The sequence below is a fragment of the Capsicum annuum genome, chromosome 12, assembly GCF_002878395.1.
Source record: "Capsicum annuum cultivar UCD-10X-F1 chromosome 12, UCD10Xv1.1, whole genome shotgun sequence".
In the NCBI taxonomy this organism is placed as follows: Eukaryota; Viridiplantae; Streptophyta; class Magnoliopsida; order Solanales; family Solanaceae; genus Capsicum; species Capsicum annuum.
The window spans coordinates 168,042,649-168,114,737 of NC_061122.1; the positions used below are offsets into that span (position 1 = coordinate 168,042,649).

At 35.9% G+C, this 72,089-nt stretch overlaps 1 protein-coding gene across 1 annotated transcript; it reads right to left on the reverse strand.

Annotated features, from left to right (window-relative positions):
* Positions 1-14,058: 14,058 nt before the first annotated feature.
* Positions 14,059-39,643, reverse strand: LOC107850960 (protein RETARDED ROOT GROWTH-LIKE). The gene is made up of 7 exons (XM_016695821.2): positions 39,125-39,643; positions 38,931-39,042; positions 25,746-25,905; positions 24,768-24,916; positions 24,531-24,682; positions 14,547-14,661; positions 14,059-14,356 (listed from the first exon to the last, which is right to left on the reverse strand). Exons 1-7 carry the CDS (start codon positions 39,529-39,531, stop codon positions 14,219-14,221), a joined length of 1,233 nt encoding a protein of 410 aa, XP_016551307.1. The 5' UTR covers positions 39,532-39,643; the 3' UTR covers positions 14,059-14,218.
* Positions 39,644-72,089: the final 32,446 nt, after the last annotated feature.

Here is a 72,089-nt window from a genome sequence, read left to right on the forward strand (position 1 = left end):
TTCAAGGGTGTCCATCTAGGAGCAAGTGAAGTCAAGCTTCTTGGGTGAATCAAGTTGTCTAAGGCATGTACCTCTTACCAATATTAAATAAATCTAAACCCATGTATTTTACACTTGTATTAGCAAGTGTACATGGTGATTTTGAAATCAAATGAAAAGGGTTTGTTTCCTAATGATAAATAATGTTGATTCTTGCTTAGACTTAAGTTTTTGCATATCATTGATGGTGATTTGCATATATGGTTGCTTGTTGTATGTTGTTTAACATAAGGGTCTTGAGTAACCCTAGTCTTTATGATTTTTACCATGAAAAGAGCCCTGTTAAAGGTATGCACATAAGGTGTTTGTGAAAATGTCTAAATGAATTGTCTAGTCACATGTGGTGACGTTTTAAGCTAGGGAAATATCCCAATAAGTATGAATGATTGATAAATGATGTTGTAAAAGTATTGTGAACCATGTATTGCGATATGATGACCTTGTTGAGTTAATGACTAATAATGGGTTTAAGTCCCTCAATATGAAGATAAACATGGATTGTGTGTTGAGCTAAAGTGTGGTGAGAATGTTGTATAGGATTATTACTGAATTATGAATAGTTTGTGAGATCTTAATGACCATAACTTTAATTGCATGACGGATTGAATTAAGGAAATGGCCTATAGAAATGGTTGAGCAATGAAGACTCCCATAAGGACCACGAGGTCATGTATAGTGTTGAATTAGTTAAATGGTTAAAGTCCTTAAGTGTTGTATGGAATGATTGTTGATGCATGGGAAAAGGGGTTAAAGTCCCAACGTCAACTAATGATAGTTATTATGGCTTGAGGTTGAAGTCCCTTGCCTTACAAAATGATTTGAGGTTGAAGTCCCTTGCCTTATAAAATGGCTTGAAGTTGGATTCCCTTGCCCAATGATATTGCTCCAGGTTAAAGTCCCTTGCATAAAGAGATCTCTTAAGGTTAATTTACCTTGCCGAATGAAATGGCTTGCAGTTAGATTTCCTTGGCATGAGGTTAGAGTCCCCTGTCTAACGAATGGGCATGAGTTTGGAGTCTCTTGCCTAGATAAATATGTGTGCAGTTAGAGTCCCTTGTTTGTTTGATTGTGTATGTGGTTAAATTCCTTGGGTAATGAATGTGTGAGCATGGTTAAATTCCTTTGTATAATAGTATGTGATTGTGGTTAAAATCCTATTCCTATTCCTTTGTCTAATAGTATGTGATTGTGGTTAAAATCCTATTCCTAAATAGAATTGTTGAAAGTAAGTGTGGAAGGTCGGAGTCCTCCACTTCATGTCTAATGAATGGATGTTCAAGAATATTGTTAAGCCTTGATTTCTTGATTAGCATGTGATATACCTATATATGTAAGGATAAGTGTGTGGATATTATTGAATATGATATATTGACTTCTTGTTAAATAATGATGCTATTTTATCCTTATCCTTGAGTTACACGCTAGAGCTCCAACCACTAACCTTCTTTGGACATTATATCCCCATGAGACATAGGGGTCGGAGCATCATTTTATTTTTATGCGCAGTGATTAGGTGATAAAAGCAGATCGTGCATTGACTACGGTGTTGTGAGCTTCCTTATTTTGGAAGACATTCATTCTTCGTCACCTATCTTTAGGCTTAGTCTCATCTTGACTTGGTTTGGCTATTGTCGGGTGCTTATCACGACATATATATTTCTAAACATCAATTTGTATAGAGGTATTATGGATGACTGTGAACTTGGGTATATTGGTTAGTGTGTTGATATTTATGAAATGGTTAGAGATTGTTAAGTTATGACTTCTAGTATTATTTCTGTTATCTTATTATATGGTCGGAATTTACCCGACCCTTATGATTGATGTGATGATTATGATGGGTTATCGGGGCGACCTCTGGTTCATGTGGTCTTGAAGTGCCCATACAATATGTCCTAATTTTGGGGTGTGTCATCCTTAAGCCAAGATATATGTTAGTTCTCTTGAAATCCTTGAATACCCTTTAAGGCAAAAATGAGAAACTTTGGTACTTGATGGTTATGTTGGTTAATGTGAGGATTGATGCATATTGATTATGCTATTATTTATGTTATTGATGATGTTATTCATGATATTGATATATATACATAAACCTGGTTTGAGCTCGAAAGATGATTATGCTATTGATTATTTACCAGTTTATGTTTGGCTATTGATTATATCTATCGGTTCGAGTTTGTCTATTGATTATTTACTGGTTCAAGTCTAGCTGTTGATTATATTTACCGATTTGAGTCTGAATATGCATATTATGCTATGATGACCTACTGCTTATGATTAACGATATCAGGGTGTGAGATTGAAAGTAGCAATTTGGCTAAGTTGGAAAATGAGGAAATGGTTATAATGTTGGAAAAAATAAATGTACTCTAGTGGTAAATGACTAGTTAATAAATGATGCTTAGTTGATAAATGATGACTAGTAGATATATGATGACTAGCTGGTAATTGAATTAGTGATAAAAGATGGATAGTTGATTAATGGACTACTGTATAAATGATGATAGGGTTGTTTCATATTAGTAAATGATGGAATGAGTGTTAAGTAACACGCTGGATATTTGTAAGTGGTGCATGGTTGTTTTATTCTATCTTTGAGTGTAATCTCCAGCATATGGGAGTATGTGATGAGTTATTTACTTTTTTGCACAAATTGATATATGGGAGCAAATTTTTTAGTTATGATTGTACATGGTGATGCTCTATGTTATGTTATTACTCTAATTTATGTACTTATCTATGCACAGCGATGTTGGAGCTAGTTCAGGTTTGTCTATACCTTGACTTAGTTTTTATGCACAGGGATGTTGGAGCTACTTCAGGTTTGTCTATACCTTGACTTAGTTTTGTTGTCTTACATTTTATCATACTTATATCATGATTTATCTCAGTTTTCCAATGATGTCTACTTAGTACCCATTGTTTCGGTACCCATCATACACTTGTGTGCCTTTTTGGTGTAGATCTAAGTACCAGTTGTTGCTATTGATTGTTGATCGGGATGTGTTGATATTTCCATAAATAGGGTAAGCTCTTGGCGTTGGAGTCACCTATTTCCTTCTATCTTTAGATATTTAGTCTTTTGTTATCGAGACAGATGTTGTTGACTATTCTAAGTCTTTGAGTTGTATTATTATTATATGCTCTTGTACTGGCTCTACCAGGTCGTGGGATGGTATCTTGTACTAACAGATTTATCTATTTAGAACACTATGCTTATTTATAAGTGTATTGTTCATTTTCACCTATGATTGGGCATTTTCCACCAAGTTAACCCATTGTGTTTAGTTTGGGTTTATGGTTTGGCTTACCTATTGGAAGGGTAGAGTAGGTGTCATCATGACTCATAAAATGGGTCGTGACGCCAATACTTTAGAGATTTTAGAAAAATATGGAGGAATTAACAATGAAATTAATGGAAGCTTACCACAAATTTCTTGAAAAACCATGTAAATTAACTATACCCAAGCTCCACAATTACCCAATTTATTCTCCCAAGAATTCCCACTTTCTAGGGCTCAATATTCTAGAAAATGGTTTAAGAATAGTGAAAATCGAGCAAAGTGGGGTATTTATATCATTTCAGGTACGTAAATTCTGCTTAAGCGTACACTGAGATGCTTAAGCAGTCACCGCTTAAGTGACTTAGTATTGCTTTAGCTGCACTATTTCATCTACACAAGTACCGTTTAGGCGGTCCCTTGGCCTCTTAAGTGACCATTGCTTAAGCAGTAAGGGTGTCGCTTAAGCAGTAAGGGTGTCGCTTAAGCGATGCCTCGTTAGGCTAGACTAGCCGCTTAAGCGAATAGCAGGGCACTTTAGCGAACCTCCTCTTGAGTAACCCAAATGGCTGCTTAAGTGGTGCACCAACTGAAGCATCAACGTTTATCTGGATTTTTGCCAACCTCTTAGGATTCATCCAGAATATTATATACATATATAAACTATACTACCCTATCAAATTTGACTTCTGAACTCAATGGCACAGTAAAAATTTTCATTCGAGGTTATTTCGATGAAAAGCGTGTCCCAGACCTATGTGCCATTTTCCTTAACTCTGGCCAATAGCTCAAAATGCATTTGGAAGCCTCAATACCCGAACCAAGGGTCCTCCTAACCTAAAATCAATGTTTTTGAGATGTTGGATCTAGCAGAATTGGCATACGAGGTCATTCAACTTAAGTTTTCATCCGGTAGCAAAATTAAACCAATAAAGACTTCAAAATAGAGAATTGGCTCTAAAAATCAAAAAAACTGTTTGGTAGCCTAACTGTCAGTTCTAGCAAGTCATAAATGACCTAGTACAGATATTGGAAAGCTCTACATGGTGAAAATGAGCAAAAATGTAGAAAATAACATGGAAGGTCATTATAGCCATGAAGACTCAGATTATCACCTAGACAAGACAAAAATAATAATTAAAGTAAAGTCTACACTACAGCTAACAAAATTAACTTATGACACTACAATAATGAACTCTACATTCTATTCCCCATTAGTGACTCCATTTTTTATAACGCTCAAATACACTTTCAAAAATGATGTACGCTTTCGTTAGCAATACTTTTACTCAATCTAAGAGTCGGGGTTGAATCCACAAGGAATAAGGAAAATAAATTCACTCTCAAGGATCACAAGCAACTATAAGTTGGCACATAATGCTAAAATCAAATAATAAAGTAAAAATGGGGATTTATTTAAAACAATTTTGTATTGAGTTGATAATTCAACTCTAGTTTTTAGAACTAATGTTATAAGATTGTAATTAATGGGATAAAGAACTTCGGGTTATGCCTTCTTGAGGATAATTATATGGATAGGTAAGTGAAAATGCATCTAAATTTTGATTGCTAGTTATAACTAGGCTTGGCTTTAGGTATAAATGGCAATTTCTCAATCTAACAACAAACTTCGCATAAGCTTCTTTCGAACACCCAAGTGTCTACACTATCAAACAACCAATAACCTCAAAATAAATAATCTATTCATATCATAACCTATTAAATGAGTGTAACTCAAGTTTTGTCAACTATATCTAATCACTATTGTCTTCTCTTTCAATCAAAACAAGAGATCCAAACGTAGACCAAGTTTGCAACCTTAATCTATAAATTAAGACATAGAGATTAGATGGAATCATAACATATAACATTATATAAAGGTAATAATATCCACACAATAATCAATAATCAATAATTCATAACCCCAAGTTTGAAAAATTAGCTATTCATAATACAAGAAAAAGGAATTATGCCAAATTCTTCTTCTATACTCACTAAAGAATCCAAATATTTTACAAGGAAACACCAAATTCCAAGTATATAGTAGTTAATATAACAACAAGGTTTTGATTACAAGCTAATGATTCAAAAAAATAAGAAAGGATAGGGTTTCAAATGGCCAAAAAGTCTTAAATAGAAATCAACAAAATCCAGCCTCAGAATTACTGAAATTCCACAACATACAATTTGGCTGATAAAAAGTTTATTGTTAATCGGATCAGCGATGTATTAAATTTTCCATGACTTATCTATCCTCCTTCAATCTTGAGCTTCAGTGGTTAGCATCTACCACTTTTGGAGAGGGAGTTTGGATTCACTGATTAGTTTGGAGATGCACCGAATGGCATTGTTCATCAAAGGTTTGCTCAACTTTGGTCCTGGTCTGAACTATCAATATTGGTGACGTATGAACCTTTTGCTATGTGAAGCAAACACTGGTGATGTTCCAATTGTCCCTTGTACTACCTTTGTGCATTTTTAGCTCCATATTCCATCTTTTTGCTTCCTTTCACTCCTTTTTGCTATTTCAATTGCTTCTTGACCTTCACCTTGAAATTAAACCCAAAAAACATTAAATACATTTCACGTTGGCATAGAGGACATGATTTATTATTGTTTTTAGGCTAAATAGGTTGTAATTTGCAAACTCATCAATCTGCATAGGTGAGAAACATGAAGGCTCCCCAGTGGCATTATCAGCAATTGATTTAGTTATCAAATTCAAAGACCTATAAAAAGTTCCATCAAATACCATCTGTTAGCTTATAGTTTGGACACTAATTCAACTTTTTCTCAAAGCATATCCACACTTTGTGTTACGCTTAACCATGCCATGAAATTACTAAATCTCATCCCATAACTATAACATCTTGGAAGCTGAAAAGAAACTTTTTAGAAAAACTCCTTTCAACTGACTCTATTTTGTAATGTAATCAAGTTGCAGCTCCATCAGCCATAAGTTTTCCTACCTAGATAAAGATAGTGGGAAAAACCATAATTAGATAGTGTTCTGACTAACTCCCGATAACTTATAGGACTTGCATATTCCTATAAAGTTCATCAAATACAAATTTAGGTCATCACCAGCCACATATCTGAGCAAACCTTTGAGGTTCAACACCTAAATCATAGTGTTGGAAATGTTGAAATTTGCTCAAGAGATGGTAGTGGGTGGATGATTTCCCCAGTGGCACCATCCCATCCAAGTCGGCATGATCCTGATCAGCAATATCAAATGACATAAGATGTCAATGTTGTCCTTTGGCACTTTATTGCTGACATGGATTGGTTAGGGAAACATTATTAATATACTGAGCACGAACATCATCACCTATAATTTCGTCATCCTCATTTATGGGTGCATCTTGGTTGTTAGCCCCGGCCTAAGCCTCTATAAGCTGTTGTAGCCTTGTTGTTCAAGCTCTTATGCATTCATTCCTTTTTGGAGAGAGTTCACAAGTTTGGGCTTTAAGATAATAACGGTTTACTCAGACTTTGACTATTTGACATGCACTAACTTGTACCCTATAGAAAATAGAAACAAAAAATAAAGTGAAATTAGGAAATAAGACTAAGTGTCAGATAAATACAATTGACTTAATTAACAACCGTATTTCCTAAAAATGATGCCAAAATTTGTTATGCCCAAATTATACCTGAATTTAGAAGTATAAATTAGTCTATATCAAATATAGAACCTAACTAGGTTGGGATCAAATCCCACAAAGAATAAGGTGAAAACTAAGTCTTATGAAATTACATTGACTTCTAGTCTATTACTTTTATAAAAATGAGGGGTTTATGGAAAGTTTTTGTTTATCAAGTTCCAGATATATTTAAGTAACAATGTCTGAGTTTTAGTAACTATAATTAAGTAATACAGAGAACTAAGTCGGTGTCCACCATGGTTTCATAACATAATTGGGTCGCTAATTATAGTAAAATCTAGTGCTAAGCATCCAGGCTATTTACTCGTTCAATAAATCTAAATATTTCTCAACCTAATTAGATGATATTCACTCGAATTCTCTCGAACTACAAGTAATGAAAATGCAAAACTCAATAATTACCCTAAGTTGGCTAATTTTACTACAACATTAACCATAAGACGGGAGTTGGAAATCCTAAATCCTTATTATCAAATCTTTTCCTAGGTTTAACTTATTCCTCAATAAAGTTAACCCTAATACATGTTCTAATGTTTGAAATCACTAGAAATCAGTTACAATGAAAGATTTAACAATACCAATCAATGACATATCTGTATTTACACCGACAATTGATCCTAGAGATATTAATTCATCATGGATCCCACAACCCTAGTTGTGGGATTTTTAACCACTCATAGATTTTGAAGAAAATACACCAATATATCATAGATGAAAAATAACCTTATCAAGATGAATCCAAGAACTAAATTATCTTCAAATTCCAAGTGAAATGGCTTAAAACCCAAGAAAATATCTCAAGAACAATATTTGTTTCTTCTCTAAAATGTAAGATCCAGAAATAAGCCCTTACTGTGGCCACTTAAGGGGTCGTTTGGTTGGGAAAGAGTTATCCCGAGATAACTAATTTTTGGATTAGTTATCCCACCATGTATATGGGATAACTTATCCCATCACTATAGCGTAAATGGTGGGATAAATAATCCTGGCTATAGCTAATACTTCCAACCAAACATAGGATAAAATTATACTTCATTTTATCCCGGGATTATTTATCGCTATACCTCACACCAAACGACCCCTTATAGTACAAGCAAACTTGAAATTTAATTAAATTAGGAACTAGTTACTTTGCATGTGACGGTAAAATTGACAGTCTGTTGTCAAGTGGTTGACGCTTCCTCAACTTGCCTTCAAATTGTCACTTATTCTGCCTAAGCCTGTGTTGGGCTTGACGGCCCATCAGAGGGTTGACATTTTTCCAAATCATGCGTTAAATTAACTTTATGTTATCAATTATTCTGCTTAAGATTGACATTAGAGTTGATGTCCTGTCGGAGAGTTGGTGTTTCATCAACTTGACTTCATCTTGACACTCATTTTGTTTAGGCTTGACGTTTTAGTTGATTGTCCTTAAGTGGTTTAACACTATGTCAAGTAAGTCTTCAGTTCCTCCTTTAAGCAAATTTTCATTGTTTTCTACCTTGTCACCTTTCTCTGCACATAAGGTAAAAATGATCAAATCTAACAAGAGTTCCTGAAGAACTTGAATTTATTCATAGTCAAAAGCCTCAAATATTCCATCAAAATATTGGCACATTACCATTGTTGACCATGTCAACGGCTAAAAACCATGGGGGATTTGTAAGGTTATATGCTCTTTCGGGAATGACCTTGAACTCATCCGGCAAAATACTCAGACTCATAGTATTACTATTCAACATCAACCTCAGGTTTCCATGAATCTATCAGATACATTGTACCATAACCATGATCTATGTCAAATGAATATATATGCATGATCACAATAATAGAAGAAATTTGAATGCAACAAGAATATGAGTATTGCTTTCACAACATTACCCCTTTGGCTTCAAGGATTCTAGAGATTCTTTAAATATAATGCCCTTAGGCCAATATTTCGTTAGAATACGGTATAAAACATGAACAACAGAGCAGTACACAACATATAAGTATTTTAAGTCACAAGGTGTAGTTAAGTCCAAACCTAGATTCATAATACCATTTCATTTACCAACACTCAAATCCCATCAATATGCTCTAACACATAGCATGCTAAGTACGATAAATCATCACCAAGCCAAATCTAAAATACAAAGTACAAACCTACCTCGAATACCAAGCAAACGTATCATGAACCCTCACACAAATACATTCCCCTTGCGAATCATCTTAAAAGGTTTGAATCTATTAAACACACACTACGTGATATAGGAGCTTATCGACATTCATATAATTGTATAAAAGTTTGGTTCAAAAATTGAGTCAAAATGTCAACCCCAAGTCCCCGATGTCAATTTATCGATAATGCAATGGTCTCAAATCTAAAAGCTCATTAAAAATTGAGTTCAAATTGACCATTAAATCATCAAAACATCATTTTAGAAGCTTAGGGCAAAAACTAAATTCTCAATACCCAAACGCGGATTAAAGCTCAAGAGAAAACATAGATAAGCGGGGAATTATCAAAATAGTGGTTAGAAACTTACATTATCTCAAAACTGAAGAAAAACAACAAAAATTGTCTTAATCTAAGCTCTAGAATTCCAAAAATGGCAAACAAAGTAAAAAGATCATGAAATATCACTACTGGCACCGCTTAGTGAGGTCGTAGATCCACTATGTGATAGCGCTTGGCGTGGAACCACTTGCCTAACGCAAATGCGCACAGCTAGTATTGGTAGCACCAAGATACACGGGTCCCTTTGCATGATCATGTGTAACTCGCACTTGTTGCACCCCTGCATTGCTTGTCTGCTACATGATAGGCCATGCCTGCCTTGATAATGTTGCCATGAATACTTCCTTCAGTGTGGTTATGCCCTTATAGTGTTATCACGTCTCGCACTTTATATTGCTCCCAAGTGCCTTAAGATCCATGTAAACTAATCAATCAAGTCATAAATCACCCTATGAACCTAACTGAGCTTTCAAAACTCTAATTCGACCTCATTAATCCACATACTTACTTTGATCAAACTATCCAAGTCTCCAAGCTCCAAAATTGAAAACTTCTCTGAAACACACTCGATCACATCAGAAATTTCATCATCCATCTTTGCAAGTCACAAATAGCTAAAGAAGCTATGGAAAGGATCAAATGGGGGGGGGGGGGGAAGATGCAGAAATTATAAAACAAACATAATATTAGAAGTTATATTGAGAATTTAAGACTCAATTATTGGGTATGAAATTAATTTTAGGATAAATGTTCAATTTTATTCTTTTATTATTTGAAAATTTTAGAAATTATCTTTGAGTATACTTTTGGTTCCCTAAATAGTTTCATTATTAAAAAAATTTGATCATCTCATATTGTGTTTAATGTGTCGTGGGTGGGTGGGTGGGTGGGTGGATGGTACTTTGAAAAATTGACTAAATATTCAATTCAAACTTTGGGGTCAAATTGATCCTTGTTATTAGGGACAAACTTTCCCTCTACTTTGAAAAATTGGCTAATATATTCTTTGTCATACTTTACCCCAAATTTACCCTCGATGTCATACTTTGGGGTCAAATTTATCCTCGTAGTTAAGAAATTTTTCACATGTACCCTTTCTTTAATAAAAAAGCTCAAATCAACGTTAAATGACTCTTGTTAAACAAAATACACTATAATCTAGAACTTCTGATTCAACCCACAAAAAATACACAAATAAATGTACTCCTCCCTCAGTTCTGTTAGTCGAATGTTTTTAATAAATAAATATATTTCTCTGTCAACATGCAAGTTGGTAGAATTTTACAAATGAACAAAAATTAAAATGGAATGAAATAATACAGAATTATAGAACTAGAGAAAAATTCTATTACAAATCCTAGTCATGTTCCAGTTAATGTCAAATTTTAATATTTGGTATGCAATTCAATGTACATCTAGATTCTAGAATCAATGGATAAATTTTCTGAGCAAATGGCATGATTAAGAATTTGTGTAGATCCAAATTGTATATAAAGACATAAGAATGAAGAGATGTCAGGATGGACACATAAGGAGACATTTTAACTCAAGCGTCTAGAGAAATATTCAGTAGGCCTAACTGTCGCATTTGACCATTAAGTACCATTTTTCATAAGCTCCACATTAATGCGGATTCATGAAATGAAGGAGGGGGATATTTGTTTGTATTTGCACTGATGTAGATTCATTTTTCATGAGTTATGCATTGATATATATCCAGTGGCTTAATTTGGAAAAATTTGATCAACAAAACTTAGGGGTTTTTGTGGCTCAAGTCGGATCGCGCGGGATAGATTAGAGTGTGTTTTATTTAAAAAAAAATGGGGCATTAAACATTGATTTGGGCTTTTCTGTTAAAGGAGGGTACATGTGAAAATTTTCTTAACGAGGTAAATTTGACCCCAAAATATATTATCGAGGATAAATTTAGCCCAAAAGTATAATGAAGGGTATATTTAACTAACTTTTCAATGTAGAGGGATAAATTTGGCCCCAAAATATGCTAACGAGGGTAAATTTAACCCAAAAGTATGACGGATGATATATGTAGTCAAATTTAACCCAAAAGTATGACGGATGATATATGTAGTCAATTTTCCTAAGTAGAGGGATATATATATATATATATATATATATATATATATATAATACACACACATACCCTCAATATTTGGTTTTAAACTCAATTAAAAAACTTATGTGGACAAATTTATGCAGGCGAACAGATTAAAAATAGAAATTTTTTCTGTATGAGGTGAGCTAGAGTCTTCACATATTTCCCTCGAAATCGCACCACCCCACACCGTTATTCTCATCCCTATCAAAAAGTAGGTTTTTACTTCTTTTGTGATTATTTTTTTAGAAAAAAAAATGAATTCTCACCCAGAAAGATTATGACTCCACTCTTTTAAGATGGCAAGAAAATTCCTAACTTCTCGTGGAAAAAAGTAAAATAGCTCAGTAGATGCTTGTACTTCTTCGAGTTTGTAAAGTAAGCGTCTCTACTTAGACTTTTGTCATCTGAACCCCTCAACTCAATAAAACTCAACATTTTAAACCCTACTTCAGCGTATGTAACACAACCGCCTCCACATCAGCTTTCACGTTATTTTTAAATATTACATTAAATTTCACGTCATTTTTTAATACCAAAAATAAATTAAATATTAAAATAGAGATAAAAATATTAAATATAAACTTATATATAAATATATATACTAAAATATCGTCTATGTGGATAACTTATATATATATATATTCGCCTCTTTCTTCCCCCTCACAAATCACTCTCTTTCTAATTTAATTTTATTTGTTCTCTCCAACACATGGCTTCCATTATTCACCATTGACAAAAGCTTCTAATTTTTGTTTCTTTCCTTCGATCTGCTAACAAAAAGAATTAATTGAGAAATCAGTCATGTGAAAGGGGAAATGCAATCTAAATTAATTGATAATGCCCCAGCTAAAATTACAAATGTTTCTACCATGCAATTACAGAAATTCGATTGTATTGAAATGGGAATTGGTCCGATTAATTCGTCGTTGAAGGGTAATGAAAATTGACCAAGTTATGGGTAGATTCATGATAGAATAATGGTTGGGGTAAAATTGAATGTACACACGCTGCTACCAGTCCAATTTTGGGTCAAGAAAATTCGATCACTGTCGCTGGAGAAGCTCAAAATTTGGCCACTCTACTGCGATGATTGAAAATTCACAAATTGGCGAAATTTCAATGGATGATAAAGTGCAAATTGATAGAGAAGATCAGAACGCATCTCAAAAAGATATATGAATATACCAAATGGGGTTCATGCCTCATGGATGCTGATGATGTAAAGATGGGTTTTTTGCTAAAAAAAATTTGAAAATTGAAATTTTTGAAGAGAAAATAGTAAAGAGGCAGCAAACCAAGAAAAGAAAAGGGAAAGAAGAAAAATTTGGTTGGAGGGTAGGGGAGGGGGCGAGCAGCAGCGCTGTAATGGTGGTGGTTTGGCGGGGAACTAGGCTGTAATAGAGGTGCTTTGTTTTGGGTGGGATGGGAGTGCGGGGCCACTGGTGTGAAGCAAAGGAAGGAAAGAGAGTTTGGAGAGAGAGGGGGGTCTTTTTTCATTTTTTAATTTTTTTTAATGTAAAAAATAATGCCCACTGACACCAACACGCATGTAATCACGTACTTTGTCGTACTCAGCCATTTTGATGTCACATAGGCTTGATCAATGATCAGAGGAATTCAAAATATTCTATTTTGATGAGTTGAGAAATTTAGATGACAAATGTATAAGTAAGAGTATTCACTTTACAAACCAAACTAAGTACAAGGGCCCATTTAGGTGTTTGGTGTGAAGGGAAATATTTTTCATGAAAAATGTTTTCTTTATTTAATTTTTTACTTATTTTCTAATGTTTACTAAGCAAAAAATATATTATCCTAAGTGTATTTATATATAATATAACAAGAAACTATAGAGGTTGGAGGGATCCCCGTGGAGCCTGGGAGTGGTGGGGGTGGGATGGTCAAAGGAGTAGGGGTTGGGAACGGTATGTGGGTGGAAAGATACAATAAACAAAATGTCAAATATAACTTATTTTTCCTACTTCCATTAAAGAATGTTTTCCTCATTCTAAGAGAATTTATTTTCTTAAGAGAACATATTTTTCAAAAAATTCTCCAAAATTTTTCATGAAAAATATTTTCTTGAAAAACTAGTTAATTTCTTACTTTTTACTAGTGTTTGATAAGTAAGCAAAACAAATATTATCTTGAGAACATTTATATGTAATATAACAAAAAACCATAAAGGTACAAGGGACCCCTTGGAGCATTTGGGTAGGGGACGAGGGGCTGGTCAAAGGCGTAGGGGTTGGGGACGATCAGTGGGTGAAAGATACGATAAACACAATAACTTCATTAACAGTTGTGATGCTTCCAAAACTATTTGTTCAATAAGAAAATTCTATTACAAGGAAAATCGAATAGATATTCTACAACTTTAAAAAGGATGCATCCCTATATACTTTGCACAAAGTCATTTAAAAAGTAAAAGAATAGAGTACTATGAATTCATTGCACTTGGAAAATGTCAAATTGCCAGACAAAACTGAGCATGCATTTACAATTAAGATGATAGATCAAGTGCCGCATAACATTTAGGTATATTATTTGAGTATTTCATATGTACAGCAAAACGTCAGGCCATAATTAGAGTGCGATGGCATATTTCAAGTTTCCAACACTTAAGCTAAACCTACAGAGAAATTGACGACTTATGCGCAATGTCATAAACCGAAATGAGGATCTCCGCTCCAATGAGTATAATAATGAGCCATTCGAGGAAATCTGACTTTCTATTTTGAAGAATTTCTTGGAGGAATCGTATATTATGCTGCATATCAAAATGTTAGCTGGTGACAATATTCAACGTTTTTATATTTTAAAAAAGGAACTGCGCAAACAAGGAATATCAGGGTAAGAAAAACCATGAGATTTAAAGAACATGAAAGGATTCATATAACTGAACCCAGCTTTGATTGGAATTTGGCACTTCATCGATTAATTGAAAACGGAATACATACCTCGACAAACTTCAGCTTAAAGTCTAGGCTTGCGAATCTTTGAGTCAACTCAAATTCATCTCTAAGATATTCCCAAATTTGAGCATATTTTGCATCTTTCCATGCAATATCCGATCTGAAAATAAAAGAAACTTTCATGTGACAATACTAAACACAGAGCAAAGAAAGTGTTACCAACCAAGAAAACTAGAGTCACATAAAACAGGTTGTTGCCTTGAAATAAATTCACGTGACGTCAAACAGAAATTATTATAATTCCAAGAAACATGTGCTTGAAAAAGAAAATTAAGAATGATGGTCCGGGGCCAGCTTGCACGTACCTCATTTACATGATCAGGTATTTGTTACATCCCACCGAGACATCAAGGAAAACGATTCATAAGCCTTCACTGGGATAAGAAACTTGAGAGGATCGACGAAGCTGAGAGCGGGATAAATAATTTTAGGAAGCGACTGGAAGGGAAGCAACTGGGCTAGACCACTGATCTTCTGGAGTAGTCTGGCACTGGGAAAGAGACTGTAATCACCGTCGATCCACCATGAGATGATATAACCTCTTTGTACTTCAGAAATACCCGATCCGAAGATAAAAAAGAATCAAATTTTCTGCTAGATCTCGTATTTCCTTGAGAGTGTAGTTCAATTGGTCAGAGCACCGCCCTGTCAAGGCGGAAGCTGCGGGTTCGAGCCCCGTCAGTCCTGATGGATCCAATAAATATATCAATAAATCTCTCCCTTTTTATGAAGGGGAGGCTGGGTCATTTGACGGAAATGGAAGGCTATCCCCTATTAGAGAAGGCCTATGGAGTAAAGAAAAGTGGATGAATTGTTAGAAAAAGGCGGAGGTGGAAGTAGATGGGGACTGGGGAGAATAAAAAACCTCCTTATCGGAATTGTTCTCGTCTGATGCATGGCTGATCAGGGAGGCTACAGAAGGAGAAAAAGCAACGGAGAAAGCCCCAAGGGCGCCATACTCTAGGAACCCAAACTATGTGATTGAATAAATCTTTCTGCGGGTCAAGGGCTCCTTCTCCCTCCCCTTCGTCAAACTCCGATTGATATTTTTTCATAGAGAAATCTCTGATCAAGGATAGACCAAGAGCCTTTTTGCATCATATCTAAGGGATTCCTCGGTTCGAGCCAGAGAAGCAATGTCACTCGGTCATTATCAAACTGACTGCAATCTTTTTCTGTCCGTAAAGATCCCACCAAAGCGCCTTCTACTTCTAATAGATCATGAACTAGATCAGAATCATTCTCAACGAGTCCATAAGAAGTGATCCCATTTTTTTCATCGGGTCCGGATAAAGGCCAAAGATCTTGAGTGACCGATCCGACAGAACAACTCAAAAGATAAAGAAGTATCGTTGATCTCTTCATGCTCGTTCCAAGCTCGAAGTACCATTTGTACAAATAAGAATCCCCTTCGTTACACGACATTTCTCGTTGATTGTTTATAAGGGAAGTATTCTGTAAAAGACACGAAATATCCTAACATGTATATACCAACCAATGATGCAGTGCTAAACGAAATATATCTTTGAATCTATTAAGATGAGAATATCTCAAGCGTAGAGAAAAACAAAAACCAAGCACACACGGCGCCATCTAACATCAACTTTTTTTCTGAAACATCAGCTTTACCTTCTTCTATAAGGTGTTTAGTCAAAAAATCTTCAATAACATCTTCAGTCCATAATTCTAAAAAAGTCTATTGTGAGACATCTTCTATAACCTCAGGACGTCTAAACCAATCTAGAAGATTCACACCCAGGTACTTAGAAACTTCTTTGATTACAATATTCAAGTAATTTGTATCACCACTCTTGAGAAAGTATACTACAAAAGGAACAGCAAGACTGACTATAACTAATTCGATTAGCATATTTTTGAAGAATGATAAGGAGAGCTACCAGATCTCTCTATCTACCAGGACTTCAAACACCGCATAACTCTTACCTACCAAGACTACAAATACCGGATAACTCCATCCAAGGCTTAGGCGTACGGGAAAAAATCACATAATTTTTACCTCTGTTAGTATTTAACCCTAGTCTGGTTTTCAGCCTCTTTATTGCCCACCAATAAGCCACACCCTGGTGTGAAAGGGTATTCTAAAATGAACTACTGAGATTAGGCATGATTATTTACCTATAAATAGTGTTAAAAATGTCTTTTACTTTATATTATAAGCTTTTCTTTCTGCATCAATAAATAAATCATATTCCAAAGGATTCACCATAGAAATAGAAAGTATTGAAAGACCAGACATGAAGAAATTCGAACATTTTCCAGAACATGAATGACACTGATCTCCGGTGGAGGCTCCGTGATGTCTGGAGGCTACAAGGTGTTCCTGTTCCTATGGCGTATACTATAGCAATTAAGGATATGCAAGACGAAGTTAAGATCCCTAAGGATAGTGGATGGGGACTCAGAGCACTTCAGTTGTGAGAGGTTGCACCAAGGATCAACTCTTAGGCCATTTTTATTTGCCTTGGTGATGGATGCATTGACTCAGCAAATACAAGGTGAGGTATCATGGTGCAATGTGTATGCTATTTACAAATGACATACTCCCTCCGTTCCTAAATAAGTGGTTCTTTTAGTTTGAACACACCCTTTAAGAAACTACGCACTCCTACAAAATATGATGTGTTGTTACCATTTACCCCTTATTAAATGTTTTGAAAAAGAATATCTAATTAATGGCTTGTTAAGTAAACAAGGGCAAATTTGGAAGAATATGATCAATTTATTCTTGAAATCTCAAAACACCACTTATTTAGGAACAAAATGAAAAAACACTTATTTAATTTTAAAAAATGAAAAGGTTAAAGAACCACTTATTTAGGAACAGAGAGAGTACTTTTGAGTGACGAGACTCATGCGGAGTTACCATTAGGCTTGAGGCTTGGCGACAAATCCTGGAATCTAAAGGATTAAGGTTGAGCATAACCAAGACAAAGTACTTGGAGTGCAGGTTCAATGACGTAGTGCGTGAGGATGATGTGGCGCATGAGGATGGTGTGGAGGTGAGTCGATATACATGGCATCCATAAGAAAGGAAGTTTCAAATATCTTGAATCTATTATACAAAGCAATGAGAAAATAGACGAGGATATCACACATCATATTGACCTATGATAATTGAAATTGAGGCTCACATCTGGAGTCTTGTGTGATAAAAAGGTCCCATGAAAACGTAAGAAGCGAGTTCTACAAAGTGATGGTTAGACCGGTTATGTTGTATGGAGTGGAATGTTGCCAATCAAGAACTCCCGGTCCAAAATTGAAAGTTGCGAAAATGAGGATGTTAAGATGAAGGTATGGTATACTAGGAGATATAAGATTATAAATAAAGACATCGGAAACAAGGGAAGAGCGGCCTCGATAGAGGATAAGATGTGAAAAACTATAGACTGAGATGGTTCGGACATGTGAAGAGGAGACGCACGGATGATCCAATACAGAGGTGTGCGAGACAAGAGAGGTACAGATAAACCGTAAGTACTGGGCCGAGGTGATTATACAGGACGTGATGCAGTTTTCACCAAGGACATGACACAGCACTTACCGAGGATACGACACAGCTTTAGCTTACCGAGGACAGTGATGTAGCTTCAGCTTACCAAAGACATGACCTTAGGAGGTTATGGAAGATATGGATTAGCCTAGATGGTTAGAAAAGTAGTTGAAAGTTGATCTCGCTTTTTTATTTGACAAGTAAAGATTTTATTTAAAGAATACCAAGATGGTACAACAAAAGTTACATGACTTATCAGCAAACTCTATAAACCAATACTACATATTATATCCTAGCAAGTACAAAAAGTCCACATACTTATCCATCATATCTAAAGTGTTGCGATAACACCAAAAGTAACGATTTTTAATGCATTTATTTTTAACTCTAGATACTTAGAACTTCGTCCCATCAAAGTGTCTCTTGTTCCTTTCTAGCCATAAGGTCCACATTATGCGATTGAGAATAGTTCTCCATATTGGCTTTAAGCTCTCCCCAAACCTCATTTTGTGGGAATATACTAGGTATGATGTTGTTGATTGGCGTTAAGCTCTTTTTAACCTCCTGTGATTGCCACACTTCCACAACAAATTATTAATTTTCTATGATAACACTAATGATATGCCCATATGCTACAGAAAAATTCCCAACACTCCGAAAATCTGCAATGCAAGAAAAGATACTCAATTGTTTCCTCCTTTCAATAGCAGAAATTGCAGCTGCTGCACATCGAAAACCCTCTCCTTGTAACTTTTTTTGTCTTTGGCACGCATCTCTAACTGCTAACCAACCAAAAAAAGTTGGGGATCTCCCTGTTTAATACATCTGTGAAAGCTAAAGAATCCTTGAGGGTTAACATTGATTAAAATGGAAAACTTCACTGTTTAAATGCAAATCCTTATCCATTCTGTCCATTTCTCAACAAAACCCATCAACTTTAACAGTTCTAATAAGCATTGTCAATTAACATGATCATATGCCTTCTCTAGATCAAGCTTGCAAGCCACCCCTTTTTCCTATCTCTTGAACAGATTACCCTAAACTGTCATTGCTAACAAGGCAGCATCAGAGATTTGTCTTCCTTTAATGAAAGCATTATGGTTAGAAGAGACCAACTTGCTAATGGCTGCCTTAAGTCTCTCCAAGCCAGCCCTTTTTACTATCTCTTGAACAGATTACCTAGACTGTCATTGCTAACAAGGCAGCATCAGAGATTTGTCTTCCTTTAATGAAAGTATTCTGGTTAGAAGAGACCAACTTGCTAATGGCTGCCTTAAGTCTCTCCACTAACAATTTAGAAATGATCCTGTACATTCCCCAAGAGTGATGGGTCTGAAATCTTTAACCTCCACAACTCCTTTCTTTTTGGGAATCCAAGAAATAAAAGTAGATTCATACATTTGACAAAAGAGCCCTTCCTATAAAAAATATCCACAGCCCTCCAAACGTCCATTTTTACTATACTCCAGCATTTTTGGGAAAAACAGAAGTTAGAACCATCAAGGCCAGCCAGGAGCCTTGTCACCTTTAAAGGATTTAACCATTGTTAAGTATCCCACATTGGAAAAGAAATGGGTAATTGGTCTCCTTATATGAATTTGAGCAATCCTCCCCTCATAAGCTAGCTTTTGAGGTTGAGTTTGGTCCAAGGTATATTTCTTTATCATGGTATCAGAGCCAAGCACATCCCAAATCTTAGTTCACCGATGTTAGGCCCCCATATTATATTGTCCACGCTCCAGTTAACGAGGTCTGTACGTGGGGGGAGTGTTAAGTATCCCACATCGAAAAAGGGATGGGTAATTGGTCTCTTTATATGGATTTGGGGAATCCTCCCCTCATGAGCTAGCTTTTGAGGTTGAGTTAAGTCCAAGGTCCATTTCTTTATCAACCACCACTTCCAGTTCCTCCTTTGTAAAAAGACTTTCCACCCATTTCTTTTCTTCCACCGACAATTTCTTCATTTCTTAATCTTCCAATATTGGTCTCCAATGCCACAGGCTCAGTAAACAGATTCGACTTCATACAAGAATCCAAGATGTGAGCATTTATAATTCGATCATCCTCCACCAGATCATCTCCAACCTTCAATTTATCAATGTTATTAAATCTTTTGTGAGCATTAGACTGCTTATGAAAAAGTTTCATATTTTTATCCCCTTGCTTAATCCACAAGGTCTCCGGGAAATTTCTTCAGCCTTTGCCACTTCTTCTAACTGCTTCTTAATGGATATTTTTCTTGTCTAATGCTCTGGTTGTTGCCCAAGTGAGAGATTTTTTCTACTACAATCAAGCTCCTTCAACATTGAAGCTTTATTCTTTCTGTCTTGTATCTTCCCAACAGTCTCCTTGTTCCATTTTTTTAGTCTTCTTTAAGCATTCTCAACCTCTTTGCAAGAATAAGATCCGTATCCCCTTCCACCACATAAGAATCCCACCAATTTTGAATCAAATCGGTGAACCCTTCATGTTCAAGCCACATGCTCTCAAATTTGAAATATCATTTCCCTTTTCTCCAATCACCACATATTCTAAAAGAATTGGACAATGGTTTGAAGTGGTTTTGGGCAACATTCTTTGTTTTGATGATTTAAATTGTTCAACCCATCCTATTGAAATAAGAAACCTGTCCAAATCTTGATGCACATAAGTGGTTCCTGCTCCTGAACCATGTAAAATTTCCACCTTGCAGAGGAAGATCTACTAAACATAGATCATTAATAATGTTTGAGAATTCTCTAATTGCTCTGTTGTTTCTAGCTACTCTCGCTTTTTCTTCCTCACACTTAATCACAGTAAAATCACCTCCAACAGCCTATGGTTGAAAAACAATTTCACTAATACCAGCAAGTTCTTTCCATAAGGACCTCCTTAGTTTCCTATCGCAAGGGCCATAAAGCCCTGTGAAAGCATACATATTGAAACCCATCATTAACCTCCTCAAGTACAATGGTAACTGAATGCTGCCCCAAATGATTATCCAAACAAATCCACCTCCTCTTATCCCAAAAAATAAGAATCCTCCCACTGTTTCCTTGTGCTTCAAGCTCCACCCAGTCTGAGCATCTTGAACCTCCAACTTGTATGATACAAGGTAGATCAACTTCCTTCATTTTTGCCTCCGTTAAGCAAACTGTGTCTGCATTCCATCATCTCAATAGCAAATTAACTATCATTCTTTTTTCCTGGTCATTTATTCCCCTCATGTACCAGCAAATGCATTTCAAATTCCTTCATAACTAATCAAAATCCTCCTGTCCCTACTTCTTCCTCCATTGCTGGGTTGTCCTTTGAATCCCACACAAAATTCTATGGCTTTCAATTTTTTCCCACCCTCCTTTCCAGGAGATGTCTTGCCCACAGAAGGAGGTTGCTTCTTAGGTCATCCCTCTTCAATACGTAACAAAAGTTCTAAAAGTTTATCTTCAAAATCAGAAGATTTTAACCCAGAAGTTTACTAATCTTCAACACATTTCTCTTTAAGCATTTTGATGCTTCTATCTGACTTAACTTTTCATTCATGTTTATCACTATGTCTTGTCTGTCTTCATACCACTATAACCTCAAAGTATCAGGAACTTTTGCACTAGCAAGTGGCTCTACAAAAATTGGCAGCACTGATTCGCTATCACTGTTGTAGAAAAAACCTAACGACCATCCATCAATTCCTCATTTGCCTCCATTGGATCATCTTCATGTTCAGACATGTCCATATTTTGGGCTACAGTATCAGCAAATATTGTCTCATCTTCCTGAGACAAATTTTCTACCCCCATTCCCATATCATTGTTTTTCATACATGCAAGCTTTATAATTCTTGATTCGCCATTAACTTTACCTTGCGTCTTTATTGAGCTCAGCCCCGTATCTTTTGAGAGTTGGTAAGTGCCTGGTTGTACTCAACTTCATATCTGAAAGGATCGTAACAAGGTAAGTCTCCAGAATCTAACAAATAAAAAGAAATGCCGGTTTAATAAACATGGGTCGAATTTGGGCCTGAAAGTAAGTTTTCCTTTCTACTCTTTTTCAGCCCAATATTGCTCCCAACTCTATTTAGGCCTGATTTTGCAAATTTACTCCCTTCTCCATAAACCCATTAGATTTGCTATGCTCGACCATCTTAGACGGACCAGGATCCTTACATATCTCTTTTCCTTTCAATGGCACGTAACGCTTATTTAATTTTTGATGAACAATAGTATTTACTCCTTTTTCTGGCACGCATAACTACTCTTGAGGCATCATCTTCTTTGGGAAGGCCCGAAGACATTAATTGTCCTTTCTCCCGACTGCATCTTCTGAGGCATCTATGAGGCATATTCCAGTGATTCTTTGCTAAATTCCAATCAATCTTGGCCGCCCACAATGACAATTCCACCCACAAAGGGATTGTGAATTGCAGGTCATCAACAAAAAACTTCAGATTTGTCGAAGGAATCTCATCAGACATCTTAACACAGATTCTTGCCACTTCAAGTGCTTTCTCTGCCTAGTATCTTCATCAATCTCAAAGAAACCTCCTAATCTTTCTCCAATTATTTTGAAAATATTTTCCTGACCACAGATGTGACGGGAAACCAAATAGCTTGATCGACAATTGCCTAGGCTTGAAATTTTTCAGATAAGATGTCGTAACTGAGGACCACCATTCCAATTTCAACTCCTTTTCATTGAATCTCCACCTTCCCATTTTGATTCTCCGAGCTTGGCACCGGGAAGGGAATTCAAGCAGAAGATATTCTTCACTCAATTCTTTAACGTTGACACCTACTGGGCTAAGTTGCGTGGACTCTTCACTTTCGATGCCTCACCTGTGTCGGATTTTCCAAAAATACAATTCTTTTGGAGAATCCGACACACACCCGTTAAGACATTTTTGAAGAGTCTGAGCAAGATAGCTGTTGGGACTTTCCATAGATTGTTTGTCCAGTTCTGTGATTCCCAGCAAGAAAGAGGTTTCTTTGAGTCACCATTGAAAGACCCCAATATGGATTTATTATGAAATTCTACTCAACTACGTAAAGAACTTGCATCGATTCTGAACTGACTCTTGCCCACAGAATCATCCTCGATTATCTTGATCTCATCTTTTGGCCATTCATCCTTTTGCGTTATCGGAATGTAGCTCTTCTCTCTGGCATAATCTGAGGGTTTGAAACTTTTTTTTTGGCCCTGCATCACAAATAATGTGATCTTTTTAGCAAAGGCCTGCCAACCTGCCTCCTTAATCTCTGGAATAATTATTGCCACTTTACTGTTGCCTTTAACCGCCACCATTCTCATATAATTCCCGATGCTATTAAGATTCTTGTAGAAGAAATAAGAGTACAACCGGCTCTGTTTCTTCGAACTTGTGCATTTTTTTCCTCCTCTGAAACAATATTCTTTCTGTCTATAGTTACTCTGTGGATAAAATTATGACGTCTTTCCAACACTTCAAACCAGTTTTCATTTATCTCCACTACTTCAAAGGATTTGTTCTCAGCATAGAAAAGAAAGGATCTGCCCATGATGTCTTGCTCACTACTACCTTCACCTTTCTCGTCACCGTAAACTAGTCTTAAATTACTCAGTGAAGGAAGTAAGATAAACAAGACACACTCAGCCGAAAACCAGACCCAGTGAAATCTGAATAACCAAGAAAAGATGGAAGCAAATACCTGAATAAACTGGTAGTTTTGAAAAAAGAGTTATGAGGGTTGAAAGGAATCAAAGAAATGGAAGTGAAAGGAAGAGTAATACGCCCCAAACTTGAGAAAGAGATGAGAAAATATTCCGGAAGTCTGAGGAGGTTTCAGAGAGTTAATAGGTTGCGCGATTCCCTAGAGAGAGAAAAAAGACCCATTTTTAAGAGCTGTCTCGCCTATTCCTTAATACTAGTAGTCATAGTATTACTTTTGAGAGTTTCTTGTTATTCCATTTCTGTGACTATTTGATGTTTCTTGCACTGTGATATCATAGAGTTTTGTTGTAGTAGTAGTACCTTTTTGGAATATTTTCTTTAGCATTTTGTTTTGGCTTCTCTCTCATTTTCTGGTTTAGAACTCCTTTGTAATGTTTTTACTTGAGCTGAGGGACTATCAGAAACAGCCTCTCTACCCCAAAAAAGTGAGGTGAGGTCTGCATACATGCTACCCTCCCCAAACCCAACTACCAGTGGGATTGTATTGGGTATGTTGTAGTTGTTGTGAATGACAATGACACTAATTGGGATGCAACAATTAACTTCTGTTTCTCATAACAAGGTAGCCCGGTTCTTGAATTGAAATAGTAATAAATTTAGAAAAAAAAAAAAACACTTGCAAGCCACTTCAACTTCACCAAAGTCCCCTAGTTCCAAGATAGAAAAAGTTAACTTATACACCATACTCTACCAAAATCACAATATTGATAAGAGGAAAACAGGAGGAAGAAGGAATAAAGAAATTCGTAACATATCTAATTAGTTGCAAGTATACCTTTCAAAAAGTCCTAGCTTAAGAATCACATCAGCAAGATTAGAATTTGCCTTGCCAACCAGTTGGAAAAGCTTTTTCCTCTCCATTGTAAAAGTTCCAGTCTTTTCCATTCCACGATTGATGTCTGTAAACTCCGCAACCATTCCATCAACCTGGAATGGCAGAGGATATCAGTAAGAGAGTTACTACAATTAAGAACCTTCTCAGATGATCACAAATAAGTTGGTGGACACCTACTTGGCGAACATAGTAATCAAGAGCAATACTTTGACCAAGAACACTGCCAATGGTTCGGATACCATCTATATTCATATACTGCAACATTATGTAGTCTAATCCCCCTTGCATCCAAGTGCTCAAGGTTGGCTTCTCTCTTACCTCATATTCTAAAATTCCACAATATAGGCATCAGTGAGAGTCCAGAAAACTTTTATTCTTATAAGAGATGAGAGAATTTAAATCTCACTCAAAGTTGGTATAGAAGCACACTTGAGATGACTTAAACATTATATTCCAACAAAGACTAAGAACACAATTCTACACACTGTAAACAGAAGCACAAAGCACAAATCAGGGGATGATCATTTACATATGCCATAGATCATCAAGCTGTCCAATGTACTTAATAACAAGAAATTATTTCAAGTAGACAAACTTGGCTAGACCAAGAACTAGCATCCAACTTCAGTATGAGACTCGCTTTAGTTGATTAGTATAAAGGAAAATCATTAAAATGCACTCCTAGTCCTAACAGCCCTCGAAAGTCATTCAATTTCTGCCATTTTCCATTAAGGTCATCAATTAATGGGAAAGTGAATTTTAGGAAGTGAAGAGATTCTTCCATGAAATTCCATAATTATAAAAATAATGGGCCTGAATGAGCATGTTAGAATTAGTGGCAGCAGAACTCAAGATCCAGGTCACTTCTGTTCCTTGTTTTTAAGCAACCAACTCAAAAATCAAATCCAAATTCCTAACATCACAATGAAATAGCAATGCCTTTCGATTAGCAGTTTTATCTTAAAACCTTTACTACCTCATAAAAATATAGTTCAAACGATATGGTGCCAGAAATAAAAGAAAGAATAAGAATAATAGCATTTGTCCATAAAAAACAAGAAAACTGAACAGACTATATGAGAAATTGCATTTTCTTTTATTAATAAGTAAACTCATAAATCATTTGTAGACTGAATCATTTCCAAATAAACTCACCATCCTTTCTCATCTCCGGTAATAACCCGGAAGCATGTCTTTCAACAATCTTCAGGTATCCATCAACCTCATGATCAGAAACGTTAAACAAGACAATTGAGCCATACTGAAAAACTACCATGTAACAACAATCACTGCCACTTAAGTTGGCACCTAAAGCCTGAAGCAAAACAAGTAAGAATTGCATTAGAAAAAATGTCATAACACTAACTAGAATAGCGAAATTTCTTAAACGCTTATTAAGCAAGGAACGATACAAACAACAACACTTCAATCCGAAAACTTGTGTACCAAAAGAAAAACAGAAGCCCTCAAAAACAAACCTGTACAGAGGAGCAAGCTTGGGGAAAAAGAAAGGAAGATCTCAGACAAAAGAACTTTTAACCCAAAACCTTTGAACAAAACCACCATCAATCAATCAACTACACCTTGATTGCAAACTGGTTGGGATGGTTATGTAGATCTCATATATCCATTCTATTGTAATAAGATCGATTTCATCACAATACTAAGAAATTAGTCTGAGCCAGGTCTATCGGAAACAACCTCTCTACTTCATCTAAGGTGGTATGGACTGCGTACACTTTTTCCTCCCCAGACCCCACTTCCACTTTGTGGGGATACACTGGGAATGTTGTTCTTCTTGTTGTATACTAAGAAATTAGTCTCTTAATGCAAATCAGGAGAATTAGACTCTTAATACAAAGAAGACCTTAATTGATCAGTGGCCATTGGAATTAATCTAGAAAACTAAGCTGCCACCTAAAGTTATTTGTTTCAGTACTCTAAAAGCTTCTTTCTTGAGTAAGGATAACCTCATCGAGAGGAAATTTCAAATAGTCAACAGATGCTACATGTGCTTTATGCAACTCAGAATCAATTAATCACCTGCCTGTTTCTTCACGGCACAGTTGCAACAGATATTAATAACCAAGGTGTCTGGGCCAGTTTGCGCACACCTTGACTAATTCCACAGGATACCTACCACCTCCCACTAGTAATAGGTACAAGGTGACTCTTGACTCCACCACCAAGACTAGGACATATGGAAGAAATCACCTAGTGTTTTTCTCCTGGAATTTGAGCCTGAGATATCATGATTCTCAATCACTTTATCGACCACTAAGCCACATCCTTCGATGCTAGTTGCAGAGGACTTAGAACATGTTCTTTTCACTTTTTGGACCTACTAGGGTCATGTCAGGCTCACTAAAAGCTTTTGTGTGTTCCGGTTCTTGGAAAGTTGGGACGTCCATCAAGCATATCTTCTCTTTGGTTCTTGCCTGTATTTTGCGGTGCTTATGGACAGAGAGGAACAAAAAGTGTTTTGATGGCACCCCAACTCCCATCCCTACCCGTAAATCAAGATGTTTGATTATTCTTTTTGGTTGGTTGAATCTCTCCCCTGTACTCAGTGATGATTTTTTCCTGGAACTTACCACAGCTCCATAGATTTTTGTTGTTAGCTGTTTAGATAGCTTTTTTGCCTTTCTGTGAGATGATATTTTCTTTTTTATAATTGTGCATCTCCTTGATGCTTTTAACTATATTCTTCTTATTTCATCCAAAAAATGCAAATCAGGAGTTCTATAAACCTACTAAAATCCATCATTCACTTCCTACATTGACTTGAAACTCTTTAACCAGATGACAAGAAATCCTAGATATAACAAAAATTTCCGATGAGGCAGAACTGATCAATCGAAGTGAATTCATGTTCACTGGGGTTCACTATGTGGAAATGTAGATGGTCTACTTTCTACCTGTCGCAACCAGATAGAAAAGGTCTATTCTCTGCAGACGTCAGGGAAATTCCTATTTCTGATAAAATTAAATCATGAATCTGGGGAGGTAATTGACGTCTGACGAAGGATTAGTCAAAACCTAACCACAAAATGGTGTATGAACCAATTAGCATATGGAATAGTGTCATTGAGAAATGTGAGAAGAAATTGGCAAGATGGAAGACTCAATATTTATCTCTAGGAGGAAGGTCAACACTTATCAACTCAGTACTGGATGCCTTACCTACCTACATGATATCTCTCTTTACCTTGCCTACAAGGATTATTAAGAGGTTGGATAGTATTGGATAGTATCAAAAGAAAATTCTTGTGACAAGGTAGTAAAGACAGAAAAGGCTTTCATCTTGTAAAGTGGAAATCAGTGACAATTGACAAGAAGAATGGAGGGTTGGGGATAAAGAACCTAAAAATTCAAAGACACTCATGATGAAATGGTTGTGGAAATATGCAAACAATAACCAGCTGCTATGGAGGAAAGTGATTGGGGCTAAATATACTGAAGAAGATAGATGGATGACTAAAGAAGTGAACACACCATACGTGGTTAGCTTCTGGAGATCTATTAGACACTGATGGAGTGAAGTTAAAAGCAACTCAAAGATTTTGAAGTGATGGATGGAAACAAGGCAAGGTTCTGGAAGGATAACTGGCACGAGGAAGGAAGGATGTAAGTGCTTTTTCCAGATATCTACAACTTGATATTGTTTCAACAGAGGACTACAGCAGAATTATGGCCACGACATGGGTGGAACTTCAATTTCAGAAGGCAACTAAATGATTGGGAGGTAATGAGAGTAGCTTAATTTTTTAATATTGTGGGTTCATGCAAAGGACTGCAGACAGGGGAGGATGTACTATAGTGGATGGGAAATGAAAAGGGATTGTTCAGAGTCAACAAAGCCTACAAGATGATGAACCAAACAACTCAACAGGGTCCAAGATGGCCATGGAAGCAAATATGGAAAAGTAGGATACCTCACAAAGTGTCATGCTTTGTCTAGTTATTGGCCAAAGAAGCAGTTCTTACACAGGATAATGTGATGAAGAAAGGGATAACCTTGTGCTCTAGATGTTTCCTCTGTGGAGAAACCATAGAGACTGTTAACCATCTATTTCTACATTGTAAGTACACTCAACAACTTTGGAGAATTTTCTTAAGACTTAAAGGCATTTCCTGGACAATGCCTAGGAAAATATCTGAGACTTTAAAGTGCTGGGAGGAAGAAACACGCGAAGGACAAAGGTAGAAGGAAAATTATCCCTGGTGCTATACGGAAAGAGAGGAATTCTAGATGTTTTGAGAGCATAGAGAATAGTGTGCTGAAAGTTAAACTCAACTGTATTTTGCTTTTATGTTTTTGGTGTAATCAACTATACTCTAATGATACTGCCTCGAAAATTGATGTTCTAGACTCAATTTACATATAGAGCAGTGGATTTAGGAGTACTCTTGTATATAGGGTTTCAGTACAACCCATCTACTGTGTGATATAATACAAAGTTAACAAGTTCAAAAGAAAGATTGCAAGAATGCAACAAAATAATCTCAACTACAAACCGAAGGGGCTCAACATCAGTGAACAAAGATTTGGAATAGGCCTGGCTCTGATAACATGTGAGAAATAATGGAGAAAAATATTATTGAATTGTGTGTCTAAATTATTACAATGAGATCCTATTTATAGACACTACGTTACTATCCTTTTTCAAGTTCCTATTCCTACTCTTATTCGATCAGTAACAAACTCGGTCCCTATAATTTTTATGCACCAACTTGAAGAGGAGTCTTACGTAGAAGGTGCAAATAAATTGGACTTGGATAGAAAAGTGAGAACACAAATCCTGAATCAAGAAATGCAAATATGAACACTAAAGAATGTAAATATGTAACAAAAAGATTTGTATAGGGTTTGAAGATCGGAGCTTAATCAATTTTATATTTTTCTTTTATTTTCACTTTATGTTTCTAGAAGTTGCTCGGACTCTTCAAATATGTCTATGGATGCATGTCGGATCATCCAAAAATACAACATGGGTGCGGGAACATTTTTAGAGAGTCCGAACAACTTAGTCCTATAGTGTGTCTAATGTCGTTTGGTCCTTTTTATTTACCTTTTAGTCCCTAAAGTTGGTCACAACAGTAGTTGCCACGTGTTAGGCTGGTTAGATCGTGTAGGGTCTCGTTAAACATAGCCCATTTAGTTAGGATATCTTGAACGAAAATATGAATTTATCTTTTGTTTTTTTCTGTTCCCTTCTTTTGTTTATCCTTTCAATGGCGATTCCAACGTGGGAATATCAGAGGCGACGATTCTCGGCCCCAATTCCCACTGCAATGTATCATCACACTATTACTACGATCATCTTCTATACTCTCAGCCACAGGATTCCCGTGAAGTTCAGCGAATGGAAAGGCAGATGATGCCTGTTGATCGGACCTATTTCTACCAAGCTACCAGTTCCGAGCAGCCATCATGGAGTTACCAAAATCACCATTTCCATGAATCGCTTAATCCATACAAGGTTCACACACAGGAAACTGAGCAGCTGAATTCAACCTAGCCTTTGTATGTACATCACCATTCTAATGGTATCATGCAGATTCCATGTGCTTATCAAGTTGACGGTAACTATACACAGGTTACTACTTCGTCAAGTAGGGTGATGGTTCGGTAGTGTCAGTAACAGCCATTGCTTCTGCACCTACATACAGAGATCAGCTGACAATATCCACAAGATTCAGGAAGAATAGGAAGAAGAGGGAATATGTTAGTATCTACCATAGCCGTACTAGAAAACACTGGCATAATGCACCAACACAGAACCCTCTTTGATAAATACCAACCTGGTTACCTCAGGAAAGTGAGTGAGAGGTATTTAAAAAAAAAAAAAGCAGTAAGTTGTCTAAGCAAACATCATCATCTCTCCCCAAAATCATCGCAACATCAGTAATACAGGAGGATAAAGAAGAACGCACAGGTGGAAATTAAAAATAAGATTGAAGGAAATTCAGTAGAGAACTTTGATAAAAGTTCTCACAGGAAAGAGACCGCTGAAAGTGGTGCAGATAAGATGTTCACCAAACGTTTGAAAGAAGGTTGGAAAACTTTAATAGACACTTCCTGTTCTGCTAATGAGGATATTAGAAGGGGGAAAGTGTAGCAATAATAGGTAATAAAGAAAGGGAGGACCAGATACAAGGTTTGGTTCTAATTGTGGCACACAATTGTTGGTCATTCAAATTGTGGCACACACCAAGTGTATGATGAATGTCCTCAACATGAGGAAGCTGAATTTAATAGGCTTCCATTAGTAAGAAAGAATTATCATCAGGATACCTATGTGAAAATGGAGTCCCTAGGCTTGAGAAGTGAGTTTTTTATAGACTACAAAGACAAGAACATAGAAGTCTCAACTCTTACGATGAGAAATAGTTTCGGCTCTATAGATGAGCTTATGGAAGTGTTAGAACTGAATCACTCTGGAAGACTTATCAGTGGACTTGATCCAGGTGCAGAATTGCAGGTTATTGTGGAAAGCAACAAAAGGTTGGCCAAAATTAAGGAGTTGAGGAGGCAAAATATGAACTGAAAGAAATTGTTCATTATCTACTAGACCACAAAGGTTTCACTCATCGTGGTGGGTAATTTCCAAATGAGATTTTATTTCATGATCTTCCTAAACCTAGAGCTCAAAGAGTGACAGACCATTTTGAAGAGTTGAGGAAAATAAAGTCAATTCAGGGTATTGATCAATATAGCAAATGGCTTCGTCATAACATTGGCATAAATGCTTGGATTTTTCTGAAGAGAAATATCACCTACTTGTCTGTGGGAGGTCATAGGCATCCTTCAGTTATTGCATGGGGAAACCATCATAAACCATTTAGTTGTGGGAGGATCAACTAAAGCCTTATATGCTCTAGATGTTCTTGAAATGCCCATGAGAATATTATATGTTGGGCTGAATTGATCTTGGTCGAGCAGTTACCTCCTTATGATGTTGTGGTCCTTGCAAATCACGGTGTTGGCTGGAGTAGAAGTGTTAGTTGTGTTCGTAATAAAACAATGCGTGCAATGATGCTAGATGAGGTCGATATATGTCTTGTCTCGACCTTCACTGGATTATTCTTTCTATGTACAATCACAACATCATTTCTTCTTCTTTTTTTTGACAAAGGTAACATTTTGTATATTAATCATCTGCAAAAGGCTGGTATCCAAAAATTTTCAACCTATCCTGCATCCAGAGGTGTAGGAGTAACAGCAAATGAGGGGAAAAAAGAAAAAGAAAAGATATCCCTAGATCCTCCTCCATCTTAATAAGGATCCTAGTATGTCTTCAATAGCCACAGGATCATCTATATACTCAAAACTACACCAATAGCAAAAAGTGATAATGCAGTTCATTTTAATCGTGTGTAATGGGCTGCTCTTGTTCTCAAAACAACTAGAATTCCTCTACTTCCATATAGTCCAGATAACTGCCGGGACAATTCTCCATCTGCTCTTATCAGTACTACCACTGCTTCCATGTTCAGCCTGTTCTGTTATTTCAAGAACAGTCTAGCACTCTAGCTTATGCCTCTGAAACTAGTAAATAGATTCCATAACTGGCTAACCAATTTGTAGTGTAGAAACAGATGGTTGATTGTACTGCTCACAGAAAAAACATCTTGGACTCAACTGGAACCCCCTCTTCATGAGATTCTCTTGTGTAAGAACAGCCTCCTTTACCACCAACCAAGAAAAGACAGCCACTTTATGTGGGATCTTTACCTTTCATATAAGTTTCCAAGGTAGAAACCTTATTTGATTTCCCAACTGGCTCATATCTCTATATATGCTGAGTTGAAAGTGAAGTAACCTTTACTTTGACAATTCCATCTGAGAGTGTCTTCTCCTTCATTGAGACCTGAAAACTGGTCAAGTGTGCCATAAAACTCACCTAACCTCTCCAACTCACAATCTTGCATTAATCTTCTATAGGTCAGTTCCATCCATGCTCAGACCATACTTCTTGAAGTGTAGACATCGATTGTTCATTCAGTTAATATGAGACTTCCATTTCCTAGCCAATTATCAACAACAACAACAAACCCAGTGTATTCCCACATAGTGGAATCTGGGGAGGGTAAGATGTACGCAGTCCATACCACTACCTCCGGAGAAGTAGAAAGGTTGTTTCCGATAGACCCCCGTCTCAAGACAAAGAATAATAATCAAATCCGTAATAAAGCATGAAACAAGATGACATGACATAAATACTACACCCACAAGGAATAGTACACAAAGACTAGTAAACAAGTTCATAATAAAGCATGAAACAAGGTGGCATAACAAGAAAAGTACACCCACCAAGTAAAACCCTACCCTAAGGACCCAAACTGGCACTAGCCTTCTATCCTAATTCGCGTCCTCCAGATCTTCCTATCTAGGGTCATGTACTCAGTAAGCTGTAACAGCTCCATGTCCCACCTAATCATCTGTCTCCAGTATTTTTTCAGTCTACCCCTACCCCGTCTGAAACCATCCAAAGCTAGCCTCCTACACCTACGAACCGGGGCATCCGTGCCCCTCCTCATCACGTGTCCGAACCATCTCAATCGGGCACGTGATGAGGAGGGGCATCCTAGCCAATTATCTTTTCAAAAATTGATCTTCCTGCCACTGTTCACCTTGAAACTAGTTTTCATAAAGAAACCATGTCATAGATTCCTAATTGATCTCCACAAACTAGTTTCTAATGCAGTACTTACTTCCTTTGGATCACCTTCCCCGGAGAGACTGATCTTCTAAAGTAAACTTCCATAACTACTTCATGAGAAGACTTTTGTTTTGCTTTCTCAAATTCCTAATGGCTAGTCCACCTTGCTTCTTGGACAGCAACAAAGTTCTCCATTTGACCAGATGGAAACATTTATATTCTTTTTCACCCTGCCAGAAAAAATTTCTCCTAAATGCATCTATTCTTTCTTCCACCTTGATAGGAAGGGGAAAAACAGACATCAGATAAGTTAGATGGTAGTTGTCCTACTTCCCCACCCAAGATGTCGTACTAATTATTGCATTCTAGTTACTTCATTGAAAGGGAAAATGAGGCTCTTCCTCCAATTGATGTCCTGGGACAGCCTCAAATAAGATAAGAATTATCCTCAAAAACTTTAGTTGACTGTCATCTGCATCACAAAAGATCAAAAGATCAGAGTATCATTTGCATATTGCAGATGAGAGTGACTTCTAGTCGCTTGCTCCCTTCTTTTGCCACATTAAAACCCCTCATCCATCCATTTCTGCGAGTTGTTTTGAAGATATTGTTCAGGCCTTCTATGGCTAGAAGGAATAGGAATGAAGGAGTGGGTCACCTTGTCTCAGGCCCTACTTGCAAGGAAGAATCCCTCTGGAGAACCATTTATCAACATAGAGTACTTGACAATACTAATACAGAACCTTATCCATCTGACCCATTTTGTCCCAAAGCCCATTCTCTGCAGCATTCCAAGTAGGTACTCCCAGTTGACATGATCATATGCCTTTTTTATATCCAACTTGCACATTATTCCTGAGGTCTTGTCCTTCAATCTAGAGTCTAGACACTCATTTGCAATGAGTACATTAGTAATTTGTCTTCCCCTCGGAAAAGCCATCTTTGCGTGTCAACGATCTTTTGCATCACATTCTTTAACCTTTCTGTGAGAATTTTGGAGATCAACTTGTATGCACTTCCTATCAAGCTGATTGGCCTGAAATCTCTTAATTCTTTAGCTCCATTCTTCTTTGGGACGAAGGCAATGTATGTTGCATTGAAGCTCTTTTCAAAGACTTCGTGCGAATGGAAGGAATAGGAAGTTCTGAATAGTTGCCATTAAATCTCCCTTTAAAATCTCCCGACACTTCACAAAGAAACACATGGTGTACCCATCCGATCCTGGTGCTTTGTCAATAGTACAAGCCTTAAGCCCCCCCTAAGGACCTCATCTTCCTCAAAAGGTTTCTCTAGATCTTATTGCTCCTCACTACTGATCACAGGGAATGAATTCATGTTGTAGGAGGGTCTGGTAGAATAAAACCATTTCCTTCTTGATGTCTGCAATTTTAGTTATCTCATTACCTTCCATCACCAGTTTATCAATATGATTGGTTCTTTTGTGTACAATTTGCAATCCTTGGGAAGAATTTAGTGTTCTTACCCCCTTGTTTAATCCATAATGCTCGTGATCTTTGTCTCCAAGCTATTTCCTCCTCTTTAGCATAATCTTCAAACTCCTTGTTTAACTCTGCCTTCTGAACTACTTCATCATCGGATAAAGGTCTGTCCCGCTGGATATTATCAAATTTAGTGATTTTGTTAAGCAATTCTTTCTTCCTCTTTTCAAGATTACCATATGTGTTAGAACTACACACTTTTTGTTTGGTCTTCAGAGCTTTCAATTTAAAGGCTAATATGTAATCTGGCCTCCCCTCAAACTCAAAAGATGTCCACTAACCTTTGATTTTGTCATTGAAATCCTCCGTCTCCAGCCACCACCCTTCAAATTGGAAATAAGATTTAGCATAAACCCAACTAAGCGCAACTAGAGAATGATTTGAACAAACTCTTGGCATCAATTCTTGCTTTACATTATTGAACTCCCCAACCCCCATCCCACCCACTCAGTAGAGCATAAAATTCTATCAATTTTGAAGCCAGACTCAATATTGCTTCCCCTAGTCCAAGTGTAATTTCCCCCAACAAGTTGTGGATCAATCAGCTCCATATCCTCTATTGAATCAGAAAATTCATCCATATAGATGGAAGTTCTAGAGCAGTTTCTCTTTTCTGAGGCATATCTTACGATGCTGAAATCACCATCTAGAATCCATGATCCAGTGAAGAGGCTTGGCTTCTAACTGCCCCAATTTCCCGCCATACTTCTTGTCTCTCAAGGTTGCATGTGGGTGCATACACCTCTCTCATATGCCATACAAAATCACTGTTCTTAGACTTGACAAGTCAAAGTGTAAGAGCCAGTTTCCACAACTTTGCCCTCCTAAGCTTTACGATCCCATAGAACATAGATCCCCCCTCTAGTACCACTAGCCTCTAGCTGGCCATATTTGACTCCCCTGTTTCCCCAAACCTATCTAATAGCCTCCCCATTTTCTCCTTCTAACTTTGTATCTTGAAAACATACAATATCTGCCCTCCACTCCTGTAACACACTATTAATAATTCTCCTCTTATCCCTGCAATTCAGTCCCCTCACATTCCATGATATTATCTTCACATTCATCATGAACCTGAGATTTTTCCTTCCCCTTGGTTCTTGAGCCATTACTCTCAAAACTTCATCAATAGCCAACCCCTTTAATTCCTGCAAACCCCTAATTTTGGTGAATGCCCCACTTAATTTTCCGCTTCCTTGATCACAATGTTCCTTTTACTATCTATTTTTTTGAAAAGGGCCAAAGCTTCTTTTCTGCACCCGTTGAAGACCACTCCGAACTCCTTAATGAAAGTCTGCAAACTTGTTATTGAGCTTCCACCTTCTTGTATAAATTCCGGTGTCCCGCGAGGCATCTAGCAAAACAAAAGTTAGCCACTCCACGGTTTTCTTGTTAAACTTGGTATGCGCATCAAATTCCTACTTCTTTCCACCTATTCGAACCAGGTTTTTGTCCTACTGATCAATCTCGCACTATCATAGGACTTGAAACCAACTGCAAAATAAATTTTGTTCTCCCCATGATGCTACTTAAAACCTATTTTAGTGATTGTTTCATGATCACAGTGGATGATAACTGTTGGCAAAAGGAAAGAAAGGTTCAGTTCCAGTAGAGACTCGCCAAACAAATGTGTTCTGCAAACCTAGAAAGTAGGAAAGAGGAAGCTCTCGAAAAATGTGCCTTGGAGTACTAAAATTAACTTACAACATCACTTCTAAACTTTCAGGTATGAGGAAATTGATGTGTTATCTTTTAAATGTTGGATATTGGCTTGGGAAAGGTGAAAAGAAGGTCTCCGAAGGTAATTACAGGTTCTTTGCCACCTCAGGAAGGTACTACACTAGATGTTGTAAACAGCCTGGAAGAAGATAAGACTTTGAAATGGCAAGCTATAGAAGGTGAAACTTATTTCCATATTATATAAAAAATTTGTGAATTTAGCAGGATATGTTCTAAAAGGACAGAGACGGCCCAAGAGGTATCTTTTTGTATCTGCTTATTATGCTTTGCATCACTTACCAGTGAACTTTGTAAAGAATCAGCCAATTGATTTTGTTGGAATCAAAAAGATTGGGTGGTATGATGAAGAGGACATTGGTATTAACAGTCAGTCTATGCATTTGACAAATAAGAGCACCTTTTTTTAATATAAGGTAAGTGTATTTCATTCCTAAACAAGGTCGAGTTGGTCATAGGTCATATACAAAGGAAAATATCAAAAGGTCAAGAATCTATAAAATCTGATTCTCTACAAAGTTCACACATTCTTCTATACCACTTGGAATTTTATGGGTACAGCAAAAGAAATAAGAGACCAGAGACTATTCCTCACTTGAGAAAAACTCGACTCTATCCCCTCAAAAGCTCTCCTATTTCTCTCATTCCAAATAACCCACAAGGGACCAAATTCTATGCCTTGTGTCTTCTCCTCTTATTCCCGCTTCTCCAACAAAACATTAAATCCTCCACAGATTTTGGCAACATGAAACTCCGAACCACTGAAGCATATCCCACCATAATCTTATGGTAAAGGCACAATGTATGAGAAGATGATCCACTTCTTCCCCCGTCTCCTTACACATGTAACACCAGATGACACAAATAACCTTTGTGTTTGTGTTTTATGCTCAACTATCTGTGTTCATGCAAGCTACTGCAATATTAGTTGTGATCTTTCTTATTGGGATATTACTCCAATGGTGGTTGGCAATGGTATCAATAGCTACTTCACTGATTCATAATGGAACTCATTCTTGGTGCATTATACCAACCTCTTGGTATCATTTTCTCTCAAGGTCATAATCATATTGTGACTTCATCATTAGAGTATTGCAGCTACGGTTCCTTGCAGCTCCACAGTGTTTTAAGTAGCATGGTGAAATTCTTCCCGTTGCTCTAAATTTTCAGTACAATAAGATACTTTGTTGAAGATTTTACTGCTTCCCTAGAGTGGTGAATTGTTCAACCAGCAGAGCAAAAACTTCTTGTATCATTTAAACAAGTTGAGGAACCTTCAACCAGTGAATATGTTTCATGATTTGGACAAGTCCATGGTGTTGCTGTTTGCAGGTCTACTGGTTGTGATGGCTGCTCACCACTCTGAGATAGCAGATGGCTTCTCAACAACAACAACAACAACAAACCCAGTGTATTCCCACCTAGTGGGGTCTGGGGGGGTAAGATGTACACAGTCCATACCTCTACCTCTGATGAAGTAGAAGGCAGATGGCTTCTCAATAAACATAATTATTTCTGGTGTTGTATTTAACTTCATAGAAGGTGAAATTCCCTTTGTGACTCTTAAGATGAAACCATATGGTGGCATTAGTGATGGATCAGATTAAACGTGTTCCTCCCAAGTGAGTAAAATGGGTGCAGTAGTACTTGATCATCATTGTGGAGACCACTGCTTCAAAACATGTGGTGTCAAGACATCTGCAAACGGTGCTGCAATTGCTACTTACAGGATTGGGACAGCAGCCCAAAAGTGTAAGATGATGAATCCTCCTGCATTTGAGCAAACTGGTGCTTTTCCTTTTGCAATTGGAATGATGTCTCTGAAGCTTATGTCAGCATGTATAAATACCATTAAATGGCCAACACAAGTTCAAGGACTCCAAAATTTATGAACCTTGAGGACAAGTTTCTTTGAAGAGGGATGGAATGTAACAATTGAGAGATTTGGATCCAGTTTGACGGTAGGAGCTTACAACTTTATATTCTTATTTTATTTTCACTTTATGTTTTAGTGTCTTATAGTGTGTCTAATGTCGCTTGGGTCCTTTTTATTTACTTTTTAGTCCATAAAGCTGGTCAAAGTTGTAGTTTCCATGTGTTAGGCTGGTTAGATTGTGTAGGTTTCTTGTTAAATACCTGGTATTCCCATTTTGTTAGGATAACATGAATGAAAATCTGAATTTAATCATTACAAAATATAAAAACTAACAAACCCTCTCTCAACCTGCTCTCCCATTACTCTTCTAACAGATTATATTTTCATAAAATCAGCCAAAAAAGGTCCAAAACACCAACGAAATTTATAACGTTTGACCCTTACAATCATGTTATTCCTGGGACAGAGGGTGTCCAAACTACCAGTCCAAATACACATAATATACTCCATATATCAACTGTAAGCAAAATTATTCAAATACAAAGGCAGAAGATACACTCACACTGGGTGCCTTCTTGGTGTCCCCAAATCTTAAAACAACATAGTTCGTCATCCGGGACGAAGGTGGAACGAAATTCTGCTTGCTCTGCTCCACTAAACTCCTCAAATCTACACTGCAAAACAATCACCATGGATGGTTCAATTAATGCTTTCGTATTTTGAACGGGAATGAGAAAAAGAGCTAGAAATCCAAACCTAGTAGAGAAAAAAAATGCCCTAACAGGGATATATGGCTTAACAGCGGTAGCACTAGCATCATCATCATCCTCTTCACGCTCCAAAGCCAATTCCTCAGTTTCCCCAATCTCCGAGCATGAAACGGCATCGTTCCAATCCACCGTGTGCGCTGAGGACGATATGGAAGAGATGCATTTGGACATAGCAAAATTAGGCTGCTTCTTATGAGAAGAAATGAAGCTGTGATTCACAGAATGTGATTGCCGCTGGACAATGAGAGAGAAAGTTAGAGTAGAAGAATTCTGTAGGTTTCGGGAGAGAGTGTGGAAAACACAAGGGTTTGTAGTTGTGGAGTGAGTGAAGAGAGTTCGAAAAGCTTTGTTGAGCCGAGGAATAGAGGAAGAAATAGCTGTGACAGACTTCATAGGAGCAGCGTGGGATGGAAGAAACAGAACTCGGCAACGCTTTATGCGTTGTCCTCTGAGGTTTTCAGCCGCATCCTGCTTTTTGCTAGTACTTTTAATACGGGCGGCTCAGCCTGTGACTGTTAGGGGTAGTTTGGTAATATAAATACTTTTGGAATAAAATATTAATTTTGAGATAAAAAATTTGATAGTTTGTTTGATTGGTTAATTTGGAATAATTTATATCAATACTATTAAATAGTATTGAGATAAGTTATTTATTAAATAGTATTGAGATAAGTTATTTTATATATTTGGTGGAATAATAATTTCATCCTAAGTTATACTTGGAATACAATTATAAATAGACACAATTACCTACTAAATCCTTGATTATCACTTTATATATATATATATATATATATATATATATATATATACTACTACATGTAAGAGAGAACGTGAGATTTTGGTAGTCCTCACATTAAATTTTTTTTATCAATTTTATTCATCATTTAAATTTTAATTACTCTACAAATTTTTATCCATTTTGATAAATTTGAACAATTATATGAGCTTATTAAATGTTACAAAAGTGATAAGTCATGGAAAAACAGTAGTGACACCATAAAAATTATTTATACAATCAAATTTAAAATTGATCCAAGAGTTTATTGTCTTTCTATTTTATAGATATGTTTATTAATCTTATTTCAATTTTTCATTTTTCTAACAAAATTATCATGGAAGAGTAATTAAAGTAAGTTGACATTCCCTTTCTAACTTAATACATGCTTAATTATTAAATAAAAAATTTATTTTTAATATTTAGCTAAAAATACTTTAAAAATTTATTTTTAAAAAAATACAATTTGACTCTCCTAATATTAATGATACTAAATAATGAAAAATGAGAGTAATTCTTTTTCACATTTTTTTATGATGAACTTTTTTGATAAAAAATGAGATTATTAATATTTTATAGAATTTAGAACAAAATAAGCAATATAACATGAAATATTAAAGCTTCATACACATTTAAAAAATATCAACATAAATTTCTTAACATATATTTTAGAAAAAAGAAACTAATAAATTTTTTAAAAAAAAGTAGTAACTTTTTAATTTCTTTTGTAAGATTTAATATGCAAAAAAATAATTAAGTTAAATATGGTGAAGGATATTTTTATAAATAAACTATCTATTCTTAAAAAGAATGCAATGCATATTATTTTTAATATCACAAACCAAACAACAACTAAAAAGTAATAACAGGATAACTAATCCCATTACAACTAATCCCAGTATAACTAACTTTATCATAACTTATCCCAGCATAACTTGTTTTCCAACCAAACGACCCTTTATTATTAATTGCTAATAAACCTTGTAGTATGTCCGTCTTATAACGTGAATACTCATACTTACATGTTTGTTATTTGGACTCTTGAATTCAATAAAAATGAATATTTTGAACCTTTTGACTATTGACCGGGCCTATGTGACATTAAAATGACTGAGTGAGATGAAACGCGTGCAAGCACGCATCTAAGGTGCGAGTGAGTATCATTTTTTTTGTCAATTTTATATTAAAATAATTTTTAAAAAAAGCCCCCTACCCCCATACCCCTACACCAGCCCCATTCCCCCGCATTCTTTTCTCGTCCCCCATTCCCACACAGCCCCTTTCCCCGTCTATCCACCCTCTCCCCCATCTCTCCCACCCTTTTTCTCCGTCCCCAACCCCACCAGGTCCCCCACTTTAATATCACCTCCTTCCTTGTTCCCCATCCATAATATTCACAATCCACAACAATCCTTCAAACCCCATAACCCTCAAATTCCACCAAACCCAAGCTTCAAATCGTAACAACAAATGTCAATTCTTCCACCCTTCTCAACCTTTTCGTAACTTTCACTCCAAAAATGTCAATTCTCCTACCCCTAATAATCATAATAATAAGAGTAACACCAAGAAGACAAGCTCAAGCAATTTTAACAAAACCATTTATGTAAATATTAATGATATTCAGAATTTATCATCTTTTGTTGAAACTTGCCTTTTCTTGTGGAATATTAAAGGAAGAAACAAGAAAAAGAAGAATGGGTGGAGGGAGAAATTAGTTATTTTCAATCATACTAATTACTAACTAACTAGAAATTAGCTAATTACAGTGGGAGAATATGATTTTAGAAACCAAAGAAAAAAAATGAAGAGGTGAGAGTATAATTTTAGCAAATTGCAGTGGGAATGTTCAAAATAAAGGTGAGGGGATGGAAGGGGAAATGAGTGGCACGGGGAAGGGGGAGAGGGAGGTTTTTTTTCTTAAAAAAAATTATTTTCTATTTTTAATTGAAAAATGACATGGAATATACGTGGAAACTGATGAGGCAGCAAGTGTGTTACACACCAAAAAGGGTTCAAAATATTTGTTTTTATTGAATTCAAGGGTTCAGATGACAAACATGTAAGTAGGAGTATCCACATTACAAAACGAACATAGTACAAGGGTCTATCGAGCCATTTTATTATTTCAAAAGAATAAAAAAAATAATTTGTGAAATTAAATAAATTAATAAATAAATGAAATTTTCATAAGGAAGATTGACAATATGTTTTTCTATTTCAGAAAGTACTGGGGTGATCAACACAATTATCAACAGCCATATGTTCGAAAATTAATTTATGTTTGATAAACTCAAAGTTGTCTCAACAAGGCGAATCTTCATCAAGATCAAGATATTTTTTAGAGTGATCCTCATAAAATATGATAATATTCATATCTTGAAATTTTTCAAGATCAAATTTTGATTCGTATAAGTAAAGATTTAATTCTGACTTGCTATCACTAGAAGTAGTTTCATTCTCAAAATTTGGCTCATCAACCTCATCTTTAACTATATCTCCCCTCATTAACATTGCACCCTCAATGTTCACCCTAACATTTTATCGTAACGTCAACTTCGTCTGACCGGTAGACTCCTACGCCGACGACGACGTAGTCGCGCCGACAACAGGTAAGGTTAACCCCTCTTTTAAGTTTCTCTCTCCGCTCAGTTCTCTCTATCATTTGCCCTCTCCTTCTCTTTTATTATTGTATCTTCACTGCTATCACCGGCGGGATTAGGGTTGCCTGTCAGCTTAACTCTGGTGACGGTCAAGTTGAACAGCAGTGGTCATATAGGTCGGACAACATCAACAGGTGAACGCCCTGAGTCTGATACCCCGGATGCTACATGGTGCTCATAATCCCGAAGGACCACAAGATAACCCATGACTGGTACCTGCTGCAATAACTGAGTAATAACAATGTATAATGCAAAATAATAGGCTGAAATGCCATAAGGTTCAAAACTGTAATACTAATGAAAAGAAAATAATAAAGTCTGATAAAATATCAGAATCGAAAATACTAAATATTGTCTGAACATCTAATCTAAAAAGCCTCTAAACTGAACTGTCTGAATAAGGAGTTGATGGGATAATCCCCCAACTAACTCCATCTACTGAAATGCTGAATCTAATGTGATAATGAAATATAAGAATAGCCTCGAATAATGAGGACTCACTGTTAGTCTATTACTGCTGGCTGAATATATGAATCGCTAAGAATGCTCTGGGGAACGTACATCTGAACCTACGGCATAAAGCACCATAGCGCAAAATAAAAGTATGCGTCAGTACATGTGAATGTACTGGTATGTAAAGTGAGGTAAGGCTGAATGCAAGGGTTCATATGCATGAACTATAACTGACTAAATAACATGAACATGACTGCGTGAGAATACATGCATAAATACATAATTGTAACTGAAGTCATAAGGATTCTGAATATTGAGTTTACTGATAACATGGATTACTGATAACTGGTATAACTGATATACTATTTGCTGAGTGACTGTGTCTGACAGTCCTGTTTCTGATGGAACTAGCTGAGTTCTATACTGAGTTGAGTGACTGTATCTGACAGTCTTAAAATCTGTAGAACTATCTGAGTTCTTTACTGAAGATTGAGACTGAGATTGTGGGAGCTAATCATCTAACCGACATGCCCCTTTTCTGAATAGATTTGAGGTCCATCTTATAACCCTAGTTGAAAGGGCATCAGTACTGTGCCATGAGTAATGACACTGAAGAGATACCCTCACCTGGCAGGTTCTTAAATGAGAACGGTGGGACCCTTAACTATCAGGTTAAGCCACCTCATCAACCCTCAACTAGAAGGTTTTGATGTCTCAATCTACACTGGGTACGTAGTTCTAAAACACAAGGACTGCTTGTACGGATCACACCTTCTGCTGGCAGGTGAGTCCCCATCCTTTTGTTTACTCGGTGCTGAATCCTACTCCCAACTGAATAGACATTGAACTAATTTCCTAGTTTATACTAGGCTGGACTGATCTATTACTGATTGTACTGATTAACTAAAATGAGCTGAGTTTACTGATTTCTGTTGACTGATGGAGTACTACTGAGTTTTGTTATCTGACTGAGTTTACTGAGGACTAAACTGAATACTGAATGGGACTGGATTGATGCTGAGTTTACTGTGTTTTCCTAAGTTCAGTAACTGAACTAGAGTACTACTGATCGTGACATGATTGAGACTGTTCTTTAACTGATACTGGCTTTAGGCACACAACTAAATTGTCGGGTATTAAATACCCCCAAGACTCGATAGCATGAAAATAATAAGACATGACAATTCTTGAATACTTCACACTAGTCAACAACTTACAATATGATCTTATGAGGTATTTCATCAAACACATACAAGGTATAGCTTTAACATAGAAGATATTGTGAACATATGGGTATAACTTAAGTTCGTCATTTAGACCACCAAAGGATTACAAAAGAACCATAGTCTCAATTTAGCATTTTATCAAACACATAGTAGGCGTAGCTTTATACTTGGGTATGATCATCAATGCTAACAGATCATGACTTCATAATTCAAGGATTTCAATATAAGAGAATCAAATTTCAACTTACATGCTATCATAATGTCAAGAAACACATAAAGATTTTAACTTGGAACCCATTCCACAACATCAACATGATTACATTCAAACCCACAACATAGAAATCACAACTCATGTTTTGAAAGAAGTTTCTTAAATTCCAAGGGTGGAAGGGACCTTTGGATGAACACTTTACATACCTTGTTTAAGAATTTTTGGAAATTAATGGTGGAATCTTGAGTTCTTGATTTGAAATTTAAAAACTCTAAGGCTTTTTCTTGAGAGAAATTGAGAAAGAATGAGTTTATTTGCTTCTTAGAGTATTGAATTTTGTGTTTTGGGGGCTCATATTTGGGGGGAAAAGACCCAAATACCCTCAAGAATGCGGTCTTTTAATGAGTGAAAACTAAATTGCCGATGCGCAAATGCGCCGCGTCGATGGCACCAACGTGATATCCAATGCCTCATGCTTAGATAACATTGACTCACTAGAATTTGACGTTGCTAGCTGGGGAAAATATTAACCAATGCAATAGGCGATGCGGCGCACCAAGATCGCGTTGGTACACTGTTTTAGGATTCTTAAGTAACTTCAAATGAAGTTCAAAAAATCCAAAACTTGTCCAGGAACACCTGTTGACCTTACTGATCATGAATTAGCTAAAATATAGAAATTTAAAAAACTTTAAGGTCGTGAAATGTGATTGCCAACTTTCAAAGGCCTAAAAATAAACTAAGTTTGAATACTTAGCTAGAATTTTCAAAGCTCGGAACCTCTTAAAAAGCTTAAAAGACTAAATTAAGCTTAGAATTTTTTGGGGTTTTACAGCTGGTGTCTAGATCTCGGAAACACCCTGAATACGCTCCGGGATACTCCGACAAAGCACCAACGACCTTTATTTCGGTGACTTTATTCCAAAAACCAATTTCTACATCAAAATTTACCGAAAACCAGTAGAGCGCAGGCGTACCGGTGACATCTATTCCTTGATATCTAGTTACTTCCTATGTTTAGTCTCTTTGAACTATTTTTTTCCTGTTTCCTTCTTTTTTGTTTCTTGTTTCTTATTTTTTGTTTGTCTCCTATTTGTTTTCTGTTTCTTGTGTGTTTCTGTTCATATACCCTATTTCTTGTGAGTTTATCGGTGACTATTCTTATTTCCTACTTTGAACTAGTTTGTTTTCTGTTTCCCTCTTGTTTGTTACTTATTTCTTATTTGTCTCCTATTTGTTTCTTGTTTTCTGTTCCTTTTTGTTCTTTTTTTTTGTTCTTTGTAAGTATATTGTTGTGTAGTTCTAGCTGCTAGGCCAGATAGTGTACTTTGTGCGTGCCTTTTCTTACTATTTTCATAAGGTTGATTTGTCCATTAGGTATCAGCTTAGGGATTTATTTTGGTGTTTGAGTAGTGGCTGGAGGGGCCGATGGTGGAATAGGGTCATGGTCGAGAGGGTTGAGGGTGAGGGCTATTTTGGGAGGGGGTAAAAAGGGAAGGGCATGGATGGGTAAGAGGTATAGGTCGGGCATTAGGGCTAGGTCGGGAAGGGGTGTAAGAGAAAGGCGAGAGACGAGAGAAGATAGGTTGAGGGTAGGGTTTTGGAACATTGGGACCCTTCAGGGTAAGTCTATAGAGTTGGTGAGGATTCTTAAGAAGAGGAGGATTAATATTGCGTGTGTTCAGGAGAATAGGTGGGTAGGATCTAAAGCTAGGGATGTGGATTGGTATAATCTTTGGTACTTAGGGAGTGAGATGAGTCAGAATAGAGTTGGCATCTTAGTGGATAAGGAGCTTAAAGAACAGGTGGTGGATGTTAAAAGAGTTAGTAATAGGCTGATGAAGATTAAATTGGTCATTGGGGGTTCTATATTGTATGTGTATAGTGTTTATGTGCCGCAGATGGGCTCGGAATAAGAGGTGAAGGCGATATTTTGGGAGGATTTGGATGAGGTAGTGAAAAGTGTGCCTAGCTCGGAGAAGATCGTCATAGCAAGGGACTTCAATAGGCACATTGGGGTCTTATCGGGAGGCTATGATGATATGCATAGTGGTTTTGGCTTCGATATTAAAAATGGCAAGGGAGCTACCCTGTTGGATTTCGCGAGGGCCTTTGGGCTAGTGGTAGTGAATTCGAGCTTCCTAAAGAAGGAGGATCACCTGATTACCTTCTGAAGCGTGGTAGCCAAGACTCAGATTAACTTTCTGCTGCTAAGAAAGGGGGAAAATGTGTTATGTAAGGATTGTAAGGTAATTTTAAGTGAGCACCTCTCGACCCAGCATAGGCTTCTAGTGTTGGGTTTGTCTATCAAGAAGGGCAAAAAGAGGAGGGCCAGTGAGGGTCGACTTAGAATTAAGTGGGGTAGCTTGACGCTAGTTAGTGCACTAGATATAAGGGAAAATATGATGGGTATGGGGAATGGATATTATGTGGGATAGGGCTGCCAGCTGCATCATGAAGACTGCTAAAGAAGTGTTGGGTATTTCGAGGGGTCGGGCAGGTTGGCATAAGGGGGACTGGTAGTAGAATGAAGAAATAAATAAAAAAGTAGAGATTAAGAAGGGGGTGTATACTAAGTTGATTGAGAGTAAAGATAAAGATGAGAAACGAGTGAATAGGGAGGTGTATAAGGTATCTAGGAAGGAGGCTAAGTTAGCAATTTCAGCTGCTAAGTTAGCAGCGTTCGAGAGCTTGTATGCAGGGTTAGAGGAGAAAACAAGTTGTTTAGGTTTTATAAGGCTAGGGAGCAGAAGGGTCGTGACCTATATCAAGTGAAGTGCATTAAGGGGGAGGATGGTAGTGTTCTGGTGGAGGATGTTCATATTAAAAAGAGATAGCAGGAGTACTTTTATAGTCTTTTAAACTAGGAGGGGGATAGAGGCATTAAGTTAGAGGAGCTGAAGCATTCGGAGGAGAGCTGTGATTTCAGCTACTGTAGGCATTTTAAGGTTGAGGAGGTCAAAGAGGCTATTTGTAGGACGCGGAGGGGTAGGGCAATGGGGCCGAACGAGACTCCAATAGATTTTTGGAAGTATGTTGGTGGGGCAGGTCTAAAGTGGTTAACAGATTTGTGTAACAACATTTTCAAGACTGTGAGAATGCTTGAGGCTTGGAGATGGAGTACGATGATTCCATTATATAAAAACAAGGTTAATAATTAGAGTTACAACAACTATAGGGGTATTAAGCTATTGAGTCACACTATGAAGATTTGGCAGAGAGTGGTTGAGCAGAGTTTGAGAAGGGTCGCATCCATTTCGAAGAATCAGTTTGGATTTATGCCTGATCACTCGATAACAAAGGCAATCCACTTGGTGAGGAGATTGGTGGAGCAGTATAGAGAAAAAAAGAGGGACTTATATTTGGTGTTCATCGACCTGGAAAAGGCATATGATAAAGTCCCGAGGGAGGTTTTTTGGAGATACTTAGAGGTGAGAGGGGTCCCTGTGGCATACATCAGAACTATTAAGGACATGTACGATGGAGGGAAGACCAGGGTGAGGACGGCGGGGGGATACTTAGAGCATTTTCAGATCGAGATAAGGTTACATCAGGGATCGACTCTTAGTTTGTTCCTATTTGCATTGGTGATGGACATGTTGATGCAGAGTATTCAAGGCAAGGTGCCTTAGTGTATGTTATTTGCGGATGATGTAGTGCTAATTAATGAGACGCGGAGGAGCGTGAATGACAAATTAGAGGTTTGGATGCAAACCCTTGAGTCTAAGGGGTTCAGGTTGAGTAGGTCCAAGATGGAGTATTTGGAATGCAAGTTTAGTGACTTAGGGTAGGAGGATGATGTGGTAGTGAGGTTAGACTCCTAGGATGTTTGTAAGAGGAATAGTTTTAAGTATCTTGGGTCTATAATTCAGGGAAATAGTGAGATTGTGGGGATGTCGCTAACCGTATTGGAACTGGTTGGATGAAGTGGAGGCTCACCTCGGGAGTGTTGAGTAATGAGAAGGTGCCCCTTAAGCTTAAAGGCAAATTCTATAGAGTGGCAGTTCATCCGGCCATGTTGTATGGTGTGGAGTGTTGGCCAGTCAAGTCTTGTTTCAATTTCTCCTTCTCTCTAATATACATTTTTTTATATCAGTAACTTCTATGTTTCTAGAAGGCATTATAATAATTGCATTTATATAATGTATTCTATCCCTAATTTTTTCATATTCAACAAAAGAAATACGGTAAATCATGTTTTATGGTAGCTTTAACAAGTTTTTCACATTGTGTTCACAGATCAATTTTTTTAGGCTAGAACTTTCTTTCTTGATTGATAAACATGTGACTCAGATTGTGATATTTAAGCATACCGCATACCTTTTTATGATGACATAATGAGAAGTCCTATAATTTTTATCTTTGAGTTGTACCAATTTTAAAAGATGTAATTTTACACTCCACTATATTTTCCCTTTCAGTTCATCTTCAACTTTGTCAATATTTATGAAGCATTTTCATACAACTGATGTTGTTGGTTAAATTTTTCTTTTGCTTTGATTTTATCGGCTTAGTAACCTCAACATCATATTTACATCTGTATGAACATGATTTGCACATTATGTCCTGTCAATCTCAATCATCACAAAAAATAATTAGAAAATATTTAATAACTATATGAATTCATTTTATGGTGTACAAAATCTACTCCTTGCCTTGACATTAGACCTCAACCTCGACTCGAGTCTCGACACCCAATCTCAATTTGACACGTGACTTGAGATCCTGGTACTAGACCCTAGATGGGACTCAAATTTGTAACCCCAACTCGTGACTCAACTCTTGACCTAACTCCAAACCCTAAACCCTACCTCTTGATCCCGACTTGACATATAACCTAAAATTCTAATTCTTGATCCAACATAGGACTCAAATTTTTCTCCCAAATCATGAGACGACTCATTACCCAACTCCAAACTCTAAAATCTAACTCCCAAATCTTAACCCTAAACTAAACACAGAGGCCTAGATCTGAAATCCATCCTCAATACAAACTTGACTATGGATTCAACCTCGACGTCCAAACTTGACTCTGACCGAATATCCCCATCTAGGACCTGACTTTCGACCTCGACTTGAGATCCAACTCTCAATTTTGAGAAGAAATTAATTATCATGTTTTTAAAGCAATAATAAGAATGTAATGCTTGCTAATAAAACTCTTATAAGTACAGAGGTAATAGACCTTCAAAAGTTTCTGTTTTTTTTCAATTGAAATTTCTATAGCTTTAAAGCTTCAAGAATATGAACATTTGAATTATGTAATAGCTAAAAAGGGTGAATTAGACTCTATTCACAGTTTATTAGAAAATATAAAATTGATTCAATGTTTAAAGTATTGTAATCACAATTTAGTATTTAATTGACGTAGAAAAAGATATAATATTGTATTAAAAGATAACAACAACAATTTAACTCTTAGAAAAAGTACCTCAAATCATTGATGAACTTCATTAGCACATGTAAGTGGCGTGTGCAACATATACAGTTATAGTTTTAAAATGACTATATAGATATGCAATTTTTTACTCAAACAAATGAGTTTTAAAATTAAAACAAAGAGAGCCACTTAGTCTTATTCTAATACAAAAATGTTTTGTTTAGTCATTAGAAAAATTACAATTTATACCCATTGACAAGTTTTCAGATTGAAGAAATTATAACTTAAAAGGGCTAATAAGTCAATCAACTTTTAGTATATATATATATACATACATATATATATATATACACACAAAAAAATTGAATTATTGATACTACTTAATATGTTTAAATTTATTCCATATTTGAAGTGAGATATTAACTATAAACGAATTCTGAAATTATTTTATCCTACCATTTCTATTCAAATGATGAGACTACAATGCCATATGAATAGTGAGATAAATTAGTCCTATGAAATATCTCAATTTCACTCGATTTACCAAACGTCAAAAATTTTTGGACTTCTTAGATTATTTTTTATAAAAATTAAAGTATGTCATTAGTGGTTCAATTGGTCTACTATTTTATTTATAATTTCATTTCAGATTCACTAGTTTGATGATAGATCAATGATAGTTTTGCATTTAATGTATGACAATGGGTAGTTAAATTTTAAATTAAATTTAAAGAAGAAAGAGAAGTGATCTGGTATTGCATGTATACAGAAAAGAAATAATATGGACATACTTACAATAAGTTGGCATGAGAGGTGTGACAGTTAATTTTTGAGCAAACAACGTTATGTGATAATACAAAACTCATTAGATAAGAACTCTATTGTTGGGTTCATAGTATATAAATGAAGTGGGAATGGAAAAAATGGAGAAAAATCATGGAAGAAAGGAGATACCAATTTAGAAGGTATACTCCCAAAGTGGAAAGTCCACTAATTCTCCCACATTGGTGGGAGAAGGAAACTTTGTAGTATTTATATTAATGAATACTTACTCCACATGATAAGTGAGGCAAGAAAATAGAGATGCTTCGCGCCATCGTCGTCGTCGCTCGCTCGGCTCGGTGTCAGATTCAGATTCGAATTTGGCAAATGAGATCTGTCTTTTTAGACAAATTTATTTGATGAAAATCTGATCTGAATATATGTAAAATGCAGGAAATATTTTCTGTTGGACTCCATTTATATTCCGAAATAGTGTTTTGAAACTGTGCAGTGACCAGTGTTTCAAAACTGTGCATTGAACAGTGTTTCAAAACTGTGCAGGCACTGTTTTTGAACTAATGCTGCTTCAGAACTGCTGTATTGTTTCTGAACTGATGTACTGGTTGAAAAAACTGATGCAACCATTCAGCAAAAAGAACACACTTATTCATGAAACAAGATGACTGTTCAGGAAAAGATGTAATCTTTCATGAACAGACATAAACTTACAGCAAAGGTGGAACCTTTGGATTGAACCATTGCCTCTCTTCAGAAGAGGAATATTGTGGCTATAAATAACCTGCTTTCTTTCACAGGTTAAGATAGAACAATTTTCAGAATTATAAGCTTCTTCTTCTTCTTAAAAATACAATTTAAATACTCTAAGTGTGATCATACAAACCGTTAGTGTGTTCGAAGAATCCGCCTATTTGAGGTATCGCTATAGTCGGATTGAAGGTCATTTTATCCTGAGAGAAATATTCTATAACCTCGGGTACAGTGAGGGGAATTATTCCTTAAGGAAAGTCCGTGAATTCGGGCGACTTGTCCTTAATCATTTCTGTTTCATCTTTATTTTCTGAAAAATAAATACACCTCTTGGAAACGTCATTTTGATCTTGTGTTAAGGGTATTTAATACTTCATTGTGTTCTTGTTCATATTTAAACTCGAGTTGAAGTTGTTGTTCTATTATACAGATTCTACGTATCCATAAAATGGAAGATAACAATCTTAAGGAATAATTTAACAGAATCTGTATTGCTTGTTTTTGGAGATTAAAGCTTAGGCTTTCTTCTCCGCTTGAATTTAACTAGTGATTAGAAGACATAAAATCTTCATCACAAGTTAAGGTTCACTCGGTTGACAATTCGAAGTAATAAAAACTTCATCGTTAACTAGAAACAAGAAGAAGAAGAGTTTAAAGTTATTTAACTTTATTAATAGTATTCTGAAAAATACTAATTTTTCTGTCTTGTGGTGATAGGAAAAATGAAAACTGAAAGTCAAATTATGGATGCGACAACGTCTATGGGGGCAAATAATATTGCCACATCAAGTCGCATAAATGCTTCGCCAATGATGGCACCGGCGGAGAAGCCCAGAAAATTTTCTAGCATTGATTTCAAGCGGTGGTAACAAAAGATGTTCTTTTACCTCACCACTTTATGTCTACAACGGTTCACTAGCGGAGACGCTCCCGAGGTGCCCGAGGAAACCTCAGACAAAGACCGCTTCGTTATTGTAGAAGCTTGGAAACATTCGGATTTTCTTTGCAGGAACTATATTCTGAGTGGTCTCCAAGACGACCTCTATAATATTTATAGGGGAACCAAGACATCAAAGGAACTGTGGGCGCACTTGAACGAAAATATAAAACGGAGGATGCAGGAATTATGAAATTCCTTATTGCACGGTTCCTGGACTTCAAAGTAATTGATAGCAAATTCGTTGTCTCTCAAGTGCAGGAGTTGCAAGTCATCATACATGATCTCCTAACAGAAGGTTTAATTGTGAATGATGCTTTCCAAGAAGCATCGATAGTTGAGAAGCTACCACTTTTATGGAAAGACTTCAAAAACTACTTAAAGCATAAACGCAAGGAGATGACCGTCGAAGATCTTATTGTCCAACTTCGTATTGAAGAGGACAATAAAGCTGTCGAAAGAAGGTCAAAGGGAAATTCTACAATGAATGGAGCACATATTGAAGAAGATGGCCAAAACAACTCAAAAAAAAAAAAGAAAGATGAACATAGAAGCAATCAATCCAAGAAAAAGTTTAAGGGAAAATGCTTCAACTGTGGCAAAATTGGCCACAAGTCCACAAATTGTCGAGCCCCGAAGAAAGGTAAGAAAAAGGACCACGCAAATATGATTGAGTCCAACAAAGAATATGATGATTTGTGTGCTATGTTCACGGAATGCAACTTGATGGGGAATCCATGCGAATGGTGGATGGATTCTGGTGCCACACGCCATGTTTGAGCAAACAAAGAGTTGTTCTCGTCATTTGCTCCGGCTCAAGTAGAAGAAATGCTCTCTATGGGCAACTCCGCTACTGCTAAGGTGGAGGGAACAGGAAAAATTTATTTAAAGATAGCTTTCAGCAAGGTCTTGACACTGAACAATGTGCTATATGTTCTGGAGTTACATAGGAACTTCATTTTTGTTTCACTCCTAGATAAGAATGAATTCAAATGTGTAACCGTTTCTGGAAAAATTGTAATTAGCAAAGGAGAAATATATGTAGGAAAAGGCTATCTCACGGAGGGCCTTTATAAGATAAATGTAATGACTGTTGAAATAAATAAAAGTTTGAATTCATCTTATTTACTTGAGTCTTATAATTTATCGCATGAATGTTTAGGCCATGTTAATTACAAAACGTTACGAAAACTGATTAACTTAGAAGTTTTCCCAAACTTTGAGTGTAATAAATCTAAGTGTCACACGTGTGTGGAATCGAAGTATGCAAAGCATCCTTATAATTCCGTTGAAAGGAATTCCAATCCCTTAGACTTAATACACACTGACATTTGTGATATGAAGTCAATACCATCTCGTGGTGGGAAAAAGCATTTCATAACTTTTATTGACGACTGCACTAGATATTGTTATGTGTACTTGCTAAATAGTAAGGATGAAGTAATAGATGCATTTAGGCAATATAAAACTGAAGTTGAAAATCAGTTAGACAAAAAGTTCAAAATGATAAGAAGTGATAGAGGCAGAGAATATGAATCTCCCTTTGCATAAATATGTGTAGAGAATGGAATAATTCATCAAACTACGGCCCCGTATTCACCCCAATCTAATGGAATTGCAGAAAGTAAAAACCAAAATTTGAAGGAAATAATGAATGCCTTACTTATAAGTTCTGGTTTACCGTAAAACTTATGGGGGGAGGCCATCCTTACGGCCAATCATATACTCAACAGAGTTCCCCAAAGTAAGTCACAATCAATTCCTTAGGAAAAATGGAAAGGAAGGAAACCTAGCTTGAAATATTTCAAAGTGTGGGGTGTCTAGCGAAGGTTCAAGTTCTTATACCTACAAGGGTTAAGATAGGACCTAAAACGGTGGACTGCGTGTTCATAGGATATGCTAAAAGTAGTAAAGCATGTCGATTTTTGGTTCATAAATCTTAACATCCAGATATTAATGAAAATACGGTAATTGAATTAGACAATGCTGAATTCTTTGATAATATTTACCCATATAAAATTAGACACGAACAATCTAGCGGAGGATCTAAATGACCTGGAGATAAACCAAGTAAGAATGTACATAATGAAGAAAATCCAAGATGTAGTATACATCAAAGAACGTCAACTTCGTTTGGATCGGATTTTGTAACATTTCTCTTAGAAAATGAGCCTCAAACATTTAAAGAAGCGACGTCATCGTCAGATTCATCCTTTTGGGAAGAGGCAGTCAATAGTGAGATTGATTCAATCTTAAACAACCATACATGGGAATTGGTTGACCTTCCTCTCGAAAATAAACCTTTAGGTTCTAAATGGATCTTCAAAAGGAAAATGAAGGTGGATGGTACTATTGACAAATACAAGGCAAGACTTATAGTAAAAGGCTTCACACAGAAGGAAGGCCTTGATTACTTTGATACATACTCGCCAGTAACAAGGATAACCTCGATTCAAATGTTAATTACCTTGGCGGCGGTATATAATCTTCAAAAATGGATTTGAAAACCGTATTCCTAAAGGAGATTTGGAGGAAGAAATTTACATGGAATAACCTGAGGGTTTTGTGGTTCCAAGAAAGAAAAACAAGGTGTGTGAACTTATCAAGTCACTATATGGACTAAAGCAAGCACCAAAACAATGGCATGCGAAGTTTGACCAAACCATGTTGGCAAACAGATTCAAAATAAATGAATGTGATAAATGTGTTTATATTAAAAACACTCCAAATAACGAAGTCATTATATGTTTATATGTGGATGATATGTTGATCATTAGTAGAGACATTTCTAACATAAATATAACAAAACAAATACTCAAGAGCAAGTTTGATATGAAGGACCTTGGAGTCGCAATGTTATCTTAGGTATAAGAATCCATCGAACTTCACAAGGGTTGGCATTGTCACAGTCTCGTTATATCAAAAAGGTACTTGACAAGTTCAAGTATATGGAATTTGGTATTGCCAAGACTCCATTGGATGCGAGCTTTGCACTTTGAAAGAATGAAGGTGAAAGTGACTCGTAATTAGAGTGCGCAAGAGTATTAGGATGTTTAATGTATATAATGAACTGTACACGACCATACATAGCATGCGCTATCAGTAAATTGAGTCGGTATATGAGTAATCCCAACAAAACTCACTGGATGACAATGAAAAGAGTTTTGGGGTATCTTAAATACACTCAAAATTATGCTTTGCATTATAATAAATATCCTGCGGTACTTGAAGGATATAGTGATGCAAATTGGATCACTGGATCAAATGAAGTAAAATCCCCAAGTGGATATATATTTACTATCGGTGGAGGAGCAGTTTCTTGGAAATCATCCAAACAGACTTGTATCGCCGCTCTACAATGGAATCTAAATTTATCGCATTAGATAAAGCCGGTGAAGAAGTAGAATGGCTCTGGAATTTCTTGAAAGATATTCCGTATTGGCCTAAGCTAGTGGCACCAGTATGTATACACTGTGATAGCCAAGCGGTAATAGGTAGGGCAGGGAGCATGATGTATAACGGTAAATCTCATCATATAAGACGAAGACATAATACCGTAATAGAACTTGTCTCTAGTGGAATTATCACTGTAGACTATGTAAAGTCAAAGGATAATGTGTCGGATCTACTTACAAAAGGCCTATATAGAGAAGAAGTGGAAAGAATATCCAAGGGAATGGGTTTAAGGCTTAGGACAAGTCAGAAGGCAGTGACTCTACCTTGCAGACTGGAGATCCCAAAAGCTAGGTTCAAGGAAATCAAACAAAGTTGTGTCTGACAGGTTCAACATTGTCAATTACCCAACCCATTCTCATGATGTAGACAATGTATAGTAAACAAGTATAAGACTTAAGGTGAAAATTCTTTTAATAATTATCTAAATTTCGCAGATTTGACCAAATAGTTTAATCTACAGGATTGAACGTTTAGAAATCACCTATGTGTGGGCGAAGTGGAAGCCGCTTCAAAGAGAATGTTAGTAAAGGCCTATTCTCTAACATCTCATGAAAATCGGGACGTGTTTATGGCTGAAAAGAATAAAATTGTAAGAACCATAAACGGTAAAAGATTGGTTGTGTGACATGTGTTGTCTAGGTGTACATTAAAGATCGATGGTTCAAATATATCAAATCTACCGACTGACCGAGTGCATCCGATGCATGTTCACTATGGAAAGTTAAAAGGGAAACTCACTTATCCAGATGCAATCAGTCTTTACTTGATGATCACATACTTGTCCGTAAAACTTTTACTAAAAATAGCCATTCCCCATTCATATGGGGGATTGTTGGGTTCATAGTATATGAATGAAGTTTGAATGGAAAAAATGGAGAATAATCGTGGAAGGAAGGAGATACCAATTTTAGAAGGTGTATCCCAAAGTGGAAAGTCCACTAATTCTCCCACATTGGTGGAAGAAGGAAAATTTGTAGTGTTTATATTAATGAACACTTAATCCACATGATAAGTGAGGCAAGAAAATAGAGATGCCTCGCACCGTCGTCATCATCGCTCGCTCAACTTGGTTTCAGATTTGGATTTGGATTTGACAAATGATCGATCGATGAGATCTATCTTTTTGGATAAATTTTATTTGACGAAAATCTGATCTGAATATATGTATAATGCAGGAAATATTTTCTGTTGGACTCCATTTATATTCCAAAATAGTGTTTCAAAACTGTGTAGTAAAAAGTGTTTCAAAACTTTGTAGGCACTGTTTTTGAACTAATTCTGCTTTAGAATTGCTGTATTATTTCTGAAATGATGTATTGGTTGAAAAAACTGATGCAACCATTCAGTAAAAGAACACACTTATTCATAAACGTGTTTTTGAGATTCCGTAATCTGAAAGACAGAAAACTGTATAACTTAATAGCTGAAAATCTATACACTTGGGCAAACAAACCTGAGCTGAATACACTAATTACTGTACTGATACTGTGAGAGGTATTATATAACCAACATATCCCAATTTTAGATAATCAGGGTCCAACCTGTAACTCTAGTTAGAAAGGTGTCAGCACAGTACCACGAGTACTAACACTGGTTGTGTGGATCCACTAAATTGGTGTCCCGAATGACTAAGGAGCCACCCTCTACTGGCAGGCGCTCTCATGAGATATATGTCAACCCTCAACTGGCAAGTGGAAATCTCAAACCTATGCTGGCTGCTTAATTCTGGAACTCAGGGACTATTACTAGAGGTCACACTTTCTACTGGTAGGTAAACCCCCATCCTTGGGTTCGTTTGGTGTTAAATCCTACTCCCAGCTGAACTGACACTGACACTAGACTGAACTAAACTCTACTGAACATTATTACATAACTGACAATGCTCGTTGTGATCATAAATATCTAAGTAAATAGTAATACTCATGGTTTAACTGAAACCATTACTTGAAAGATCCGAAATTATGTAAAACATATAGGTATCAGGTGTTCATAACCCGCCAACACTGAATGATCAAAATATAGTATTAAGGCTTAGAATTGTAGTATGAAATCATAGTTCAAAGATCCCAAAACATAGATATTTCATCAAAAATGTGAGAATCATGAACTTGAACATGAGAATGTATTAAAATATGGGAAAATAGCACGGTTACGTGACTAAGATCATAACTTGATAATATAACATGAAATTCACTTGAATATAACATGAGGGATTGAAACCTAAAGCATAGGTTAACCTAATTTTTCATGGAATCATTCTTGAAGTGAATTGAGTCAAACTTCTAAGGAAAAACATAAATTTAGTCCATATTAAACTTACAAAACTCCATAAAAAAGAAAAAATCCATTCTTTAGTTGAAAAAAGGGTTTTTGGGAACCATGGGTGAAAATGACCCATGGATGAACATCCACATAGCTTAAGCTTCTTAACTTGGGAAAGAAACCCTATTCTTGATGCTTTCTTGAAAGTTTTTGAACTTGGGGAGCTTGAATTCTTGATTACTTGGGGAAAAAGGAATTAAATTTGTTCTTGCGGAAAGAGGAGGATTTTCTTGAGAGTGATTTTAAGAAGAAGGATAAATAATACCCTAAAAGATGCCCCAAGTCCTATTATGGATGATTTCGGTTAAGGGGAAAAAGACCTAATTTCCCCTTAATCATTTAAATCAAGAACTAGATGCAACATCCTCACCATGATGCAGTCTTATCCTGGTCAAAAGAATCCTTCACCGTAACGCGGTCAGTATGAGGTTAGGACTAATGCCATAATGCAAGCTTATTGCAGTGACCTATTGGTTTCGTGATTAAAACATGCCCCAAACCTTATCCGAAAAATCTAAAAATCCTCCGAGGCATACTTTTTACATCCCCGAGCATGAATTAACTCAAAAACCAATGTCTTAGGGTTAGGAAAACCAAAATAAAAATCCTTGAAGTTTAGGAGTCTTGAAAATGACTAAGTCCCCAACACTTAGGGAAAATTTTAAGCCTTAAGCCCCTTATGAATGTAGATAGGAGCTGAATCAAGCTAAGATTATTATGGGGTATTACAATATCTCCCCCTTGGGAATATTCATTCTTGAATGAGGCTGGTTAGACTGAGAGTACTGTACTAAAGCATCTGAGATCATATACTAAACATGAATGACTTAGAACCTGATTATACAACTGAGTCTGAAACATGATACATAAACTGAACTGGTTTTGTGAATCATGCAATGACATAAGAATGGTTACATAGCTGGAACAGAGAACAAAAAAGAATCTATCTAAAGAAAATTTATTACCTCAAGCCAAATCTGAGTTTGCAGATAAAAGATAAGGGTACTTGTTTCGCATATCTACTTCTGCTTCTCAAGTAGCTCCCTCAATGTACTGATTCCGCCAAAGAACTTTAACCAAGGGAACTTATTTATTCCTTAGCCTATGAATCTGACAATCAAGGAAATCAACTGGGACTTCTTCATAGGAAAGGCTATCCTTAACGTCTATATCTTCCAAAGAAATAACTACAACTGAATCACCAATACATTTCTTTAATACCAAAACATGGAACACCGGATGCACTAATGCCAAATCTGCAGGCAACATAAACTCATAAGCTACCTTCCCAAAATGGTTTAAGATTCCATAAGGACCAATGTATCGGGACTAAGTTTCCCCTTCTTGCTAAATATTTTCAATCCCTTCATAGGCAAAATTTCTAAATAAACTAAATCACTAACTTCAAATTTAAGATCTCTTCTCCTCACATCTGCATAAGATTTCTAATGACTTTGGATTGTTTTCAGCCTCTCCTGAATTAATTGAACTTTCTCCTTTGCCTCAAATACTGAATTTGGACCTATCAATGCAGCCTTACCTACTTTAAACCAACCAATCTATATCTCCTTCCATAGAGAGCCTCAAATAGAGCCATCTGAATACTGGAGTGATAACTAATGTTGTAAGCAAACTCAATCAAAGGTAAGTGGTCATCCCAACTACCTTTAAAGTCAATAACATATGCCCTCAACATATCTTCTAAGGTCTGAATGATTCTCTTTGGCTGACCATCTGTCTGAGGATGAAAAGTTGTACTGAGATGTACTTGGGTACCAAGACCCTTCTGAAAGGCCTTCTAAAATTGAGAGGTAAATTGAGTACCTTTATTTGAAATAATGGACAATGGAATCTCATACAGCTTAACCAACTCCCTAATGTAAAGCCTAGCATAATCCTCAGCTAAGTATGAAGTATGAACTGGCAAGAAATGAGCTAACTTGGCCATTCTATCCACAGTAAACCATATCGAATCATGCTAATGATGCGTACGAGGCAAAATTGTCATAAAATCCATGTTCACCATTTACCACTTCCAAGTGGGGATGCTAAACTCCTGCAATGTACCACTAGGCCTTTGGTGCTCAACTTTGTCCTACCGACAACTTGGAAACTTAGCCACAAACTCTGTAATATCCTTCTTCATATCACTCCACCAATAGATTTCCTATAAATTGTAGTACATCTTAGTAGCTCTTGGTGAAATAGAATACTGCGCACTATGTGCTTCTGCAAGTATGTCCTATCTCGAACTATCAACATATGAAACACATGCCCTAACAATGAAGCACACCATCTCCCCCTTGGGAGAAAACCTCTACTTTTTGATCTCTAACTGCCTCCTTCAACTTAACCAAACTAGGATCCCTATCTTGCTTTTCTTTCACTTCAGCAACTAATGAAGATTCCTAATCATTCTAAACCCATATACTACCTTTAGCTGAATCAACCGATTGAACACCTAATCTAACAAGTTGATGAACCTCATGAACTAACTTTTTCTTATCCTCCTCAATATGAGCAACACTAACCATAGATAACCTACTAAGGGCATCTTCCACTATATTGGCCTTGCCCAGATGATACAACATACTCATATCATAATTTTTTAAAAACTCAAGCTACCTTCTCTGACAAAGATTTAGATCTTTCGGCATGAATACATACCATAAACTCTCATGGTTAGTGAACAAGTCAACATTAACCCCATAAAGATAATGTCTCTAAATTTTGAAGGAAAATACAACAGCTGCTAACTCAAGATCATGGCTAGGATAATTCTTTTCATAGTGTTTAAGCTGTTTAGTGCCGTAGACTATGACCTTGCCTCTCTGTATCCAAACACAACCAAGACTAACTCTGGAAGCATCATAGTAAACTACAAACCCATACAAACCATCTGGAAAAGTCAAAACTGGAGCGAAAGTAATTCGAGTCTTCAACTTCTGAAAAATCTTCTCACAAGAATCTGACCACTGAAATTTGACTTTCTTCTGAGTCAATTGATACACGGTGGATGTAATAGAAGAAAAACCTTAACCAAACCATCTGTAATAGCTAGCGAAAACCAAGAAACTTTGAATATCTGATGGAGAGATAGGTCAAGGCTAGTTTCTCACTATTTGATCTTTTGAGGGTCAACTCAAATGCCATCGTTAGAAATAATATGACAAAGGAAAGTCTACTGATCTTAGCCAAAATTCACACTTACTGAACTTGGTGAACAACTGATGAGGTCTAAGGGTTTGGAACAAAATTTTCAGATGGTTTACATGATCATTCTCACTACAAAAAAAGACAAGGATACCATCAATAAAGACTATGACGAATAGGTTCAATTACTATTTAAACGCCCTGTTCATTAAGTCCATGAAAGCTGTAGGGGCATTCGTTAGTCCAAGAGACATAACTAAGAATTTAAAGTGACCATACCTAGTTTTGGAGGTTGTTTTTGGAATGTCATATTCTCTAACTCTAAACTAATGATAGCCGGATCTGAGGTCTATCTTTGAGAAATAACTGACACCCTAAAGTTTGTCGAATAATTCATCAAATCTGGGGGGTGGTTACTTATTCTTGATTGTCTTTGTTCAGCTGACGGTAGTCAATGCACATTCTGAGAGAACCGTCTTTATTACGCACGACCAAGAATGGAGTGCCCCATGGAGAAATACTGGGCCTGATAAAAACCCTTATCTAAGAGATCTTTTAACTGTTCTTTCAACTCCTTAAGCTCAGCTAGGGACATTTTGTAAGGTGGAATAGAGATAAGATGGGTATCTAGTAGGAGATCTATTCTGAAGTCAATTTCCCTTTTGGGAAGAGCTCTGATAAGATCTTTAGGGAGCACATCTAGAAATTCCTTTACTATTAAAACTGACATGAGACTTGGAGTTGCAGAACTAGAGTCTTTAACCCGAATAAGATGGTAAACAAACCCTTTAGATATCATATTTCTTTATTTAATATATGAAACAATCTAACCCCTAAGCACTGAGATACTACCTCTCCATTCATTGATTAGTTCATTAGGAAACTAAAACTGAACAACTTTATTTTTGCAATCAACTGAGGCATAACATAAGTGGAGCCAATCCATGCTAAGAATGACATCGAAATTAGTTATTTCTAACTACATAAGATCAACTGAGGTGATTTTCCAAGATATTGTGACCAAGTAATTTTGTATACCCATCTGGCTATAATAGATTTACCCACTGGGGTAGACACTTAGAAAGGCTTTGCTAATGTTTTGGGACTGATGCCAAATTTGAAGGTTTTATTAGAAATTATAAAAAAAGTTAATCTTTGGGATCTAAGAATGCATAAACAAGAAGATGGAAAACTTATAGCGTAATCGTAACCATATCATAAGAACTTTCCTAATCATACTAAGTCTAGAGAGCATATAACCTATTCTAGCGCTGCCCACTGGTGTCACTGGATGTAGCATCCTGTTGAGTCGGGTGACCTGCTGAATTTGAAGAACGATTGGAGTGACCTTGCTAACCAGCCCTCGGGAAATCCCTAACCCTATGTCTTGGCTTTCCACAACCAAAACACATATCACTAACAACCTTACACTTACCCTGATCATTCCTACCACATTCCAGCAAAGTGGATTAGTGTGATCACTATTCACACTACCCTTGGACTTAGAGCCTAGCACCTTTTACCGTCTGTCTTGCCTAAACTTAGGCACTAGTGCACTAGCTAAAGATGGAGTTATGGCTGAAAATTTCTAATGGAACTTAGAATGGTTACCACCTTTTGACCTTTGTTGAGAAACATTAAAACTACCTGTTCTGGCCCTCTTGTTCTCTCTATCTCTTCTTATACTTTTCCTTCTTAATCTGCTAAGCATGAACCATAAGCCTAGATAGGTCCTTATCCTTAATCAATATAGTAGTCCTACACTCCTTAACCACGCTATTAGATACACCAGACACAAACTTACTCATTCTAGAGCTATTATTTGCTACCATAGAAGAAGCATACCTGGCCAACTGAGTGAACTTAAGAGGGTACTCCTTTATACTTATATTACCCTACTTCAAATTATAAACTCCTGAACCTTAACTTCTCTCAACTCTAAGGGAAAGAACCTACCTAAGGAAGTTATAGAAATTTTCTCCCACTTTACCGGCCCTGCATCAATACTACAATCTTTCTTTCACTACTTAAACTAGGTGTGAGCTACATCCTACAATTGATATACAAAAAAATTTTCACTCTTACTTAAAGTGATGCCCATGATATCTGTCACTTTTTACACAATATCCAGAAACTCCTGTGGATCCTCCTTAGACTTGAATCCTAAAACAAAGGGGGATTCAATCGAGTAAAATCTTGAATCCTAACTACAACTATATTTGCCACTGGATTGGTTGAGGAAATATCCTAGTAGTTGTTCTGGATAGCTATATAGTGGGCTAAGGTAGTGAAAAAAGCCTTGAATTTAGTGTGGAAGACATGTTCATTCAGGGGATCTTCCCCAATAGATGGAGGTGTAGGTTGATCTCCGTTCCTTCTTTTGTTGATTTTTCTGGGAGGCATTATCTGTAAGAAGAATGAATGATAAGTTAGAAAGAGGAATTATGCTGAGCTCATGCTTTTTCACATGATATGAATACTGAAAGAAGAGAAAATTTCCTAAAAATATCTCTTAGCCTCTTGTCCATAAGTCTGGCGTGCTTCACACCCATGCAAAAGACTCTACTCAACGTGACTTTTAGACACTCTAGGACACTTTAATAACTCTAGGCTCTGATACTAAGTTTTATCATGACACGAGGCTACCCCTAGTTGCGACAATGATGCTTACGACCACCAGGGCCATAAGCTAACTCATGAGTTGGTACCTGCTGTGAGCACTAAGTAATACTATAATGTAATACATAAATAAAAAATACACTGATAAGGTACTGTAAAACTTAATACTGGAATATGAAGCAAAGCCTATCAAAAATATCTGATAAAATACTAGAAAATAAATTGTCTATTTGAAATAACTGGTAATACTGAAATGACTGACTGACTGTCTAACTAATTATTTGAAAGCCTCTATACATCATGGGGAGTTGATGGGATAGACCCTCAACTAACTCTAACTAACTGAACATGAGAAAATACTAAAGTAACTAAAATAAACAAATTATGTCCTCGATGGATAAGGACTCACCACTACTGCTGCTGAGTAATGCTAAGTTGTCTAAGAGCAGTCTAGAAATTATGCATCCAAACTTATATTATAAGACAACATAGAGTAAAGAAAAGTATGAGGTCAGTACTTTGAATATACTGTATATGAGATAAGGACTGGCTGAAATGAATAAGTTATCTGAGCATAAATGCATGAACATGTAATATCTGAGAATGCAAGACCAAGCAACAATATGTTTCTGAGATTCTGTAATCTGAAAAATTGAAAGTTGTATAGGTTAATTGCTGAAAATCTGTACACTTGGTCAAGCAAACCTAAATTGAATACACTAATTACTGTACTGAGACTATTGGAGGTATCATAGAATCGACATGCCCCAATTTGAGCAAATCGGGGTCTAACCTATAGCCCCAGTTAGAAGGATGTCTGTACCATGCCATGAGTACTAACACTAGTAGTGTGGATCCTCTAAATTGGTATCCCGAAGGACTAAGGAGCCACCCTCTACTGGCAGGCGCTCTCATGTGATATGTGTCAACCCTTGACTGGCAGGTTGACATCTCAAACCTATGCTAGCTACGTATTTCTAAAACTTAGGGACTGCTAACAGAGGTCACACCCTCTACTGGCATATGAGCCCCTATCCTTAGTTTTGCCTGGTGCTAAATCTTACTCCCAACTGAATTGACACTAGCACTGGACTGAACTAAACATAACTGAGCATTATTGCATAACTGATAGTGCTCACCATGATTATAAATTTCTGTGTAAATAGTAATATTCATGTTTTAACTAAAACCATTACTTGAAAAATCAAAAATCATGTAAAAAGCATAGGTATTAGGTGTTCATAACTACCAACACTGAATGATCAAAATACAGTATTAAGTCGTAGAACTGTAGTATGAAATCATGGTTCAACGATCCCAAAACATAGACATTTCATCAACTATGTGAGAATCATAAAATTTAACATGGGAATGTCTTAAAACATGGGATAAAAGCATGGTTGCATGACTGAGATCATAACTTGATAATATAACATGAAATTCACTTGAATATAGCATAGAGGATTGAAACCTAAAGCATGGGTTAACCTAATTTTTCATGGAATCATTCTTGAACATGAATTTATTCAAACTACTAAGGAAAAACATACATTTAATCCACTTTTAACTTTCAAACTCCATAATAAGAGAAAAATCCATTCTTTAGTTGAAAAAAAGGGTTTTGGGGCTCCATGGGTGAAAAGGACCCATGGATGAACATCCACATTCCTTAAGCTTCTTAACTTGGTAAACAAACCTTATTCTTGATGCTTTTTTGAATGTTATTGAACTTGGGGAGCATGAATTCTTGATTACTTAAGGAAAAAGAAATTGAATTTGTTCTTGGGAAAAGAGGAGGGTTTTTTTAGATTGATTTTTAGAAGAAGGGCAAATTATGCCTTAAAAGATACCCTAAAAGATGCCCTTAGTCGTGTTATGGAAAATTTGGATTGATGAGGAAAAGATCCAATTACCCCTCGATCATTTAAATTATGAACTGAGTGCAACATCCTCACCGCTATGTAGTCTTATCTTGGTCGAAGGAATCCCTCACCGTGATGCAGTTAGTATGAGATCAGGACTGATGCCGCAGTGTGGGATTATCACGGTGACCCACTAGCTTCATGATTGAAACATGCCCAAAACCTTATCTAAGAAATCCAAAACTCCTCTGGGGCATACTGTTTACATCCCTGAACATGAATTAACTCAAAAACCAATGTCTCAGGGTCGTAAAGACTAAAATAAAAATCCTCAATATTTAGGAGTCTTAAAAATGACTAAGGCCCCTATACTTAGTGAAAATTTCAATCCTTAACTAGGAGTTGAATCGAGCTTAGAGTGCTACGGGGTATTACAATAACTTTTACATAGATCTTGTATATATATATACATCTATCTATCTATCTATCTATCTATCTATATATATATATATATATAAAATATTCAATAAGTAATAAGTTTGAATATAAACACAACTTTTGTTGTAATTTACTTGATATTACCATAAGAATTCCTAAATTTTAAATTTTAAATTCGTTATTTTTTGTAGGGTACATCCAACACGAAAAGGGAGATCAAATATAATAGAAAAGAACAAATTAAAAATAGAATAAAATAGTAAAATATTAAAATAAAGAGGAACAAGATAAAGTAACTTATATGTACCTAGTACCTACTAAGAAAAACTTTGATTTGGAGAACAAGATTGCGTAACTATGACACACTATAATGGAGAAGAAGATAGTTGTTTATACCTAGTACTTCTTAAGATTTTGAATTGTGGTTATTTATATATTTTACATTTTAATATTTATAATGATTTAAGTAGATTTTAATTTTAAACCCTTTTATTATTTTTAGTACTCTATTTTAATTAATTCATGGAATAACACATTCACTGGTCCAATCCACATTGCTCAAACCCACGAACCATGGAATTAAGAAGTTATATTTTTAAATGGGTTACGAAAGCTAAAGCACAATTCTATCAAATTATAGGTTGGGTCGGTCTATACTAATAGACCTAACACACGTTGATGGCACTACTTTTTAATAAGTGTTAGTCCCTTGGACGATGAAGGGCAGTATCATAATTGTGTCTTTTGAATAGGATCATTTATGTGTTGTCATTTATATTTTTAGAAATCCATGTGGTATTATAAATTCCACCATATCTTTCTCTTTATCCCTTTCAGACACATTCTTCTCCCTAATTTTTTCTAGATGAACAAAAATAGTATGCTTTTCTTCATTTAATTTTAATCTCTTTATTCTTATTTTTTGTGTGTGGTTTGTTTTTGGTGATTTATTTACTAATTCTTCCTCCTTATTTATCTAAATGATTCTTCATTCTCACCACTCAAACATACATCTTTAACTCATAAATAATTTCTTGTTGTGTTGAATACTTTATTGTATAGTTGCTTTGTATCTATAGATGGTTTGGCATCTTAATTGCGTTTATAAATTTACGTTGTGACATTTTTCTATAATGTTAATAACATAAATTGCTTCAATTTGGAAGAACTTAGTGGAAATATTGTAAATTTAATATTGAATTGAATTTTGCTTTCTTTTTTTTTACAAGGCTTTGATAAATCAGCCATTAGCTGCAAAGTTGTACTTCAGTAATTGCATTAATTTTGAAATAAAGTTCATGGTAATTCCGTTGATTACTTCAACTTGAATAATGAATCATCCTCCCCGATGAACAAGAAAAGGTTAAATACCTAAAATCCTAAAAACAACAAGAAATAGAATAATAAAATTTTAACAAATAACTTTAGACTGCTGCATAGGTATAAAAATTTAAAACATAAGCGTCTCAAACATATAATGTCTAAGCTTCTTTAGGTCCACTTAATTCTCAACAAGCAAGATTAAAACTTTCTTTTTTGTTAGAACTTACAAAGTAAACAGATAAAGATATTACAATAAATGTACTGCAAGTCAGCTCTTAAAAGAAACTTCTTACCTAATCCAACTTCTATCTTACTTCAGTGGTGAAATCTATATAACATCAAATTTATAATGATTTATCTCATTCTTAAACGAATATTAAAGCTTTTTTTACTATGTGTTGAAGTTGAATTAACATTTAAATGACAAGTCTTTATTCCTGAAAATAGTGAACAATGGTAATTGATGAATCTTGTTATACATGAGGGCTTAATTAGGGTATAATGATGAGGCAAAGCTATGATTTGAAGCTTATGGATTTAGAATTTTAGTAGAGTTTCAACCAAAGCTAAAAACTGATTTCTCTTATAATCAATAATCACTTATCTAATAGTTCTTGTATCAAAAGTCTCTTTTTTGGTTGAGAAAAATTAGAACAATAAGGAAATGATATTATGAAATGAGAAAAAGTAACATTATGAATTAAGTGATTAACTTGATTTTGTCATATTGTCTTTTGTACTTCTCAGAGTAACTTTATGAATTAAATGATTAACTTGATCTTGTCATATTGACTTTTGTACTTCTTTATGTATTTTTTAGTTGCTCTTTTATTTTCTCTATTCTACCACTTTGAGTTATTCACTGATAAGTAATCCTACAATGAAGAGCTTCCACTTTTTGGAGTATTAAACTGAATATATTTCTTATATATTAGTGAAACTCTTTAACTTCTTTGATAACTATAGAAATAAAAGAGCAAGTATTAACAATGCATCTAATGCTACTTCTATCAGGTTAGATTTACTTTTTATGTTGATTAGTTTCATTTTTATGTGTCAAAATTCCAGGAGTTTACTCAACACTACTGCAAAGGACAATTCTTTTGACTTCAGCCATCTTTCAATTCTATAAACTTACCTGAAGTAAACAACTTCAAAATAGTAAGAGAATTTTTCTATGTTAGTTATCCTCCAAAGAGAATTTAGTGCAACAACTTGATAAAAAATAATAGTTAATCTCTCTGTTACTGTAGTGAGCTTGAAGTGTATTCCTTACAATAATTCATTCCTCTTCATAGTAAGGATTTTAGAAAATGCTACAATATACATAGAATTTAACTTTAAAAAGCCTTAAGGACATACTTGGATATATCTAAAACCTTATACATCTAAAACCTTAACGTTTGTATTTATTATAATTAGTTGATGTATTGTAACTGCATGTATTTAATTTGCTTTTAACTTATTGAAATCCAATTTCAATGATACATGTATGTCATTGACAACAAAATTTAATACATCAATACATATTGATCCTTCTTATCCACAATGTCAGCAGCTACAAACATGGTATTATCTTTATATATTCTCATTGCTTCTTCTTCTGCATAAATATTATAAATAATTAACACTTTCCTTATACACGGGGTCACAAAAAATAAAGAAGTACTTGTTTCATACACTTTGAGGAGTACATCCAAATCAAACTTTGAGGAATACAACCAAATCTAGATCTCTTATCTCTATTTCCATTGATGAAGAAGTTGTCACAAATGCAACTATGTCTTACAACAAGATGTTAGTAAAAATTTTCATTTATTATTTCATATTACTATCTACTATAGAAATCATTACTTTGACCTTCCAAGCACAAGGACAAGTATTCTCAATTAACGTAAAGATATCCTTCCCACATGATCTCAACTCTTTCTATGTTTTAAATTGTTCAAAGTGTGAACCAAAAATACACTCTCTAAGTATACGAGAAATTTATTTTCTAAATTATTGGGGAAAATATATGTTTGTTCTCAAGTATTGTGGAATCTGTTATGCCTATATATTTATATTGGTTGTATCAAATTCTTTTGATCTCAATAAAAATTAACAACACCTTAAACACATAACCCTATTATAATGATCAAAACTATTGTTATGCTAAAATGAAAGTAAGATCATAGCTTAGTCTTTCCTTAGACAAAAGTTTAATAATTCAGGGTTGGCCTACTCTTAGGTGATTGTTAGTGTGTGGTGGTCTAGAGAAACATGGTAGTTATTAGAGAATTTTCTGGTAGTTTTGTTTTTATTTTATATTGAAGAATGAGTTTTAAAAGTCATAAAAACTTTTGATTCATACAACGGGTTAGTAGAACTCCAGTTATAACAATTATTGTAAAAGAGTTATTTCGTAATATCAAATTTAGAGAAGTGCATCATGAAATTACCAAAACTAGGATCAATTCCTAAGTTCGAGTTGGGGCTCGCTGTAGTGAAAAAAGTTCCACTGTAGTGGTAGAATCATTATTGCAATAGTAGCCTCATTTGGCTTGGGAGTCATTGTAATAGCTAATATGCAGTATTTTAGTTTTTAAAATTCGACAAGACAGATTTTTTATTCCCACCTTTCTAAAAATATCCAAGGGTGGAAAGAGCCATTTTTCTTTAGCTTTTGGGATTTTTCATCTTTGAGGTCTTTACACTCCAAACTTGAATTACTTTTTTAAATTCATAGAAATTATGACAGTCATAATCATAATGGAACTTGGAGGTTAGCCCTAAATTATAAACAGGTGGAAAATAGTGGAGATTTAGCTTATTATTAGTTGTTGATAAACTTAGGATGTTAGAAAACATTTCGTATGATAGAATTCTTGATTTTAATGTTAAGATAAGTAAAATTCAAGAGTTTAAAGGGTAGACAACCCTAAGATGATAAACTAGGGCAAATATTTGTGTTAAATTGATAAATTTGAGCTCCTAATATTTAGAAAGGATAAAATATTGTGTTAAATTTTTTAATTATTGTTTATAGATTAAGAACGGGTTGAGAATGATAGAAAGGGCAAGTTTGTGGCAATTTAGTGGTTACAAGCAGGGAATCGAGGTAGGTTATGGTTTTATTATAATAGAGACTTTCTTGAATTAGTGCTTATATATGAGTTGGGTATTTCTGATTTGTTTTTGGGCATTAGTTTTGATTATTGATTGTATTATGTATTGTGCATATGGTTTTGGAGATGGTATTGAGAAGACATATGGATGGGGTGTCACGCCTGCATTGTTATATGGACCAAGTATCATACCAATATTATTATTAAATCGGGTACCACGTTGTTAATGGTACATAGACTGAGGTCATCCCTTACAGGTTATATCTGAGAGTCCTTGCCAACTCTAGTATGTGTGCATATCCTGAATATATATTTATTGTGGTGATCATTTTTATAGAATTCTTTCTAAGAGTAATTAATATACTTGTATACTTCTTTTTATGATGAGATGAAGTGTTATGACTGTATTTGGGCGTTAATTAATTGTAAGCTGTGTTTGATTATTGGACTTGCATTTAATTTTTCTATTTTTATGGTGTTGAGTTGAGTGGGCCGATGATGCCCACCAATACTTAGTTGTTGTACTGATACTATATGTACTCTTCTTTTTGTTAAGTACGAAGTATAATACAATATTTGAGACAAGGCCTCAACTCTAGTTTGTGATACAGACATCTATTCAAGGGTGAATACCATGTCTAGGCAGTCATGGGATCATTCTTATATTGTTCATGTCCTTTGTTTTAGGACTATAACATTTCTTATTTAGTATTTTAGATTATATTTAGACTTGGTTTTTAGTACTATTTAGATGTTCTTGTATGGTGACTTTCAAGTCCTGAGGGTTGTAAAAATTAGCTAAACTTTTGCACTTTATTTTACTTATGAATATTATTTTAGTTAGTATTGAGCTTGCTTAATTAGTGATTTAATGTTAATTATATGAGGAAATATCTTCTGAAGGTTTGATTTAGTTGGTTAAGGGTTGGGTTAGAAGGTTCTCCTTTGTAGAATTAGGGTGGGTGCCACTCATGACCAATTAGGTCGTGACAAAGATGGTAGCAAAGAGCCGTCCCCTCCCCCATAGTAGGACACTCTAAATTTCATCTGGAATAAGGATGTGATAGTTGAGGAAGAAAAAATGGTAGCTCTAGTAAATATGGTGGTAGTGTAAAATGGTGTAGCTCTAGTTACTATGTCTCTAGAATTTATTCAGCAAGTGTTGGGTTTCTGAGTAGGTTGGATGGCATAGTTACTACTCTAGCAGTGCTTGCATTTCCACCCCAGCCTTGGAGTATGTTGTTACCGTATCACCCCATATAGATGAGGGCTATTAAATAAGGGTGTTTTCTCGACAAGTATTAGGACCAATGATGACTGATGATAAACATGGATTATTTTGTAAGTTTATGAAGATAAAACATCTAGTGTGGTTTAGGGTATTGAGTCAGAGAATGTATTTGATATAGATTAATTGCTAAAAATATTTGTACAAGATGGACATTGTGGAGAGGTATAATGAAGAGTTTGTGACATTTCTATTGCAGGAAGAG

Excerpts from the sequence above, each read along its gene's own strand:
- LOC107850960 (XM_016695821.2), bottom strand. The coding sequence starts at position 39,531 with ATGAAGTCTGTCACAGCTATTTCTTCCTCTATTCCTCGGCTCAACAAA. Across the intron at positions 24,917-25,745 it reads ACCGGAGATGAGAAAGGATG|AATATGAGGTAAGAGAGAAG; the intron begins GTGAGTTTATTT and ends GTGGAATTTTAG. Across the intron at positions 14,357-14,546 it reads TTAAGCTGAAGTTTGTCGAG|CATAATATACGATTCCTCCA; the intron begins GTATGTATTCCG and ends TTTGATATGCAG.